This window comes from Alnus glutinosa, chromosome 4 (genome assembly GCF_958979055.1).
Source record: "Alnus glutinosa chromosome 4, dhAlnGlut1.1, whole genome shotgun sequence".
NCBI classification, from domain to species: domain Eukaryota; kingdom Viridiplantae; phylum Streptophyta; class Magnoliopsida; order Fagales; family Betulaceae; genus Alnus; species Alnus glutinosa.
In genome coordinates, this window is record NC_084889.1 from 31,363,577 (window position 1) to 31,424,524 (window position 60,948).

The 60,948-nt window shown below is 38.1% G+C and overlaps 3 protein-coding genes across 5 annotated transcripts; 2 read left to right on the top strand and 1 right to left on the bottom strand.

The window, feature by feature from the left end:
• Positions 1–4,247: 4,247 nt before the first annotated feature.
• On the bottom strand, positions 4,248–15,344 carry LOC133865367 (protein APEM9). The gene is made up of 6 exons (XM_062301762.1): positions 15,203–15,344; positions 14,896–15,069; positions 12,212–12,289; positions 10,748–11,033; positions 7,125–7,471; positions 4,248–4,636 (listed from the first exon to the last, which is right to left on the bottom strand). The coding sequence occupies exons 1-6, from the start codon at positions 15,256–15,258 to the stop codon at positions 4,507–4,509; spliced, it is 1,071 nt and encodes a 356-aa protein (XP_062157746.1). The 5' UTR covers positions 15,259–15,344; the 3' UTR covers positions 4,248–4,506.
• Positions 15,345–19,050: 3,706 nt separating this feature from the next.
• On the top strand, positions 19,051–38,981 carry LOC133865967 (26S proteasome regulatory subunit RPN13). The gene is made up of 14 exons (XM_062302505.1): positions 19,051–19,194; positions 19,372–19,448; positions 21,541–21,633; positions 21,800–21,859; positions 22,932–22,970; positions 23,065–23,139; positions 23,241–23,307; positions 24,444–24,525; positions 36,170–36,285; positions 36,380–36,403; positions 37,636–37,730; positions 37,815–37,892; positions 38,002–38,056; positions 38,574–38,981. The coding sequence occupies exons 2-14, from the start codon at positions 19,410–19,412 to the stop codon at positions 38,714–38,716; spliced, it is 966 nt and encodes a 321-aa protein (XP_062158489.1). The 5' UTR covers positions 19,051–19,194; positions 19,372–19,409; the 3' UTR covers positions 38,717–38,981.
• Positions 38,982–40,087: 1,106 nt separating this feature from the next.
• LOC133866611 (uncharacterized) lies at positions 40,088–58,683 on the top strand. Of its 3 annotated transcripts, none has more exons than XM_062303189.1 (19): positions 40,088–40,244; positions 40,524–40,650; positions 40,732–40,759; positions 40,901–41,001; positions 41,452–41,655; positions 41,792–42,035; positions 42,800–42,975; positions 46,545–46,627; positions 47,012–47,084; positions 49,643–49,708; positions 50,476–50,518; positions 52,633–52,772; positions 53,125–53,337; positions 56,066–56,150; positions 56,284–56,578; positions 56,882–57,146; positions 57,309–57,525; positions 57,684–57,898; positions 57,998–58,683. In XM_062303189.1, exons 2-19 carry the CDS (start codon positions 40,525–40,527, stop codon positions 58,145–58,147), a joined length of 2,724 nt encoding a protein of 907 aa, XP_062159173.1. In that variant the 5' UTR covers positions 40,088–40,244; position 40,524; the 3' UTR covers positions 58,148–58,683. The 3 variants fall into 3 exon arrangements, with proteins under 3 accessions (XP_062159173.1, XP_062159175.1, XP_062159174.1); XM_062303191.1 differs by having other exon boundaries at positions 40,095–40,650; positions 57,998–58,147; positions 58,239–58,683; XM_062303190.1 differs by having other exon boundaries at positions 40,095–40,260.
• Positions 58,684–60,948: the final 2,265 nt, after the last annotated feature.

Below are 60,948 nucleotides of genomic sequence, written 5' to 3' on the forward strand. Positions count from 1 at the left end.
TATGGCCTCACAGTAATCCCTTGCACGGTGGTATTGCTCCGTATGAGAACCAAAAATTGCCATCAATGCCATTCTTTTTGCTCTCCAGCATCGGCCTAAAGGAACATCAATGTTGTGGTCTCTCTTCACCCTTTGTTGCAATGCATATGGGGTCTATGTGGGATCATCCTTGAAATCAGGAATATACTGGGTGGCAAGAAACTCCACATCAGCCCTTGTGTTCTCATATCAGTTCCCGCATTAATGGTCCGGTACAAAAGTTTTAATCTGTATTGCTCATTTCTTTGCATCCAAAGATGCATGAATCCTCCAAATACAATCTTGCTATTTGCAAGCTATTTGCAAACTATAGCCACCCTCACTCTATCATTGTGCTTGTATTTGAAATCAAACTCATATTGCACAAGCATACCATTTTAGTGCCTTTTTAAAAGACACGAGTATCAGTAAACAAGTCCTTTTTATCTAACACGATTGGTCTTCGCATGTCATGGCTCTCATTGAAATCACGTTACTTTTTCTTTCTTCGGCTTGTCCCCTCATCACTAGACCAATCCAAACTCGCCAACTCTTCACTCTTCATGTGCAATGTTTGCATGATGCTCTGAATCTACATACTTTCCCCACCAAGCATCCATGTAGTCATGTTTAATGGGGACATTAACTGAGAACAAATCCTCATCATCATTTGTTATCTCGAAATCACTCAACTGTAGTTATTCTTCGTCTATTACATATGTCAAACCACTATCTTGACTCATTCTAGCAGTGGCAACCCCCCCATTTTCCTTCTGTTACTAGTGGCAGCTCCCTTTCCCCATAGCCATAGGTTTTGTCACAGAAGCCTTCTTTTTTGAATGTATAGCAGCCTTGTTTTTTGAAGTTTTTGATGCAGCAACCTTTTCCACTTCAACATCCACATAAATATCATCCCCCTCAGCATGGCCAACATTTGCATGATCATTCACATGACCATTTTGAACATCACCATCTGGCTCATCAGGATGTGGACCAGGCGGTGGCAAGAATAGTACTTCCCCAACAAGATTTGACTCATCAACCCTATGTTCAATATATTTGTTTAACACTTTTCAATTCATAAATTTCAACGATATTCAGAGAATCCACTACCTGTTCATCATTTGTCAACGGCTTCCCTAATTCATCCATGTCATTGCCATCCATCTTATATCAGTATCTTAGGTCTACATACTCAAGATCCCGAACAAGATCCTCAATTTCCCACACCAAAAGGAAATCAGTATCATAATCTTTGATTTCATCTGTCATACCCTCAACATACATAAGCCCAGGATTGTGTAGCACTATTCCACCGTGGTGAATGGTTACATCGACTAACATATCTGCAGATGGGGTTATGAATGAACGAGAGTTTGAGTTTTATCAGTTATTGACAATTATAACAAAAGACAAAAAAAAAAAAAAAAAAAATGACGTTGATAATTAGGCAGGGTTTACAGAATAAGTTTGCATGTAATATTTACTATACGTTGCATATGTTCAAAAGTTACTAATTAACATGCAGCAACATAAATTGGAGGAGTAAACACACGAATATGAAAAACTTAAGGACAACAATCTCTACTACTGTAAAAAAATGTGTGAAAATGGCTCATCACCACACGCACATCAAGTAGTAAAATGCACAAAAAAAATAAAAAATTGAGGGATCACAAATGTTGAAAACTGAACCCAACCCCCACTGCTCCACATGCTAACTTCTTACTTTATTCTCACCACTTGTTTTTCAAGCAATCCCAACATCCACATCTGACCCACATGTCCTAGAAATTGACCACATACAAACAGATATTCACTTCCCACTTCCGACAACTCACAATAACAAATATCAAAATCAAAAGTATATAAAGTTGTTACACAATATCATTTCATAACCCAACATCACTTTTCGGACAAATGAACCCAAAACCCTAAATTGGGAAAAACAACAACATAAAATTGATGCAGGAGGATCCGAGTCAGATGACGCTGAACTGTCAGATTGCACATTAATGGCCCTGAGATACCTGGAGCAGGTGGATCAGCGCAAAATTGGCAAGAAATCATAATCTGGCCTAATTTGGGCAATTTCCGAATGTGCTGCAGTGATTTGGCCATAACTTTGGCTACGAGTATCCGATTCGCGCGTATGACTCCAATTCGGAAAGCTCTCTTCGGCGCGCACGCCATGGCCACCAAACTACGCTCGGTGCGCCTCGTTTCAAGCCCCAAAATCCACTGTTTTCCTTGTCAAAACCCTAATTTTAGATATTTTTTACCATTTATGGTAACTTTTCGTTTATTGTTTAGGAGGTGATTCTGAGCCCGATTTGGGCCAGATTTTCGGCAGACTATTTATTTTATTCCGTATTTCGTTTTATTAGGGTTTTTGGAGTTTTGCTATTTTTGGCAAAATTCTTCTAAAGACCTAATTTTCAGCTATTTAAGCTCGGCTTGTGGGCGTTTTCGAACAGTTTTGTTATTATTGATAATTTATCGAATTCAGAGATTTCTCTCTGTTTTTGGGGTGAATTTCATGTTTTCTTCCTTGCAATCTACTTGTTGATTAGCCTGCAGAATAATCACTATTCTGTTCCGGCGTCAAAAATCGAGAAAGAATGATTGAGAAATTACCTTCAACCTAGGGATGACGAAGACAGAGACAGAGACGGTACTTGCAACCGAATCGGAATGAAACAGAACGGTTTCCACAGCAACGCAATCCACGACGAAGATACATACCACTTTTTGGTTGAATGGATGATATGCCCTTGTGTTTTTCAGAATATTCTATATTTCATCCTTGATTCTATGAAAATAATAATAATAATAATAATTCAAAGTGCCGCCTATTTCCAATAGAGACGATTTTGGGCTGAGGTGTAAAGCCAAAAATGAAACGGCGTCATTTTTAGGCTGAGTTGTCGATGCTTATGTGGACAAATAGAGACTCAGCCAAACGAAATTTGGAAAATTGGACGAAAAAGTGACGGAATGACTCTATTCAAAATCGTGAAACAATTAAAGAGTCAATATTGAAAATTAAAAAGTGAAAGACTATTTTCAAATCGCGCTCAGACTCAGGGAGTTATTATACATTTATCCAAAATAAAATTATTCTTATGGTACATTCTATGTTTTCCCCAATCCCACAAAGTTCTCGATCCCCCCAAGGTTCTTGAAAGAGTACTGATATATAGAACACCTTTTTCTTACAATCATCCTACAAAGTTGGCTTAACAGTTTTAACCAATTTTTGATAATCTTTATTTAAAGAAAAAATCAGTAGTTAATTGGGACTATCACATCAGCTTTGTAGAATAGTTGTAGAATAAAAATGTGGTATATAACATTATTTTAATTATAATATTCACATCAATATTTATAAGTTTTAAAATACTCTTAAATTTTCTATAATTTATTATCATCACATACAATAAATGATAAGTTAGTAAATATGGCAAATATTGAAATAACAAAATTTCAATAATTTAACTTGAAAACAATAATTTAGATTTCAAATAATTCCTCAAAAATTTTAAAAGATCCTGATCTAATGGTACCATAGTTGAGACAGAAAAAAAAAATTAAATAATATCTCCAGAAAAGGCCATTTATAACTTTGATCTAACAACACTATCCAGGTAGGCAAAAACTTTAACATGAAGAGATTACTTGAAATGGAAGTATTTCGTGGTCCAATTTTTTTTTGTTGGTTACATTTACCGAGGAATAGGTGTCATGTCATTTAAATTATAAATAACATACCAACATATACACAATTTGATAGAATTTGGCTGGGGTGATCTTAAAAAACTACATAAGATCTTCTGTAATTTTTTCATCGGTTCAAACTTAATTTCAAGTTTTCCGTGAGTAAGAAAGAGAGCGGAATTAAACATAAACTGTTAAAAAAACTACAGAAGATTTTCTGCAAAAAAAAAAATTTATGACACTTGAGCCAAATCCCATTAGATATGTGAAATTTAGTATAAACTATAAAATAAATCTTCATTTCACTTTACACTAGATGCATTAATGTAGGATATGAATTATTGTATTACTCACTTTCATGGTAAACAAGTAAATTTATGTTACATACCATTTTTTTATCATTTCAAAGTTGATGTACCTTTTAAAATCACCATTAGATTTTGGATAGACAATTATTAAATTTTAATCCAATAATGATTTTAAAAGTCATATAAACTTTAAGAAGATAAAAATAAGATAAAATGATGATACATAGCATTACTCAAACAAGCATTCCCCAATTCATCTAATTTCTCACCCAAAAAATAAAAAATAAACCTAGTCCAAAGAATTGCACCTGTTAATTGAATATGTAACTTTACATCAGTTTATGATTACAATTTCATCTAATTTCATGGCATTATTGGTAGATCTGTGGCCTTTTTTGGGCCGTTGGCATGAGAAGATTTCTGTATTATTGGAGCCTAAAGAGGGTCATGACTAAAAATTTCATCACTGCCCTCCGCGAGTCGCAGCAGCAAGAGGTTGAACAGCAGCTAGAGGATTCACTTGGTATGAAAACGCAAGCTGCCACAGATCTACCAAGGCTTTCGTCAACAACAGTGCTTGTCTTGTAACAATCCTGAAACAAATACATTTCACCAAAACTTCAGATTACTTTTTCCTTTTTTTCTTTATGATTAGACAGAAAAAGGCAAAGCCCTCATAGGCGAAAAGCATACAAGTAAAACATCATATCTTGCATAGGTGAATTAGGTTCTCTACAAACTACCCTTCAGCCTTTTCATTCCATTAAGGCTTTTTACTGCATTACAATATATATGAATGGTTTCAACAAAATGATACCATGGAAATTATTAAAGCTCTCAATTGGCCATATATATATATATATACCTATAAATATTTGCATGGAGAGAATATCCGACTGATACATTATAGAACTTGAAGCTTAAGAACATTGATATTTTGTCACAAAAACATTTCCGTAGTCTTCCAAAGAATACAGTAATTCAAAAATAGGAGGTTTTTTTACTAATGAATCGATATTCAAAATCATGCCATTCTGAATACCTTTCTCTATCAAAGTATTGGGTTTCTAAATTCTCTTAGGGCCCCCTGGAATTCCTTCCAAAGCCTGTTGAATAATTTTTATGGATTCTGTCATTTCACCAATTCAGATTAAACAACGAGCTAATGAATCCCCCTTTTTTGGCCATTGGACTTCCCAATCTAATTCGTAGTTTTCTGAGAAAATTCTTCTGAGGAAATATAAATACCGTGTGGATTAAGTCCTCAAATCTACTTTTTATAAAACAAATAAATCGTACTTACATGAAGAACATCCTATTGCCAGTACAACAACCATCTCCCCTATTCGACATAGTGTGTTGAAAGCGTACTTTTGCTTTTTATTCTTGTTGTTGGTTCACATCTCCAAGAACACGCCCAAATTCACCTATTTTGCCATGCCAGAAACATTATATTTAACTACTGTGTAAGGTACTGACACCCTTTTCTGATACTAGTATCACATAGACACCAACAACCAGAAAGTGCACTTCTAGGTAGACAAACATCAACAGCAAGTTACATCTTTTATGCAGCATTTACCCTATTTCAGAATGTATTTAACTCAAATCAGCACAATTATACATCTGCTAACAACATTCCAGTCCATATGAGCACAATTCGAACAGAATGTACTGACATTCAAATTATCTACAGTCATAATTACCCAACAAAACAACCCCCAACCCATCAGCAGACGAAAGGTATAACAATCCAAGAGAATAATGCCCTTGAATACATTGCCTACATCTTGCTAATGACAAGCTCCAATCCCTCATAAGCCCTGTTTTTGCTATTCATTCATAGAAACCACATCAGACAGGAAGACATTGCTCTCCAAGCTACTTGAATTCTACCACCTCTTGTCCATCACTCACCTTAAAACTACCTTGCTTTCTTAGAACAACTACTACAGAGTTCGTCCATGCAGTGATGTAGAAAATTACTAAACTTTTGAAAGTAAAATAATGATGATTATGATAAATAATAACAATAAAAATAATTTTTGAAAGTAAATTGTACTTTACGATTTAGGATTGACATATCTCAAAGTACTTCTTTAGGCTCCGTTGTGGCCAACAAGGAGTTACCTTCAAGTGGTAACCCTGGCTTCACCAATGTCGGGTGTACACGCAATCTACTAGGTGATAGCCCCTTCTCAAGCATCTTTCAGCATAGTTGCCCCAGCTATCCATCTTTGTATTTTACACGGTACCCATAAACATTCACATTGTTTTCTGAGTAAAGTTGACAATTCTTTACATGACCCGCGAACCGAAACGAACTTAACACGAAATTAACGGGTTATGGTTGATGGGTTTGATCCGTTTAATTAAATGATTCTGGTTATAATTGACCTATATTGTTTTATACTCATGCCTCGACACGATCTCTTGAACCTAACACGAAATTAGTAGATTATTGTTGAGAAGTCTGACCCATTTAAATAAATAGGTCGGGTTAGGGTTGACATATAGTCTTATACTCATGCATCGACCCGACCCGAACCCGACAAGTGAACATGAATTGTCATTCCTATCTATAAGTGCCACAAGATCCAACTCTTCTAATAAATAGTACACATGCTCCATTATATAACCATAGTCTATGGCATCATACCTCCTAAACCTTGGTATCAGTTGAATCGTCTATGATACCACTAAACAGTAAATGAACATTTAGAATGAATTATGATAATAACAATAACAACAACAAAAATAACAACCCCAACAACAACAACTACATGGGATATTTGAATGCAGCTATTAGCGTAAGTGGATTTAAATAAACTTTTTCATAAATCCCAAGCCTCCTCCAATTCACCATTCTACTGCAAATCCAATTTATGATTACTAGGAAGAAGAGATGTCATTTCAGCCAAATAAAATAAAGGGCATTTTAAACAGGTTTTACTTAGAGCACTTCATACTCACAGAGAGCAACAACCAAGTAAGATTTTGAATCGAAAGACAAAAGGAACACATTTTATGACCTATGACTTGAAGTCATTCATGTAGACCAAAAAGAAGAGAATATATTACCTCTTTAAACCAGCTTTTTTCTTCCGGAGAACATGAAATATGAGCAAGATCAAGCTGCCTACCACAATCTTTCTATTAGATATGACCAACCGAGAATTACCAAATTTCAAAGTGATGGTACGGTACCACCAAAAACACGGCTCAAATCGTTCAGATAATTTTAAAACTGCTTGTTTTGTGACATTCTGTTGCTTAGGCTCACATTTGGCTTTTAGAGAACCCTCAGACACATTTAGTTCTTTTGGTGATGAAAAGTGAGCATGGTTATCTGCCGGTAGAGGTGAGGGCCCTTGTGACAAGTTGATGGCTTTAAGTGAATGGAGGGAGTGTAATTTCCTCAGAAGTACCTATAGAAAGTACAAGCAAAATATAAGAAGTAATATTCTTGTTATCTATCAACAAAGTCAATCTAACTTTTTGGGCCATTTGGAAACAACCTGGAAAATGAAATAATTAGATTTGAATTTCCATGAAGAATGTATAATAAATCAAACATGAAGTCATCGCCATGATTAGGAAATAATTATTCAAATTATGGATTGGCCTTACTTGACCATGCATTATGAAATAGCTAACAACATATTATATTGGGTTTTTATATATATCTTATGTACTAGGGTTGCGCCCCTCTGCGCTTATCAATGCATGAGTTATTTATCCAAAAAATTTCTGGCACATACTATATGTCATCTCCAAGTTGCAAAGTGCTTTCATCAAGGGGAGACAAATTCAAGATCCGATTCTTATTGCCAATAAATGCCTTGATAGTTGGCTTAGATCGGGGGAGCCAAGTGTCATTTGTAAAATGGACTTGAAAAAAGCTTATGATCATGTAAATTGGGATTTTTTGTTATATATGCTGAGGAGCTGCGGTTTTGGGGTTTCTAAAGTCGTGAGAGCAATTGAGGAAGATGTCTTCAAAGATTGAACCCAATACCATGGAGATTGCATCCTATCAAGTATGATGCCAGAAGATGTATTCACAGACTGGGGTGCGTACCTAAATTGGGAAAATAGTGTTCTTGGATAGCCCATTGTATCTCCTCTGTGCGGTTTTCGATTTTGGTTAATGGCTCTCCCATTGGGTTTTTTAGTAGTTCCTATGGTTTGAGACAATGGGATCCTCTCTCTCCTTTGTTGTTTGTTTTTGTGATGGAGGCTTTGAGTCGTATAATTTTTGTTGCGGTTAATGGGGGTTTGCTAGAAGGTTTCACAGTTGGCAACACTAGTGTCTCTTTCTGTTGTTTGAAGCTATCTCGGGATTGAAGGTTAACTTGGCTAAGTCTGAACTAATTCATAATTCCTATGGGGAACCTTGAACTAGTTGGAAGATTGGCTGGAATTCTAGGGTGTGGGGTGTCCACTCTGCCGGTTAAGTATCTTGGTCTACCATTTGGGGCTTCCTATAAGGCGAAGCATAATTTGGGATGGAGTTCTTGAGAAGATAGAATATCGGTTGACCAATTGGAAAATGATGTATCTGTCCAAGGGGCACGGGTGGCAGAGTCACCCTTATCAAGAGCACCCTTGCTAATTTACCCACGTACTACATGTCCCTCTTCCAGCTCCAGGCGAGTGTTACTAAACGCATTGAGAAGCTACAACGTGATTTCTTATGGGGCAAGCTAGGTGAAGAGTTTAAATTTCACTTGGTGAGTTGGTCCAAAGTATGCTCTTCGATCTCTGAGGGAGGTTTGGGTATAAGAAATTTGTTGGTTTTCAATCGTGCTATGTTAGACAAGTGGATGTGGCGCTATGAAATTGAGAGAGACGCTTGGTGGAGAATTGTGGTGGATTCAAAATATGGCAGCTTATGGGGCGGGTGGTGCTCTCTAGAGCCTGCGGGAACCTTTGGGGTGAGGTTGTGGAAGAACATTAGAAAAGGTTGGGAGTCATTCTCAAGCTTTTCTAGACTTGTGGTGCAGGATGGGACAAGGATTAGATTTTGGCATGATTTATGGTGTGGGAATACAATTCTCAAGGATGCTTTTCTTGTTCTTTTTGGTATTGCTCGATCAAATGACGCCTCTGTTGCGGCTAATGTGGAGCTCCTAGGCAGTTCTATTCAGTGGAATGTGAGCTTCACTAGAGAAGCTCATGATTGGGAGGTGGGTGTTTTTGCGTCTTTTCTACAGGTCTTGCATTTAGTTATAGTGAGAAAAGGTAGTAAAGATGAGCTTTTGTGGGTTCCCTCCAAAAGAGGTATTTTCAAGGTTAAGTCGTTCTTATGATCTTTGTGTTATGAAGAGAGTCGCTTTCCTTGGAAGAGCGTGTGGTGGACCCAGGCTCCTTTGAGGGCAGCCTTTTTTGCATGGTTGGCAGCTTTAGGCAAAATTCTTACTTTAGATAATCTCAGGAAACAATGTTATTGTCATAGATGTTGCATGTGTAAGAGAGATAGGGAATCCGTGGACCATCTTCTTCTTCATTATGATATGGCTTCTACTTTGTGGGGTGTTCTTTTTAGCCGCTTTGAGGTGTCTTGGATTATGCCTAGATGGGTTATCGACTTATTTGCGTGTTGGTGGTCCGCTGGAAGGCCTATGAGTGCTGGGATGTGGAAAATGGTGCCCACTTGCCTTTTTTGGACTATTTGGAGGGAGATGAATAATACGAGCTTTAAGAATTTGGAGAGATCCTTGGATGATATTATTTCCTCTTTCTTGCATACTTTGTACCTTTGGACTGCGGCCTTTGTGTCCCTTCTAACGATTAGTTATGCTGATTTTCTTGTTCACTTTTCTCTTTCTAGTTAGGTGTCTCATCTTGTATACTACCGGTGTACTTAGAGGCGCCCTATGCTTTTAATAAGATTGGTTTATTACTTATCAAAAAACTTTTGATAATTCGATGTTAACATTGCAACACCCGTGACACAAGGGGGGGGGGGGGGGGGGGGAGTAAATGAAGTTTCCACTCTATATATTAAAGCATGTCAAAAAAGTATCTAGCAAGTGTGAGACAAAATAAGTGAAGCATCCATGCTTAATGTGTAGCAATAGTACCTTCAAAACAAACAATCCAACATGAAAGTCAACATTAACAAACATAAAATTTGCCCAAATTTTCAGAGAAGAAAGAGCCCATATTTTAGAGTGTAATATTTATGGCTCAAGAAAGCTCAAAAATAAAAAATAATAATAAAAAAATAAAAAAAATTTACCCATATAAACACCACCAGTTAACTCCCAAAAGAATAGGGGGAAAAAATTAAAGGAGTTACATTTCAGCTCTTAAATCACCACCTACCCTTTTTCATCCAGGTTGACTATCTCAAATAGCAATTGTACATCACAAATAAAAGCTAACATCAACATTTGTATTAAAGGTTCAAATCCTTAATCATGTTGCTCCATTGAAGAGCCAAGACCATATATTTCTACAAGAAAAAAAGAAAAAAAAAAAGAAAAAAAAAAAGAGCCATAGGAACAGCATCAGTCAACCCCAAATACGGTGCTTCTCATGTATACTTGAATTCTATTAGCTTAGTACAACAACAATCTCAAATGTCATGAAAATAGTATGTTCATGAACCCTAGATGTAATGCCAAATCCAAAAACTGCCTCAACCAATGCTGATTAAGGATGACTCCAACTTAGATGTATGACAGAATATATATTACCTGTCGTTTTTCTTCAGGTAGGGCAGCTTTCTCAACCCAGGAAACAGCAAGGTCCAAATCATTCAAAACTCTCACAAGAAGTGTCACAGCATAGACCTCAACAACTTCAATATATTGATCAACTCCCAGAATAAAACGCGCATCACACCTTTCCATACAATGTACATTTGTTTCTGCACCAACAAGAACATAGTATTGTCCATCCACACAAATCCACTTGCTAAGGAACTCCTCCAAAAATTCCCGAACACCAAAAGAAGAACCTGCTGATATCTGAAAGCAAGCCCTGAAAAACAAAACAATAAAAGTTTTACAGCCACCCTATTGAAGTATAGAGCTTACCTCTTCCAATAACATGTTTGCCAAACCTATGTTGCATGCATAAAATAGAATGACCAAATCCCCCATGTCTTGTAGACCAGAGAATAAGTGTGCAATATGCATATAAATCCCAAATGCTTACTTGCAAACATATTTATAACAAATACAAAGCCAATAACATAATAGTCTGTTCATGCATCCCAATGTTAGAGGGAGACATCAATAAGATCAGATATTACATGGACAATTCACTTTGCCCAACATGCAAACAATGAAAAGAATTAGATAATTCCAAAGGTTAACCATGTCAAATGTCCTAAATTTTGCAGATTAAATTAAACTTATACTTGAACCATAGCACATCTACAGGCCTTAGGCCCCCTTCCTTCTTTATTTTCCCCCTTTTTTCTTTTAGGAAATTTCTTTGTTAATTCAAAATAATTCAAATCTCTTATTTTCCCTTGTTTTTTTCAAAGCAAATAAAGGCCTTGATTCGTATTGGTCATTTGAGGAAAAGAATTAGATGTCAAATTTGGGCATTTCAATGAGACGGAGAAGAAGATTTGTTTGCTTCAAACTCTGATAATTGAAGGAGTCACACCCCCTCCCCAACAGGAAAAAAAAGAAAAAAAAAAAGAAGAAGAGAGAGACAAAAGACAAAAAAATAATTTCTAGAACAAATATTGTACTAGAGAGCTGAATTATCCCAAAAGCTCATTTGACCTTGTTTACATATCACCCTATTTCAAAGAGGAATGCTATATGTACAACCCTTTTACAGCTCTTTTACAACTTGTTGACACGTGTCAACATGTGATTGAAGCAACATTAGTTACTCTAGAAAAATTTAACACCTTCCAATCACATGTTGACACATGTTAACAAGTTGTAAAGACGTTGTACTTCTAGCATTTTTCTATTTCAAATGGAGAAAGATACCAAAATTTACTTTTGAACATTCTAATCGCATCATGGCTATTTTAACAAAATAACTTTTGAGAGTTGAACTTATTTTTAATAAATTAAAGGTCAAACAACCACTCAAGCATAAATATATATAACCCTTCATATATGCATTTCAAATCCATATCACATGGAGAATTTGAAATAAATGAAAAGTAACATGTGCACTAGATAATGTACCCAGTAAGTAGAACTTGAACAGGGATGGCTGCAACAGAAACATAAAGTAGTTTAAGCTGATCCAGAATTTCTGACGTCCTGCATGAATCCAAAAGAAATTGTGAGTAATATTTACCAGATTACCATAGTACGACGCATTTGTATGTGCGCACGGACACACCCTGCAGGAAAATCATATCCTCTTTTTTTTTTTTCTTTTTTTTTTTTTTATAACTGGGGTATCGGGATACCATGCAAAGCGTCCATTCCATACAATTCGGATAAAGCCTGTGCTTTCGCCCTCGGGTGTGGCCCCAATGAATTGTTTGCACTTATTAACGCACATGACTTATCATCAAAGGACTCAATCACTCAAGACACCTCTCATCCTATATGTGAGTCTAGTGATAAAGAGATAAGAAATAAGAGTATGAAGAGATAGAGATAGGAAGAATAACTCTTCCTCATCTATACATTGAGTTTGAGTTAGATTACAATGTCTTCCTATCTCTATCTCTTCATGCTCTTATCTCTCAATCACTAGACTCACATATAGGATGAGAGGTGTCTTGAGTGATTGAGTCCTTTGATGATAAGTCATGTGCGTTAATAGCACTCAAGAGGGGTCAAACCTTAGACCTGATGCTTCATGAGGCACCAAGGCGAAGTGATTCTCACTCGAGCCAACCCCTTGGGGTTCTCATATCCATTATAAAAAGTTAATCAATTTAAACAGCAACTTACATCATAAAAAAAGTACTCTTATCAAGATTGAAGCTAAGATATCTGGTTAGATTCCAACAATAATAGCTTTTCTATGAATACTTTGCACTTTCTAGCTTTTCTCGGAGTATCTTAAAGTATCAAAATGAACTTTAGAAGTTAAAGGACCATATGAATCAAGATCATCAAAAACAAATTGTCAATTGCACAATGCAAATCTGAAATAATTATTCTGAAGGTTAGAGTATTCATGTTGACTGACTAGCAAGTCAAAATCTCTAAAAGTGGTGTAGAGCACCAAATTTTCTCCTCAAAAGCACGTTTGATATTCCATCATTTATGAAATTTATAATCCAAATATTTCAAGTCTGGAAAGGAAAGTAAAACAACCAAGCAATAACCATGATCATCTACTGACAAGTATAAACTATTAAATAGCTGCGCTCCATTTGGTTTACAGGAGTTCTGCAGGAAGTTAGATCGCAAGAAAATTAATTTAAGAAGAAGTACTACTGAAAGAAAGAAAAAATAATTTTCCTTGTCTTTTTGATTTACAAGAAACGTTTGTGGCAACAAAGTCTCAATTATTCATTGCAGGAGAATAGTTAGTGGTGGGACACAGCTTATCTTGCTAAACAAACTCACGAAAAATGCAAGAAAACAATTCTATTTTTCTTTCTCCTTTCTTGCTAATTAGAGGACAAAATGATAGTTCCAGTCCATTTCAAACCAAACCATGGATAGAATCCAATTGAATTCTATTAACGAAATTCAGTTGAATTTACGCTTTTAATGAGATTGGCTTATTACTTATCAAAAAAATGAAATTCAGTTGAATTGATTGATAACTTGAATCTTATTGTTTGGAACAAAACTGACAGAAAAATGAATTGAACTCAGATTGTTTGGAACATGGAAGAGAGCTGATTTCAATTAAATATTTCACAGCATAACCTTAATGAGCCACTATAAGATGTATAAACAAATCCTCCCATCCTCACACTTCAAGGCATAAGCATCATTCAACAGAAAATACCCATCAGACCATCTAATAAATCCCCCAAAGTGCTTCCAAAACCATTAGTTACAAATCAACCAGCCAACAAAACCATCAAATCAACAAGAAGATGGCTTTTCAAAAAGAATAAACCAAACAGCTACAACCCCCCCCCCCCCCCCCCCCCAAATTGGTCCTTAGTGCGCGTTTTGCATCATTCTTTTCTTCTTCTTTTTAAGTATTCTTTTCCTTTTTTTGATAAGTAATGACAATTTGTGGATCATCTTATTCTTCACTATGATGTAACTTCTGCTTTGTGGAGTTTTCTTTTCAGTCGTTTCGGGATGTCTTGGGTTATGCCCAGACGAGTTATCGACTTACTTGCTTGTTGGTGAGCCTTTGGAAGGCCAATGAGCTCTCCGGTTTGGAAAATGACGCTTATTTGCCTCTTTTGGTGCTTATGAAGGGAAATAAATAATAAGAGCTTTGAGGATTTGGAAAGCACATCGGAAGCGATTTTATCCTCGTTCTACCTTACTTTGTACTTTTGGATCACAGCTTATATCCACCATTTGTCTTTTACTTTTGCTAACTTTCTCGCTCGCTTTTCTCTTTCTAATTAGGTGTTTCCTTGTATATTTCCAGTGTACCACGGGGTGCCTTATGCTTTTTTAATGAGATTGGTTTCTTAGTTATAAGAAAAAAAAAAAAAAAAAAGTATTGACAATTTTATCGAGGGAACTCTGAAAGTACAAACCTCCTAACCATTACAGTCTGAAATTCGCAAGAACATATATTCAATCGAATTCAATTTAGCTCAACCACTTCGATGGCATGACTATTTCTCTCCCTCCAAACCAACGAATTCAAGTAGAAACAAAACGAAAATTCCCTATCTCTGGTGGTTTCCAAGCGCACACTCAATGTACGAATCTACTAATCCAATGAAGCCCAGAAATCATACACAAAAAGGAATTAGAGATACCTTCCTAGTCCCTTCAAGGACTGGACCAACACCATACCGGTCGACTCCAACATATCATAGAATCCAGCATCTTCTCCAGCTTCAACGCCTTTGTTATCTTTATCTTCACAAAGACGCTTCAATATCGATGAAGCTAAGGTTGCTGCCTCCTCGTACATCGAGCAAACAAGGTAGCTGCAAGAAGTCGCAACATCAACAACAAGATGAAGCTTGGAGCAGTCTTTGCTTCCATTCTTCAGAAAATAAAAGATTGAATATTTCAGAGGTCTTTTGTTCTCAAATAAAGATTAAATTACGCAAAAGCTACCTCTCGGAGCGCTCGATTTCTTCCCAAATTGCATGATCGGTTTCAGTCATGGCCATCTTTCTCTCTCTCTCTCCCCCACACAGAATTTGGCATTTGCTATAGCCCAGTAGCTAGCTATTACCCCGAGAAAAATGCAACAAGTCTAGCTCTTTTGCACCTTATACACACGTGTCTATATATTATTGGACAACTTATCTAGGCGTGTTTTATGTTAAATATTTATAAGAGAAACCCTTTATTAAAAATAAGAAATAATAAGAAATATTTAGTTTTGTTCTCTTATTTATTTCTTGTCGATCTTCCTATAAGAGGTGTACAAATTTACCATTGAATATCTGAAATTCAAATGCAAGAGAGAGACACAAACATGCCTCAATAGCTTTTAACCCTAACACAGTAACACTGTTCTCTCATAGTCTTTGTATTTCTAAGCATTACGTTCTCTTCAAATACATCAACAATAAGAATAGATAAGCCATCCTCCGTACTTCTAAATTGACATCTCCAGCTAGCTAATAACTCCTTCAACATTTTGGGCATGACCCAATCTAACTCAAAAGGATAAAAAATAGATACCCACAATCCTCTAAACACTTCGCAGTTGTTACTGTGATGCACCTATTTCTTTGGTTATAAAAAGTTCAAATCTTTTCTAACACCGTTGTCCAAACAAAAAGGCCATTGTAAAATCAACCTTATTTATTAAGATGCTATTATAAAGAAATGGAGAGTCAACGATAGGCTAAGATGCATGATAAAAATATCTTATATCGAACGTCTGCGTTTTGGAAGGGATCCAACGTATTCTATCATCAACTCTTCTCAACTTGAGTGAGTACAAAATATTACATAACAAAGTGATCAACTCCATCTTCCAATCATCTACTAATTGGGTAAAAGTGATTCTATCATAAAGTAACGTTATAAAACTGCATATGATTGGCCACCAAAGTCTCCTTGTAACGAGCAATGTCAAACAAATAGGTTCCCAAATGATAGCTCAATCGGTTGGGGACCACGCCTCATAAAGTGGATGTCACTAGTTTGAATCCCCCTCTTGTGTGAACACGTAAAAAAAAATGTCAAACAAATAGTAATAATAACAATAAATTGTTTTGAAGGTTGGATCTTCATGCAACTTTATATTGCCAAAACTTGATTTTAGACCTATCTTTCACCTCAAATCTAATAAATTTGGAGAAATCTACCTATTCCCTCCCAAATATTTTTTCACACTCCAATTCCAAATGACCCAAAAACTTTATTGAAGCACCATGCTCCCCAATGATATCCTATTTAACCTCCACCGCTAACTCCGCAAGGCTTCCCTCCCCATGGCCTCCCTCTCTAAAGGACTCGAGTCTGATAACATAATCACAATGTATTATACATTTTTTATTTTTTTTTTATTTTTTGTGTTCATAACAGTTGTTAGATCGATCATTTGACCATTTCATCTGATAATTATTTGGTGTCTAGTGAGGGAAGTCAATGTATTATACGACATTCAAAATCGTATCCCGCAATACATGTTTTAAGAACTGTTCACATGAATTGAGCAGCATTGTTGTATCCTAACAATTCCTCCCTCAACTTGATGCTCCTGTGACTTGAACCCATAACCTGGCTCTGATACCATTTATTTGATTAGGTAATTAACCATATCTCATTTGAAAGATAATTCTTACTAGACATAATTAATTTTCATACGAGATTGTCAAATGCCCGATTCAATAGTGATCACTTCATGAAGTTGCCTAGACATATGATATAGATATATGTGTGTGTGTCTATATATATATATATATATATATAAACATATAGGTCTCGTTTGGTTCGCATAATAAGTTGTTGGAATGGAATGACTATTCCATTCGAAAGGCTATTCTTTTATTTGATAGGGACATATTTCTTGTAATAGCTATTCCATGGGAATAATTATTCCTTTAGCTATTCCTCTCATTTTTTAGAGGAATAACTATTCCTGAGGGAATAAACAACCTTTTTCCAAAAAAATAACCATATTTTCTTTAATTTTTTCAAATTAAAATAACAAAAATTTAAAAAAATTTAAAATAAAAAATAAAAAATTAATTAATTAATTATTATTATTTTTTAAAAAAAAAAACAAAGCAAAGAATTTAGATTAGATATGTGGCCAGCCGGCCACCCACAGATCTAAGGTCCAATATTTATTTATTTTTTTAAGATTTTTTTTAAAAAAATTATGTGGGTTTTTTTTGGTAATTTTTGGTCAATTTCAATTGTAGTATATGAGTTGTCACTAAACAAATGAATTAGAATAATTATTCTATTCCACTATTCCCCATTTCCAGTAATAACTATTTATTTTCCTAATAGAATACCCATTCTACAAACCAAATGAGGCTATAGACTTCAAATTTGTTTGTATAGAATTTGATTTAATTTATTCAATTAACAAAAATAATAAAAATTATTTATTTAATTAGATATCAATATATATTTACAAAAATTTAAAGTAATGAATGAATCAATATCTGCTGAAGAGAGAGAAACTCTCGAGAAGCTTACTCCAGAGGGAGAGAGACCTTTGTTTTACAGTGTTGACGCCTCCCTCCTCCCTGACGTTTTCTTCCTCCTAGCCCTTCTGGCTATGGAGGTTTTTTGTTCTCTCCTGGTTGATCCAGGGGAGTTTTGTTCTCCCTGGCTTTGTCTCCAGTGGAGCTGATATTCTCCTAGTCCTCTGGGACTATGGAGCTTCTTTGGTTCTTGTTTTTCTTTGTTTCTTCTTGTTTGTTGTTTGGCAGAAAAGCTCATCACGAGTTGTCTTTTGGGGAAGATTCCTTCTTGTGTCTCCGGTGTTCCTAGTCAGATCTACGTCTTGTTGCCGGGTTCTATACGACACGCGCCCCTCCACTGGCTTCCCAGTCTTCTTCCGGTTCAGTCACCGCCTTCCTCGGCCGTGTTGGTCCTCCATGCTCGGCGCGTGGCTTGCACGCGTCTGGGAGGTTTCCTCCTTGGGCCGCGCGTGTGGGCCACGTTCCGCTTTTCAGGCTGCGTTCGGTGCTGTCCGGTGTTCGCTGGTGGTCGGTTTGAGCAGGGATATTTCCGGGGATGGCGCGTGGCCTCCACGCGCCGTCTCTCCGGCGACAGATTTCCTCCCCGACGGTGGCTCTGTTTGTTATGAGTGTTTTCTGTGCTACTTGTATATTCCCTAGTTGTCTGTGTGTTTCACAGTGTCTTTGCAGTGCACAAATATTTTCTGAATTTATTTGTAGTGTGGAGCTTTAAGAGTTATTCATGTAATATTTGTGTATTGTTGTAGACAACTGCTTTGTCAGATTTGTTTCTGACTTTAGATGTAGGGGTGTCTTGTACCTCTCATTCTATCTCTGTAATGCCTCATGGCTTTCAGATTTGTAAGGAGCACATGCTTCTTTGTTCAAAAAAAAAAAAAAAAAAAAAAAGGAGCTTGTAAATACGTTGCAATTCATTCAAAAGGTAAATACATTAAATTTAAATAAATTTGCTAGTTTGGTGATAAGTTCAAGCCAAACTCAACTCATATTAGAAAAATATTAGAGATTATATTTTCATCTAAACGATGCTGACGTAATAGTCCCAACAAACCATTTGATTAATCATTATTTTAAAAAAATAATTCAAAAAATTTAATTAAAATTACAAAATCAGCATTATTGATGCTTTTCCAATAAAAATAAATAATATATAGCACTACACATAAAATTAATCAAATCCAAATTAGACATTGGAAAACATAATCCCATGCTTCTAATCCCAGAGTAAGATGGCTCGAATGTCACTCTCGTAATTTCATTGCAAATGATGTCCGATCCGAGAACGATTCAGCTCCGAAACCTCCGAAGCCGAGAAGCGACCTCCTAAATAAATAAATCTGTCTTCGTCTCCGTCTCCGTCTATCTCTCTCGCTCTCTCGCATTTTTGAGTCTCATCACCGATAACCCTTAAAATATCGTGTATTTCTACAGGTATTTCTGACAGTATTATTGTTATTATTATTAATAAAATTCATCTCCCTCTGTTAAGAGTTTTGCTGTTCACTCTGTGTCTAGGGTTTTATGCGAAGAAAAAAGGAAATTATCTTTGGAGTTAAATAATCAGCGAATTAACGGTAATTCGTCTGTGTATTTTTGTTTATATTTTAGTTGCAGTTCGAGACAAACGCAATAGACAAGCGGAAGCTATGGCTTCGTCTTCAACCGAGGCTTTTCCTCAAATGCAGGTACGTATATTTTAGGGAATATGTATGTATATTTATGTGTAAAACATGTTTTTAGATGCAATATACATACTTGTGTTTGATAGCAATTGTGCGTTTCAATCAGAATACATGCACACATATTTGTATTTATGTTTGTGCAAACATGTATGTGCTTTATATATATATAACCCCAAGGGATTGGCTCAAGTGCGTTGGTCTTTGCGGTAGTCCTATGAGGTCTAAGGTTCGAATCCCCTTGGGGGCAAACAATTCATTTGGGCCAGCCCGTTGGCAAAGTTAGAGTATTACCCGATCCGTGTGGAGGGGGCACTTTACATGGGTCCGAGGTTTATTTGACGGGGATGGGTACATGAAGTGGTCCTACCTTGGAGGGGTTCCTCTCCCTCCAAAATTCCAAGCATAGTGTTATGGATAATATATATATAAATTTCAGTCATGAACAAAATTTTCCTTCCAAACTGTGTTGGATGAACTTCCTTCAAACCAAATTTGAGGAAAAAGTTATCCTTAAATCATTAGCGCTAGAGTTATTGGTGTTTTTGTACTTAAGTGGCAGATAATAACATTAGAATGTTACTTTCATTCTTTTGAGGGGTGTGTTTATTAAGCTTGGTTTCGGGTTTCTTGCAGTTTTAAAGGGTCTTAGAATTCCTGAGTTTGAGTGAACAGATTGCGTTTTTAAGGGGTAAATTTAAGTTGCTTATTTAGTTTTTACATTGGCAGTGCTTTGCTATGCAAGGTACACTACCCATGGTTGTAAGTAGGGCAATGGAAGTTGTTGGTCACGATAGGAATGTTTTGGAGTTCTATAATTTAGGAAGGTTCTAGTATTTTTTTGATAAGTAGGAAGGTTCTAGTTTTGAGGATGTAGTTGGACAGGCATTTTGTTAAGGGATATCCATCTAAGAAAGTAGAGTTATGTTGTTTGGAATTCTGTTTTGCATTTTAATTATAAGGGATGTCTTGATTTTCTGGATACACGGGGATTCTGCATGATTTTTAACTCTTTTCTTTAGTGCTTGATAGGCTTCTCTTTTATGTTCATGTGGCTTAAATCATTTATTTCAATTCACTTTTATGACTCCATGGCAAGTGGAAAAAGAAATCATGTTATTGGCAATTGCCATGACAAAGCATTAAGTGCTTGTTTGCAGTGTGAATACTTTGAACACACTGAGATTTTGCATTTAATATAAGAACATTGGCAGAGGGGCAAAAAAGGGGTGGGGTGGGATTGTACTAGAACAGTAGTACAATCCCACAATATGTCCTCTCATTTTGAATGCATCATCTTGGTTTGATAATTTTTGCAACTATTAGACTTATCTTGTGTATTGTTTTTACCTAGTTTGGGATGGACGTGCATTTACTCTGGCTCCTTTTTGTGCTCCATTTAAGCAATTATGCAAAACCCATTAAATGGGTGTTCCTCGAACAGGAGCAATATTCCAAATTAAATTATTTCAATAAATCCCCTATAGTAGTTCATCTTGGAGCGGATCTAGAAATTTGTGAGTGGTATGTCTACCACACGCAGGCTATATACTTACATTTACTGTAATAAGTGCATTGCCTTTTTAAGTATATCATAGGCATTTAACCGATGCTTTTGGGGTGATCAACACCCTTGAGAGGTGTTATGATACAATCTACCTCTTATTCTGTTGATTTTAAAATTTATAACCTGAAGTTGAGACTTTTCATTAATGTGGAATTGTGGTATGCCGTCTGGTATTTCTGTTATAGGTATTTATAGAGCAAGTGATGTACTGGTATTTTTCTGAATGCCAAATTCAACAACTTTATAGGGAATCCAATATATTAGGAGGCATAATTAGAATTATGCTATTTTTGTGTCAGTGAACAAGTAAAATAGTAATGTGCTAACTATATATTTGCTCTTCATTTTTACCACAATTCAGATTCTTCTTCTGCTTCTGCTCTGCATGTTGTTTGGCATTTTAATTTGAGGTTAATAATATTCATCATTTTTTTAGTCTGGGATAAAGGTTTTGGGACATGTGTCTGCATTCCATTCTCTTGTTCATATGGTGTTTGTTGCCTGAGTTTATAAAACAAGCTCAACTGACAGGAAATTATGCTGGATTTTCGTGCTGGAAAAATGGTTTTTGAAGGGAAAAGGGTTGTGCCTGATACTCGCAAAGGGCTTGTTCGCATAGCAAGGGTATGATAAATAAAAATCTATTGGAAATTTCTCTGCAATTCCATTTGTCTAAAGGTCCCATCTTTAATAAAATTTGAACATTCATTTATGTTATTTTTAATTCATCTTTTGACCCTATGTTTCATCACAACTTTTGAGATTAAAAGCTCTCTTGTATTTGTGTCAGGGGGAGGAAGGATTGGTCCATTTGCAGTGGATTGATCGGACGAAGAATGTTGTTGAAGATGTATCCTAGTTGTCTTTTCTCTTTTCATTGGCTGCTATGGTTCCAACTGAAATTTCATTCACTTGAATTCTTGGGTTTTTTGTAAAATAATTGTGTAGTCCCTATTTTGACATGTTTGTATGTTTCAGTATTCGGTTTGTTTGGTATTTGTTCGAACCGTCAATGCTTTTGAGCTTTTGATTCTTGGAATTGTGGAATTGTATTGGTTATTATTATTTTTACTTTCTATCATCTAAGACAGTGCTTAGGGATTCAAAATGAACCTTTGCTTGTACCATGGTGCCTCAGCCTTATTGTACCAATTTTTATTTATTATCATATATATATATATATATATTGAACCCTCTGTGTGTCAGTGTTTGACATATATGAGATGCAAATATGACTTGGATATGGTTGATGCCTGTTCCAGAATTGGAAAGACAATTTTTAAAACCAAATGGTGTGTGTGTGTGTGTTTTTTATTATGTTGGTGGGAGTGGGGAGATAACTTTTCTGTTCCATGTTGGTTTGTTAACAATGAGGTTCAAAATTGGTACAAGTTCATATATATATATATATATTGAACCCTCTGTGTGTCAGTGTTTGACATATATGAGATGCAAATGTGACTTGGATATGGTTGATGCTTGTTCCTGAATTGGAAAGACAATTTTTAAAACCAGAAATGGTGTGTGTGTGTGTGTTTTTTATTATGTTGGTGGGAGTGGGGAGATAACTTTTCTGTTGCCATGTTGGTTTGTTAACAATGAGGCTCAAAATTGGTACTGAACTTGTTGTGTCTCATCTTCGTTTCTTTTGTGGTGGTAGTGACTAACATTATGATATTCATTGCTTTCACTGTTACCAGATGATATTCTTATCATTTTCCTTATGGTGGTTTCACATTACAGCTTAGTCCTTGCCCTTGCCTTGGCAAGCCTGTCCAATCCATCACCCATTCACCCCTTCCCCCTTTATCCTCATCTTTAATTTTTTCTAATTCTTATTCTTTGTACCTTTTATTACTGTTTTGTATGTGGTGGCTATTGGCTTGAACTTGTTTGATTTTTCTTGACATAAGGCATCACAGGATCAGATTGTATTTCCTGACGAGGCAGTTTTCGAGAAGGTATATCGCTTTGTAGCCAATTGTTTGGCCTTTATATTTGTGGTAAGTTGAGTATATTACTGATCATCAGTAGTTTCATTCTTGGTTTACTCAGGTTAATCAGTCATCAGAAAGGGTTTACATTTTGAAATTCAATAGCGACGACAGGAAGTTCATTTTTTGGATGCAGGTCAGTTTCTTTGTTCCTATTTTTCTTTCCTCCTTTTGTGTATTATTAGCTAAGCCACTAGTTGTAAGATTTTGACGTGTTATTCTCCAATTTGGTTCCAGGAGCCTAATGCTGACGGTGACTCACAATTATGTAGCTCAGTTAACTACCACATCAACCGACCATTAGGTATAATCACTGATTTAAGTTCCACAAACTGTAGCTTTTTTAAGATGGATGGAGCATATTCCCAATTATTTACAATGGCTACATGGTCCCCCCCACCTTTTTTTTATTTTTTAATTTTTTAATTCTGCTTGAAGGCCATATTGGTCATCACATGCTATCATGTACGTGTCTTTACCCAATGCATGTGTTTTCTTTTGTTAAGTCCATACTGGTTTTCCTCTCTCTCAGAAAGAGGCAAGTCATTGTGATTGATAGATGTTGTATGTGTAAAAATAATAGGGAGTCTGTGGATCATCTACTCCTTCATTGTGAGGTCGCTTGTGTTCTTTGAAATGCCATTTTTAGTCGCTTCAGTCTGTCTTGGGTTATGCCTCGTTGGGTGGTAGATCTATTCACTTGTTGGTGGACGGGTGGTTGCTCTCACAGTGCGGTTGTGTGGAAGATGGCCTCTTGCTGCCTCTTATGGTGCTTGTGGAGGGATCGCAACAATAGACAGTTTGAGGACAAATAAAGAACCATTGAAGAGCTCATTTCTTTTTTCTTTTATTCTTTGTACTTTTGGACGGCTGCGTTCCTTGCTCCTATAGTGATTAGTTATTATGATTTTCTTGTATTGTTTTCCTCCTCTTCTTAGTTGCCGTTCTTGTATACTCCCTGTGTACTTGATCACACTTTGCGCTTTTAATGAAATTTCTCTTACCCATAAAAAAAAAAATAATTTCCTCTCTCCTTAAGTTAAGTGAAAGCATCCTTTTCAATTATCCTTTTTTTTTTTTGTACTGTATGTTTGTCTATACATCCTCACTTTGACCATGCTTATCTTATTGAAAAATTCCCTCCCCACCCCCCTTAGTAATATTTCATCTTCTTGCTTTCTATTCTTTGCATAGAATACCATAGTATTCTGCAAGTTTGACACTTGAAATAACTAATTTAGTTCCATGTGTGCCTAGACTTTATATTTTTGTTTTGATTGCTAGAGATTTCCTGTATTCAATTTCCCTTGTTGACCGAACCATATAACCTTTTTTTGCCAAGATTTGCTCAATGGTTAGACATCTCTTCATTTTTTTGATAAGTAAGACTGTATAAGTTACATCTCTTCATCAAGTTTGATTATCTTGCTGTTTTAGCAGAGTATCTTGGTGAAGAAGACCCTGATGCTTCTGCTCCTCTACAAGTTTCTGAAGATATGGTTGAAGATGATATCTCATCAAGGTACTTTTTTTTTAACAAAAGAATTTATTTGAAAAAGAAAAAAAGACTAGTCAATCTGATTGTTGTTAATTAGGTCTGGTAATGGATTCAATTTGATAGGTTTCAGGTTGAGAGTCTATATTGACTTTGAATGATCTTTGATTTTTCAATAAATTAATCTTCAATCCTGATACTGCTTCAAAGCATAAAAATAGACATCTGCAAACAACTTGTGACAACCATTTACACATTATTTCTAGACCCCACTGAAAAGCCATCTAAAAGCCCCCCATCAACTGTGGTTGACATCATCCTAATCAGAGCCTCCATAACAATTACAAAAAGTAGGGGAGATAATGAATCCCTCTATCTTAAACCCCTAGTACTACTAAAGAAGCTAGAGGGGACTCCATTTATTAAAACGGAAAAGCGTACTGTAGAGATACAAAATGCTATCCATGCTCGCTTTTTCTCCCCAAAACCACTTCTCTTCAACAAATGTAACACAAATTTCCAATTCACATGATCATATACATTTTCTAGATCCAATTTGCACTATAAGCCTGGAATCCCTTATTTGAGTCGACTATCAATACACTCATTTGCAGCCAGAACTGTGTCCAGAATTTGTCTCCCCTTGATAAATGCATTATGCGAATTTGATATGATCTTCTCTAGCAGGTGTCAATTGGTTCGCTAATGACATAGATATTATTTGTAGACACTACCCACTAGACTAATAAGACGAAAATCCTTAATATCGACAGCACCAGTTTTCTTTGGGATGATGGAGATGAAAGTTGCATTAATTCTCTTCTCAAAACTCCTCTGACCATGAAACTCCCTAAATACTGCCATAACATTCTCTTTAAAGCCTCCCAACACTTATGAAAGAGAACCACCTCAAAAACTTCACCCTCCCAAAACTCTCTTTCCAACCAAGAACGCTCCTCTTCACCAATGGAAATAAAAGAAAGACCATCCAACTATACTGTTTTGAATACAGTTGCATATTTTTTTTTTGATAAGTAATGATAGTTTTATTGAAAACGTAAGGCGCCCCTACGTACACTAGAAGTATACAACAGGAAACACCTAACTAGAAAGCGAAAAAGAAGCAAGAAATTCAGCAAAGCTGATAGATAAAGGGTACAGATAAGCCATCGACCAGACATACAAGGTATGGAAAAATAACTCTATCACTTCCTCTAGGGAGCTCTCTAGGTCCTCAAAATGCCTAAGATTTCTCTCTCTCCAAATACACCAAAAAAGGCAAATAGGCACCATCTTCCAAGTAGTAGCACTCCCAGAACTCCCATACTTCCACCAGCAAGCAACTAAGTCAAGCACACTCCTAGGCATGACCCACGAAATACCAAAGCGCGAGAAAATGTTGTTCCAAAGAGTTGATGCTAGATCGCAATGCAGAAGAATATGGTCCACTGATTCCCCATCCCTCTTACAAAGACAGCATCTGTCCACAATAATAATATGCCTCTTCCTAAGATTGTCCAAGGTAAGAATCCTGCCTAGAGCTGCAGACCAAGCGAAGAAAGCTGCCCTCGTGGGTGCCTGAGACCGCCACACACACTTCCATGGGAACCATGTACCTCCAGAACCCATCATAGAACCAAAATATGACTTCACCCCGAACACACCTTTCTTGGACGGAACCCATTTGAGACAATCTGCCCTCTCAACGTTCTCCTTAGTGTCGCCCAGAACCTGGAAGAAAGAGGCAAAAACATCGACTTCCCAATCATGAGCCTCTCTAACAAAGCTCACGTTCCACCGAATGGACCCACCCAATCTCTCCATATTATCAGCCACTGACGCATCCTTCACTCGAGCAATGCCAAAGAGATCAGGAAACACTTCTTTCAAAATCGAATCCCCACACCACAAGTCATGCCAGAATCTAATCCTGCTCTCATCCCCCACTTCGAATCTAAGTAGATTAGAGAATTTCTCCCATCCTTTCCTTATAAATTTCCACAAACCTACTCCAAACGCCCCAGTCACCTCTCGGGAGCACCACCCACCCCACAGACTACCATATTTGGAATCCACCGCAACTCTCCACCAAGCATCTCTATCCAAACCATAGCGCCATAACCATTTACCTAGTAATGCTCGATTGAACTGAACCAACTTTCTAATGCCCAGCCCCCCCTTCGAGACAGGATTACATACCTTCTCCCAACTCACCAGATGGTATTTAAATTCATCACCCATACCACCCCAAAGAAAGTCGCGTTGCAACTTCTCAATGCGAGAAGCAACACTCACCGGTATAGGGAACAAAGACATGTAGTACGTAGGCAAGTTGGAGAGCGTACTCTTGATAAGGGTCACTCTTCCTCCCTTAGAGAGGTATAACCTTTTCCATCTAGCCAATCGTTTATCAACCTTCTCAATAACTCCATCCCAGATACGAATAGACTTGTTGGGAGCCCCCAATGGAAGACCCAGATACGTCACAGGCAAATGAGCAACTTCACACTCTAAAATCTCGGCTAACCTTCCCACGTAAGCTACATCCCCCACTGGAATAATGCTGGATTTGGCCAAGTTAACCTTAAGACCCGATACAGCCTCGAATAAGAGCAAGAGAGCTCTCAAAGACCGAAGCTTTGAGGAGCTAGCATCACAGAAAATCAATGTATCATCAGCGAACAAAAGGTGGGAAAAGGAAGCTTCGCCCACTCTGAAACCATCCAACACGCCCCCACTCACAGCCGCAGTAATCATCCGACTCAGCGCCTCCATTACAAACACAAACAACAGGGGGGACAAAGGGTCACCTTGCCTAAGGCCTCGCGAGCTGCTGAAAAAGCCATGTGGAGAGCCATTAACTAGCACCGAAAACTTTGCTGAAGAGATGCACCGAGCTATCCACGAACACCACTTGCCCCCAAAGCCGCATCTCCTCAACATATACAACAGAAAATCCCAATTAACGTGATCATAAGCTTTTTCTAAATCCATTTTGCATATAACTCCCGCCTCCCTTGATTTAATACGACTATCAAGGCATTCGTTCGCAACAAGGATTGGATCAAGAATCTGCCTCCCTTTAATGAAAGCACTCTGGGATTTGGAGATCACCTTGTCCATAACCGTCTTCAATCTGTTAGCCAAGACTTTAGCAATAATCTTGTAAATACCTCCTACAAGACTTATAGGCCGGAAATCTTTGAGAGACAAGGCACCTGGAATCTTAGGAATAAGAGCAATGAAAGAAGCATTCAAACTCTTCTCAAAGACTTCTCTAGCATGAAACTCAGAAAAAACCTCCATAATGTCCATACGCACCACCTCCCAACAAGCTTGGAAAAAAGCCATTGTGAAGCCATCCGGACCCGGCACTTTATCGCCATTCAAAGCAAACACTACCTTTCTAACTTCCTCCTCCTCAAAGTCTCTCTCCAACCACCTAGCTTCAGACTCTAATATGGCATCAAAGGAAAGATCATCCAACCGAGGCCTCCAACTGTGCTTCTCAGAGAAGAGATCTCGATAGAACTGAACCACATGCTCCCCTATCTCTTCCGGATTAGAAGAAATGGATTCTCCAATCAATAATGAATCAATAGAATTATACCTCCTGTTAGAGTTGGCTATAGAGTGGAAGAACTTTGTGCATTTATCTCCTTCTTTCAACCACTTCACCCTGGACTTCTGCCTCCAACATACCTCCTCCAGCAACAAGCATCTCTCTAACTCACTGACAATCTCCAGCTTCTGATGAATTTCCTCCTCAACCAAAGCCCTACTACCTTCCACTGTCTCAACCGCCTGAAGCTTCTCAAGAAGCTTATTCTTGTTTCTCTCCACATTACCAAAGACCTCTACATTCCACGTCTTCAATTTCGATTTAAGGGCCTTTAGTTTACAAGCAAACAAAAAGCTGGGAGAGCCATGAAAAGAGAAGGAATCCCACCATTGTTTCACCAACCCCGCAAAACCATCCACCTTGATCCACATATTCTCAAACTTGAACGGCCTCCTACTAGCAGAAGATTGAGCACAATCGAGAATAATAGGAAAATGGTCAGAGAACAGGCGGGGAAGCCTCTTCTGAGTCACCTCAGGAAACCTATCTTCCCAAGCAGGAGAAACAAGAAAACGATCAATTCTGGACCAAGCAGGAGGATTACAGGAGGAAGACCAAGTAAAAGAACCTCCAACGAGCGGAAAATCCATAAGGCCCTGATCAGAGATAAAATCACAAAAGTCCCTCATGGCAGACACATTACCTTCCCCAGATCTCTCGCTAGAGTACCTAGTAACATTGAAATCTCCCCCTATACACCAAGGCAAACACCACCAACTCATGATCCCAGCCAGCTCCTCCCAAAGACCCCTCCGATCATCCCTGCAATTCGGACCATACACTCCCACAAAACCCCACTCAAAGTGATCAACAACATTCCTGAAAGAAACTGCAAGAGTGTATCTCCCCACGCACACATCCGCCTTTTCCACCACTCTCTTATCCCACATGATAAGGATACCCCCTGACGCTCCTCTAGCATCCAACCAGCACCAGTCCACGTAATTGCACCCCCAGAGACTATGCACAAATTTCCTAGTAGGATTTTTCACTTTTGTTTCTTGGAGGCAAACAAGATCTACCTTCCAATCTCTGAGCAGATTGCAAATCCTTAATCGTTTACTCTTATTATTCAGCCCCCTCACGTTCCAAGAAAGAATCTTCGGCTTCATGGCACAACAACTACCCCCCTTGCCCTCCTCTTGCCACTAATCAGTCCTGAACCTTTGGCATCATAGTTAATAGAACTCTCCAAGTTCTTTATCTCCCTCTTGCCTTTCGTGCCTCCTTTACCCAAACGACGCTCCTCTTTCCTCTCCTCTTCTATACAAGTAAGGAAAGCTAACAATTGCAATTTATGCCCCACGCACGTCATTCCAACAATGGGGATAATTTCGTTAGCACTCTGCATCACCCAGTCCGAGTACCCCACACCACCCAAGTCTAAAGAGTATGCATTTATAGGAGAGACCACGTCCCCAGCCCCTCCCCCCTCCTTGAAGTCCACCCAACCAGCAACCCCTGGAGACATACTGCTAGAGGCCTCACCCACCACTCCAACCTGCAATCCAAGGGACACCGAGTCCATCTCTGACCCCCCCTCCCCTCACAACCTTCCCCTCCAGCATTGCCCAGACATGGAACCAACTCCATATCCACCGTATCAATCCCACACACATCCCCTTTCAACTCCCGAGACCTACTCAGCAAGTCCACACTCTTCAGCTGCGAAAACGTCGAATCCTTCTCCTTCACCAGATCACCCTCAAGACACAAGTCGGGGGCATCACTAAATGTCTCCTGCTCTTGCTCCGGAGAAGACTTCTCCCCTGCTTCACCGGGCCCAACTGTCATCTCTCCCACCCTCCGCTGACCCGACCCCTCCATCTGAACCGCCTCTTCCTCCTCCTGTATCTCAGAGCCATAGAGCAGCCTGGACATTCCTTGAAGTTGCTCTGCACCTGCACCCGGAGATGGGTTCGAACACGGAGAGACAACGACTTGTCTCTGAGGATCATCCGGCTCTGTGGCAACCGACACCAGCGCAGATGGCTCCCTCACTGACGAACACTGATGGTCGACATGTTCCGGAGGCGAAACCCACGTAGAGGACGAAGCCCCTGACGTAAATGCCCCGGCAACCCATCCCTTAGTCGAAGCATTCCCATGCTGAAACACCGAACTCGCCTGGGCCCTGGGGGAGCGTAATCCTGGAACCACCTTAGCCCTCCACTCCATAGCCTGGTCTGGACAGCCCAATATTCCTTTTCCTTTGGATGCCCTGGCTCTGGCCCTGGCTGATTTGGCTGCTGCCCTGGTAATCGCTTTGGGCATAGGTTGTGATTTAGGCCGAGCCACTCTGAAACCCACCATCCGGGCCTTAGGAGAAGCTGCACGACCCATCCCGGCACCATCAACCAAGGCCAAACCTTTCAAACACAAAGCAATCTCCTTTTGCATCCTGTCTAACGACTTTCTGAGGGCATCCACATCGAGACTTGCACCAGAATGGCTAAAGCGTACTACAGGGGCATCCGAAGCTACATCTGCACCAAGTCTAATTTCTGACGAACTTCCCAAACCCACAGCAAACCCAGCTAGATCCGATGTTCCTACCGGAGCCGTAACCTGTACCAGCTTATTCTCACCCACCGCTGCTCCTTTTCTCGCCAAGTCCTTCTGATCCTTCTGCATGGACACTCGTTGCCGCCTCACAGGAGGCCATGCCTGGGAGATTTCCTCCTGAGTGCCTATCCGCTTCACCGGCAAAGACTCCAGAGTGTGAAGCCCTTTCGCCCGACAAGGATCAACCCTCTTCTCCTGGTTCTGGTCAGCCTTCAACCCCTCAGAGCTATCTCTTACCCATCTCGGCACTCTGGCAACAGGCCCGTCCATCTCTCCAAAAGGTGCCTCCCGCTCTGATGCATTCAAGGCCAAGACCTCAGCATAACTCCTCCTTCCTCTATGAAACGCCGGAGCTACCGAATCAACCTTCCTAGTTTTGTCCCCGGCTCTGAGATACTCAAGAACCCGGCGTAATTCCTCTCGAAAGGTTATCCATCCTTTCCCTGCCCTACCTTCCGGGATGAAAATCGAGTCCAACCTCCGATTCCCATTATATTCTTCTATAACCAAGAAGCCTCCATGTCTGTTGAATTGCCGTTGCGCAATGATCCGCGGAATACCATGTTGAGACTGATCCCAAAACACCCGAGAGTCTGGCACGCACACCAGGGGCTCGAAGATATTTAGCATCCACGCTACCTCCCATTTATCCACCAAAATCGACCTGTGTCTGCCCTTACAGCTCTCCCTGATACGAACCCCTGATTCCCCACCTACAACAATCACTTCAAAGTCTTTAGCTTCCACCGACCAGCTGCTCGAGAACCCCATACTCAAACTTCTACGACCACGAACACTCCAGAAAATCCACCCAGAAGCTAGTTAAAACTGATCAGATTACTTGCCAGAAATCACCTCTGAACGCCGGAAGACACATGTAGATCTACCGCCGACTTCATCAGCTTCGTCCACTGGGAATCGCCGGAGAGCAGGACCTGAATCACCAGAACTCATCTCCCTAGGCTCCACTGGCGACGAAACACCAGACCCATGGAGTATCAGATCGCCGATCTACACTTGAGAGAAAGATATGTCGGAGTGAAAGATTATTGTGAGATCCGTCGAGATCCGGCGAGAGAACACGACGATCGGCAAAGGAAAGCGACGACCGACAAGATCCAGCGAAATCCGGCGAGAAACTGCTGCAATCGACGAGAGGATGCGACGACCGGCGATAGAATGCGACGACGGGCAAGATCCGGCTAGAACCAGCAACCGACGAGAGATCCGGCGACTGCCTAACCCCGTCGACCGACGAGATATCCGACGACTGCCTAACCCCGGCGACCGACGAGGGATCCGACGACGTGGAGGAGTTCCCGGCACCGAGCGGTGGTTAGGGTTAAACTTCTCTTAGAATAATTGTTTGACGAGCTAGGATCTTATCTTAGGTCAAGTTAAATACAGTTGCATATAAAACTGCACAACCAGATAAGGAGCCATTAACAAATAATGAGTCCACAATATTATTCCTTCTATTTGAATTTACCAACCGGTGAAAAACTGTGTTCTTATCACCCTCTCTCAACCAAAGAGCCTTAGATTTCTGCTGCCAGCTCATTTCTTCAAAGAGAAGCAACCTCTCCAACTCCCTAGAAAAATCCTCATTTTTCACCCTTTCTTCCTTAATCAAAGTTCTCCTTTCTGCAATGACATCAAGCTCTCAAATACCATCCATTAACTCATTTTTCCCCTTCCCAACGTTGCCAAAATTTTCTTCTAAATGAACTTTCAAAGCTTTCAACTTACAAGCCAACAATTAACTAGGGGAGCCTTGAAATTGATAAGACTTCCCCTATAATTTCAAAGTTCTATTTGGTTGCTGGATATTGTCGAAGAGGCTTTGAGTTTTCAGTGAAGGACTTTGTCAAGTACTTCTGGGAGGATGTTGAGGTTTTGATGGTTAGAGGGGGAGAGAACAAGTCTGGCCGCTACCCAGAGGTGCTGGTTTTCGCTAAGGGTGGTTGGAAAGGGGCTATTTGGTTCCTAGAAGGCCGTAAAGGTGGAGGCTGGGCTCGAGTTGCGAGTGAGCTGCGGAAGATGACATCGTTCCTTGACTCTAAGGATCAGTTGATGGGTCTTGAGTCAATTCACTTCGAATTGGCTGGGTGCGTCTTCCAGTCGGCAGGATGGGTCTCCTTCCTATGCGATTGTAGTTCGGGGGGTAGATACTTCTCTCGTCAAGCATGCAGGGAAGCAACATTCGGTTGATGAGTCGCGTGGGTTGGATTTGCTTTCGGAGTCATGCTCTAGGGTAGTCGATGAAGGTAGAAGGGTGGTGAATTGCTTTGACCTGAAGGAGCAGCCGCACGGGTCACCGGAGAATTGCCGTTTGATCCTTTGGATAAGGGTTTGATTCTTCGCTCGCTGGGTAAGAAGAAGATTCACATTTCACTCTGCACGAGGCGTGTCTTCTTCACATTTGAATTTGAAATTGTATGGGTGGATACGTAAGCTCGTCAACTCTAACTGGGCTTTGGGCTGGGTTATTTAGAAGCTTTTGGGCCGTTTTGTTGGGTTCGGTTTGGGCCCTAAGTGCAAGGCGTTCCATTTGGGTCGGTTTTTGCAGAAATCTAATCTGAGACCCAATTTCAGAGTCCCTTTTTAGTCGGTTGTCTCTAAGGATGAGGGTTCAGTGTCGATGGCCGATATTGGGCGATCTTCTCAACTGGAGTTCTCATCGCCTATAGCTTCTGGGTTGGTTATGGGCCGACAGGGACAAAGCGGCGCGTCGACAGCTGATCTTGGGCGATCTTCTCAGCCGAAGTTCTTGTCGCCGTCAGCTTCTGAGTTGGTTATGGGCTTGTCTCCTGTTTTGGTTCCGGCCCCTCTGCCTAGTTGCTCAAATCCTGTCGCTTTATCTCAGGGGGACATTGTCGAGCCATCCCTTCCTTTATCCTTCCCTCCTTTGCTGGTTGTTTAGACGTCTCAGGCAATTCCCCTTGTTGGGTCTGGTTTTTTCGGTGGACATGGTCTTGATGTTGCCACTGTGCCTTGCAACTCTGGGTTTGTCTTTCCTATCACAGGGGCAGCTGAGATGGATGAGAGAATTCGCTCTTCTCTCCCTGTGTTGCAGCCTTCTAAGCCCTTCCAGCGTTACTACCGGAAAGCTAGGGATTTCAGGGAAGGTCAAGTGAAGTGGAATGATGGGCTACTTGCTGATTCCATGGAAGCTTCGAAGAAGACTGGCGGCTTATGTAATAAGGCTTCGGTTGCAGAACCTAATTCTAAGGTAGATTCTATAGCGCCCCCTTTGAAGTCTTCTGCAGGTATGACAAGCAATGAGAAGAAGGTAGTGAGCAATGGGAAGAAGAGCTTCCTTCGGAAAGGATTTCTCAACCGAAGGCCGACTGTGTCAGCCCCTTCCACCTCTCTCTCCTTGCCCTTTGAGTTGGCCCTGTCTTTGACTTCGGAGGACAAGGAAGTTGGTGTTGTGAGGGACAATGGCATTACCAAGTTTCAACAGTGGCCTGTTGGGTTCGATCATTTTGACGAGGCCGTGATGTGGGAGCAGGATGAAGAGTTTTGGGATGGGGTGCCTTTGGTTTGGGAGATGGATGATGGTCTTGACGTGGAATCGTTGGTAATTCTCGATGCTATTATAGAGGATTTTTATCGAGATCGTTTGGTAGCTCGCAAAAAGACCAAAGGCAAGATGGGGCTTTTGAATTTGAAAAGCTTCGTTAACTGTGGAAATGTGAGCGCTCCCTCAAGACGTCGAAAAGGATAGGATCCCTTGACGTAGGATTGTGTTCTCTTTGGTGGGTTTTCTGGTCTTGGGTTGTTCGGTTTGTAGGGCTTGTTTGATGGGTTTGTTTGGGCTACTTTGGGTTTTTATTTGGGTTTGTTTGGGCTCTTCTTTTGGCTAGCTTTTGGTTGCTTCTTTGTATACTTTCGGTGTACTTAGGAACGCCTTACGCTTTTAAATAATACTTTTATTACTTATCAAAAAAAAAAAAAATTCACTTGATCCATGAAGCCCTCAAACTTCAGCCACATATTTTCAAACTTGAAATACCCATTTCTCCTACTTGACACCCCACAATCTAGCAACAAGGGGAAATGATCCGACAAGAGTCAAGGTAGTCTCTGGACTACATTAGGAAACTGTTCTTCCCAATCAAGAGTTAAAATCTATCAATCTGTGACCATCATTGATTTTATTTTATTATTATTATTTTTAAGTAATAAAATTTTATATAAAAAAAAGTGTTAGGCGCCAATCTGTGATGATCAATGTTGGTCATGTTGGTCAATCCGTGACCAACATTGATCATCACGATCATTAGACCAAGTGAATTTGCCACCTACAAGGGAAGTGTCCATGAGCCCTTGTTCAAAGATGAAATTTGAAAACTCCCTCGTCACTATGGAAAACCGGGTATCTCCTGATCTCTCATTTGGATATCGAATCGCATTAAATCTCCTCCAATGCAAATCCCAAGGGGTTGGCTCAAGTGGTAACGGCATAGGTTTTTGTGGTAGTTTCATGAGGTTTAATGTTCGAATTCCCTTGGGTGTAAACAATTCCTTAGGGCCGGCCCGCCAGCGAAGCTGGAGTATTACCTAATCCGTGTGAAGGGAGCGCTTTACATAGATCCGAGGTTTACCTGATAGGGGTGGGTACATGAAGTGGCCCTGCCTTGCAGGGATTCCACGTCATTAAAAAAAAAAAAATTCTCCTCAAATGCACCATGACCTCTCCCACCAACTCATAATGCCAACCAATTCATTCCAAAGCAATTTTTGGTCATTTTCATTATTAGGACCATACAAACCCACAAATGCCCACTCAAATTGTCACTGATGCATCTAAACGAACACGCAATGGTAAATCTCTCCATTCAATCCTCCAACTTTTCAACCACCCTTCTATCCCATATTAACATAATTCCTCTAGAAGCCCCTCTCGACCCTGACACCAATCCACATGTACACACCCCCACAAGCTCCTTACCACATCCCTAGTAACAAACTTTAGTTTAGTTTTTTTGTAAACATACAATATCTGCCTTCCAATCCCTTATAAGTCCTTTAATCCTCATCCTCTTATCCTTCTCATTCAGCCCTCTCACATTTCAAGAGATTATCTTAGGCTTCATTAAACAAGTGAATGCCCTTCCCATTTCCTTTATCCTTGTTAGACTGCTCTCCCTTTTCATCATAATTAATAGAATAAGCCAACCTTTTTAATTCTCTTTTTCTCCTATTATCAGTCTTCACGGAAAAATTAGAGGTGGTAACCATAACCATACTGTTCAGGTTCCTATTCGTTTCAATTGCTGTAAACAAAGCCAACATTTGCAGGAGTTGCATAGAAACTAAGGTTTTGACTATAGTAGTAGTGATCAAAATAAGTTGGTTCCAATGAAGCAGTCTTTACTTATATGAATGATGTTTTGCATACTAATTGAAATTTGTTTCTTTAATTTTTTTGTATTTGCTGGACATTAGTTTGATTTGATCTCCATATATGATGTCTAGAGCTGGAAACTTGGTTGGCTCAAATGCGGATGTAACTAGTGAAGGAACCTCTTCATCTGGACCGGTGAAGTTGGAATACCTGCAACGTATCTTGAGTAATATTGGGCCTCCTCCAGGTATGAATCTGTCTCCTTAAAGAATGCCTTTATATTTTATTTGTTTTTATGCTCTAAACTCTCACCCTTTGTTATGTGATGATACATATTGCAGATAATGCTGGATATCCAGAGGAAGGTGATGATTTGATTGTCATTTTTATATATCAATCTTTGATATCAGCTAGAGTGTAAAGAAGTCTGTCAATCAATAATAATGCATGCTATTAAATATGCAAACTTTTGAAGCTGTACATCATCGAGTTGTTCCCATCTAGGAGATTTCCCAGGACCAGTAATCCCATTTATCTCCGCCATGCAACATAGTTGCTTATCAGAAAAATGAGAGAGTCCCATTTATCTCTCCACCATGCAACATGAGAGAGAAATTTGTTTGATGTGTTGGTTAGACCAAGTCAGATCAAAAGTTATGAACTGTTGCATCCACCAAGTTTGTTCAGCACTTCTTTGGGTAAGAGGCTTGCTTGGGTTAAACCACTTTCTTTGGGCACTTCCCTATTTCCTCAAAGTGCTCTATGTCTTCCTTAGGAGGTGCTACTTCAGCTTTCTTTGCATCCATGTGTATCATTTTCCTAGTTGTTCTACCCAGTTCCCCTTCTTTGCAGATGTGTGTGGAAAACAATTATTAAGGGAAAACCATGTGTGCTGCATATGTTATAATTTATAGATGTGGTGTTGTAATTATTAGTTATGTTAAGTATGCCATGGCAAGTATCCCTGCCACACACCACAATCACAAAACATACATTATCAGGTGGAAATAAAAATAAACGAGAGCTAAATTACCCAATTACCAACTCTGTTCATGCCAATGAGCTCTAGCTCAAATTGCATATCCTACCATTGTCAATACAATGTGGAGGGTGAGATCGTGGGCTCAAAACTCACTTGGTGGGTGTGCCTAAGTTACAGATCAAAAAAGAACAAGTCTTGTCATTATAGTCCCTTATGCATTTCTTTCTTCTCTATTATTTATTACTGATGCTTCTGCTTGTGCCATATGATTCATGGTTTAAGATTGTTAAAATAGTGATTTATACTGACTTATCAAAAAAAAAAAATAGTGATTTATACTGAAAGAGTATGACCTGGTCGCAGTAGATTTATAAAGTTAGTTGCAGGATGTTGGTTTTCTGTGATATGCCTTATTGGCCAGATCTTTTATATTGACTGGCTTCTGTTTTGCTGTTCTGGTAGTGTAATTAGGTTAAATTTTCTGGAAAATCAGCATGTAGGAACTGTGAATAATTGAATATGGGTACATGGTTCAGTAGGTTGTACTCATACTGCATACATTTTTACTTTTTGTTAACTTAAGGATTTGATTTTGTCTTTGCTTTTGTTGGCTAGGCTTGGGACTAAGAGATATTTTGAAACCTGATTTGATAATGCCATTGATCCATACATTGCCATTAGAGCAGTGTTTAGCATCATACTTACCTGAGGTATACAATAGTCTGGAGTTTCTGTTTCCATTAGTTCTTTACCTCAGACTCCAATTTACGAGTTTTACTGCTTATAAAATGCAGGGTCCATGGACTCCAGAGGATATAATGGAGTTGCTTCAGAGTCCACCTTTCTGTCAACAAGTAGATTCGTTCACTTATGTAATAATTTGGATCCCCACCTATTTACTTTTGCAAGATGCTTTAGAATTCTCTAAGGATGGCGATTTTCCTTTTCTTCCTTCTTTTTCTCATTCCCACAATTGTATAGGTACTTCGAACGGGACAGGTAGATTTGGCTCAGTTTGGAATTGACACAAGAAAATGTAAGTTGCTAGGCTCCAAAATTCTTAGCATCTCTTTTAATTCTCAAGTTTACTTTACAGTATTGTGACTCAGTCATGCATGTCATACTGGTAACTTTTATAATTTTAATGATAAGTCAAATCCTTCATCTTCATCATGTTTGTTTGTTTCTGCTATTTTCCATTTCAAATCATAGGGAGCCCAACGAAGTTTTGAATTATTGCCAGGGTAGCAGAAAGCATGTAGGTTTGGGTTATTTATTTGTTCTTAGCAAGGTGATGTTGAGAACAGTCCTCGACACCACAGGCACAGGGTAAAATAGGTTTTGTTGGATCCAAACATGTAAAGGGTTGATGCTGGTTTTATTTTCTGTCTTCACAATTCATTACTCAAAAAAGTATAAAGGAAAAAGAGAAGAGAAATGGTTTTTATATTACCCTATTTACGAGTGGGATTATGTAATCAGAGTTTGGTTTATCCACTCATTAACTCATATGGTATAATGACTCGTGTTTTGTGTTTCCTCTTTTCTTGTAGACAAATTCACTGTTTTGTCTTTTCTCGAGGCACTTGACGATGCTGTTTCTGGAACATCAGAGTCCGAGGAGTCGAGGCAAGATGACAAGGATTTAAGATCTCAATCTTGTGATCGGAATGACTCTATGGATGAGTCCCATTAGCAGAGTCACTTTCATGCATCTTTGTTCATTTCTTTTCTCCTCGATTCTTTTTGGCAAATGAGACTTCTGCTCACTGTATTTATTCAGATACATTTGGTAGGAAAAAAAAGGGGGGTTGGGGGTGAGAAGTTGTTGGTTTTTGTTTGCATTTATAACTCTTCTGTACACAGATCTATAAACCCTTACGTATTTCTTTCTCGTACAACTTATGGATTATATGTTACATTGAGACAATTTGTATTAGATGACTGGTTTTGATACACTATTTGCAATATGGTATTTGAAGACGACATTCTCTTTTTTTTTTTTTTTTGAACAAATAGTATGTGCTATCATTGATACTGGAAAGCCCGAAGGCATACAACTTGAAAATTAAGGGACAGACCCCCAATACTCAAGCCAGAAGGATCTGACTTAAAAATAGCTACCCAACAGAATTACAAATCTCACTAAAATTACATTTAAGCCCCTTTTACAATGAAATTTCAATAAAATTTACACACTTCTAACAGAAAAATCACTTAAGCTGGCAATAGGGGTTCTGTCGTTGCCGACCCCCGACAAGTCAAGTGGGGCTGTTTGTATGACATCTGAAGGCACAAATTCATCAGAATGGTGCCATAAAAACATAGATCGGAGACGCAAAGATTCTTTAGAAGCTAAAGAATCAAAGACATTTGCTGCTAGGTGCAAATCTGTCAGGCACATAGGCTTGCTTCACACTTGGGCGCAACCACATTAAAATATGGATTGTCATGTAAATTTAACAAGAAATAATAGTAAAAGTAATCTTATTAATCTTTAAGGTTTAATATTGATGAAATCAATAATGTTATAAGAAATCCCTCCCTCTATTCACCATTATTTTTCTTTTTAAAGGAAATTGTGACCGATAGATCTCAAGACGAAATCAAACTCAATAAAGTAGTTTATGATGTACATGTCTTTTCACGTGTTTTAATAAGTTCTCGTCTCTCTCTTCCTTCACTTTCGCTAACTCCATTTGCTTGCATGGTGTAAGAGATGTGAAATATGATCATTTTTATTTTAAATAGAGATAAGCTATTTTATAGTCAAGTTTTTATTTTGTTGCATCTAACGGTTCACATGATACCATGTAATGAATATGTTGCCATACTATTTAGAAATTTTAAATTTTAAATAATATAAATCATATATACCGTTAAATATAACAAAATAAAATTTTAACTTGTCCAAATCCTATTCTTTATTTCTTTGATCATATTTCTGTTCTTCTCTTTAGGCCCGGAAACCCGATGGGTCAGCATAGCCCAGCCCCAGACCCAACATATTCCATTTACTAGTTAATGCATCTCTATGACATTTTAAAAAAAATGGTTCCTTTTGTCAATACAGCTAAAACGCACCGTTCACCCTTTTTAACTTCCTACTACCTCTGCCACCAAAATCCTAAAACCCTAAATCTAAACCCTCACTCCTAATATTATTCACTCAAAAAGAGTCTGCTCTCCTAGAGAGAGAACCTCCTCCTTCTCTCCGACCAAGAGTAAGGAAAATATTAGGTATTTGTCGCCTATTTTCACCCCTTGCAATTTCATCTTCCTCTGGAAAATTTCCTTTGTTTTCAATCCAATCTTCAGTAAAGCATCTCCCCTTTTCCTTTGTCTTCAACCCAATCTCAGTAAAGTATCTCCCCTGACCCCCCCTCTAGAGGCGGCAGGCATCATTCCACCTAGTTTTCGTGCTTTCCTGTTTTTTTTTTCGAAGTATCTATAAAAAAAAAACCCCCATTCCTATTCTCTCTCTTTCTCTGCGCGTTTTGCAGAATGGGAATATTTGAACCGTATAGAGCCATTGGATACATAACGAGCAGCGTCCCCTTCTCCGTTCAGCGATTGGGCACCGAAACCTTCGTCACAGTCAGCGTCGGCAAAGCTTTCCAAGTTTACAATGTAATTCTCATTTTTTTTTTTCCGCCTTATTATTATTATTATTATTGATTTAACGTGGATTTTTTTTCCTTCCTTTTTCAGCGCCACAAGCTCGCTTTGGTTATTGTCAGTAAGTTTTCCTCACATTTTTCTTTTCTATGATACGTTTTCAGCTTTGTATTCGAAAAAAAATAATTGGCAAAATATATTGCAGAAGATGTGATTATTTTTTGGTATAATGGTGTATAATTTGTGTTTAAACTCTATGAAGGTCCTCAATTGCCGAAGAAGATCCGTGCGCTTGCTTCTTATCGCGAATACACGTTTGCCGCCTATGGGAATGAGATCGCGGTTTTCAAGCGCGCTCACCAGGTTTGTGTGTATAGATTGTTTGTATTAGTGGTTCTTCGATTTTTTAATTAGTTTGTGTTTGCGTTTTTTTAATGGAATTATGTGATTGTTTTATGACTAAAATCTTGTCTATTGGAGAATGTATGAAATGGGAAATGAATTTGATATATTTGATTGGTTGTATAATCGATGGCCGGGGAAAAATGCTGACTGAATAAGTTTTGAGTAACTGCTAGTATTGAACTTACTTTTGCTATAGAATCTCTCCATAATAACATAGGTCTCAAATTCCAGGCCGTGCTTGTACTTGATTCTCAAAGCCCAGAAATCAAGCTAGAGAACTTATGGTCATACGAACAAATAGGACTCTTTCTGCTCCTGTTAAAGTATTGAAGACATTGATAATGATAAATGCACTCACACTAATTGCATAAAATTGATGGTATATATGGTACTAAATATGTTTAACAGGTGGCAACTTGGAGCAGGCATAATGCTAAGGTCAATTTGTTGCTGTTGTTTGGAGACCATATCCTTAGTGTTGATGTCGAAAGTAACATGTTCATATGGTCATTTAAAGGAGCCAACCAGAATTCTTCTCCTTTTGGACACATCATGCTAGATGAAAATTTTACTCCTAGCTGTTTAGTGCATCCAGATACTTACTTGAATAAGGTAACTGCTTCCTCTTTGTTCTTACAAAAATTTGGGTGTTTCAAAAGTTATATCACAATGGACGGGCATACCATTTACTCATTTCTAGAGTAATATTTTTAAAGAAAGAACCTCTTATCAAGAAGCATATAAACAGGTTCTTCTTGGGAGCCAGGAAGGTTCTCTGCAGCTTTGGAACATTAGTACAAAGAAAAAAATTTACGAGTTCAAGGGGTGGAATTCATCTATATCCAGTTGTGTTTCATCACCAGCACTTGATGTTGTTGCAGTCGGCTGCGCTGATGGGAAAATTCACGTTCACAACATTCGTTATGATGAGGAGCTGGTTACCTTTACACACTCTACACGGGGTGCTGTGACTGCCTTATCTTTCAGCACAGGTAAGAACTTGAGACATTTGGTTTATTCGTAATTGTGTGGCATGCGAATTTTAAACAGTTCCATCAAGGATTCTATGCTAGATTTTGAGTTTTGTATGTAGACTGTTCTTATGTACCATAAACCTTTATCTTTTTGGAAATTAATCAGGAACTTAGTTTTAATCAATAGTTAAGATTCTGCAAGGGTTGGCTTCTAGTAATAAACAGCCTGCTTAGTTTCTAGGAGCTTGAAAAGCTGTATGTATGATATGTGTCATAAGTGGTAATCTTCCCCATCTGTAGTCATTGGTTTTGTTAGGCTCAGCATAAATTTTCTTGCTTCCCATCTGTGTAATTGCAATCCAAAACATCCAAATTTGAAGGCAATAATTCACCTAGTTAAACAAAGTTGCATTTTCATTGTTTTACTGCCGTTAAAATTGAACTATTCCTTGATACATAACTTACACAGTGGAGTATTGCTTGAGGGATTCTAAATATAATCTCCTTGCTTTTTCTCCCAATTGAATCATATGTTATAATTGTGGAATAGTGATTACTGCTATTGCCACTCTCTTCTGTCCAAATTCTTTAATTTCAATTGTATCAATGGAAATTAATCTTGGAAGTTCATTTTATAATGATTTTGCTTTCATTCCCTTTTTCTTTTCTCTTTTTAAAGTCTTTGAAATTTTTTAGTTATAAGATGTTCTTTTTCCCCCCCTATGTTTACTTTTGAAACTATGTAGTGGTTTGTGCTTATGTGTATATACTATGCTTTTTAGATGGGCAGCCTCTTTTAGCCTCTGGTGGTTCATCTGGTGTCATTAGCATATGGAATCTTGAGAAAAGAAGGCTCCAATCAGTCATAAGAGAGGCTCACGATAGTTCGATACTTTCACTGCATTTTTTGGCTAATGAGCCTGTCTTAATGAGTTCATCAGCAGACAACTCTATTAAAGTAAGATCAATGAAGTATCCTTTCTCGGTATCTTATGTGAAACTTAGTGCAGGTAGAATAATTGTGTGAGCTAGACATAATTAAAATGGCTTTTCCCTTTGAAACTAAGCGTATCATTTTACACGTAATTTGTTATTTGTCGTTACACTTTTCATATGGGTTTAAGAGGTATGCCAAATCAAGTTTTATGGACAGTCTTGTCTTAAAAGTTTTTATGCTGAAAAAGGCATTAGAATTTTTCATTGTACTTTATATGCATTGCTTCTCATGCTATGGTAGTTTTTTTGCACTTCTTCTATCAGGTATGGTGATGAATTGTACATAGGAATTGAAACATGAGGTCAAATGCTAGAGCATTTCATTGTCATGATTTGGTATTTCCTTTAGTACCGCATCTTGTACAGATTTGTGGGTCCATGGATCTAATTACTTGGGTGTCGATGTAGTAGTGCCTTACTAATGTGGCAAAATGAATAGATGAAGAGATAATCCTTCTGTTACTAGAAAGCATGCAATGTGTTTTAGTGTGTATTTTATTCTCGAGAATCAAGAGGTGGGGAATAGGGGACCCCAAGGGGTAGTTCATTCGGTTTGAGACCACGCTTCATGAAGCAGATGTCATTAGTTCGAATCTCCCTTTCTCTCTGGCCTTGGGGTAAAAAATTTCTTATCAGAAAAAAAAAGAGGTTGGGAATAGGTTGCTTGAACATATTTAGCAGGCAAATAATTTCCCAAAAGCATATTTTAGAGTTTATACATGTTTCTTATCTAGGGAGCTCGCTTTAGCATTGACTGACCCTTAGAGTCCATTTATAGGAAATGCTCATGTGGAAGTCAGTGCCCTTGATCTTAAAATAGAACTGCATAATATCTCTTGGGACTCCTGCCATCACTATCGGCCCCTACAATCTGAGTAGTAAAATGTCCTTGAACCATCATGTTGGAAAATTGCTATAGTTGCCAACTTTTAGAGTTAAATACCATTTTCCCCATGAGCTACCACGCATTTTCAAGTTGTCCCCATGAACTGACACTTGTCACACTCATCCGCATTAAACTACCATTTTGTTACAAAAAAGCACATCCATTAGATCATTAAAAAAAACGAAAAATAATGAAAATAACCCAAGTTTAGCAACTAAATTTACGTAGTTTTTTATTTATTTCTTTTAATTCTTAATTTTTGTATTTTTTATTTAGTTTTTTAATTTTGTAATTTTTTTTAGTTTTTAAATTTTGTATTTTTTTTATTTGAGGGTATTCTCGTCCTTTAATGTCTAAAAACCACATTCCGTCTGATTTAATGAGTTCCATAATGGAGGGAGGTTTTTATAACAAAATGGTAGTTCAATGCGGCTGAGTGTGACAGGTGTCAGTTCATGGGGGCAACTTGAAAATGCGTGGTAGTTAATGGGAGAAATAGTATTTAACCCCATTTTTTTAAGTCATATAGTAAGACTAGAAGCCTGTTTTGATAGAATTATCATAATCAACAGGTTTAGAGTTAGCCCAGACGATGACATTCTTACTACTTATGCACACTACACCTGCACCTATATAGGACAGGTTTCAAAGTGGACAGCTGTGGAAGTTTGGCTAGAATAAGTGATGGAGAATGCTGTTCAACATGAATTTGAATCATTTGATGACTTTAAAAAAAACATGAATTTGATGATTTTTATTCGTAGGCTAGAAAAGAAATCATAACTTACCTTTAAGAATAATTGAGGGGATGGGCACCTTCACTTTAAGATGGTGGCCAAAAGAGTTTTTGATGTGGAATACCTCAGCCTTTAATTTTATTTAGGTTTTTTAATTCCGTGTATTAATTTATGTTTTATTTATTTTGGTAATTCAATAAATGGGCGTTGCTCTAGGCTATGTTAGGCAAGAAAATAAAATTATGTTAGGTAAGTGATAAATGGGCGTTGCCCTAGGGATTTTAGTCGAGGTCTATTTAAACATGTTTTGTAGTCCAATGAAAGGCACTTTTGAGATGGAATAAAACTATTGACAAATTGGGCATTGCCCTCCCCCCTTTTTTCTTCTCTCTCTAGTTTCTCTTCCGAACTTCTTTCCCTCTTTCTTTGGCTTCATTCTCTTCTCTCTCCTAGCTTCTCCCCCTCTTTCTCAAAGCTTTCTTCTCAAAGTGCTTTTGTCCTACATCAAATTTATTAATGCCAGGTCATGTGGTACTGGAGCACTGCATGACGTGGCCCTGACGAGGACATCAGGGTATAACTTATAAGGGGAGGAATTTGTAACACCCCAGTCCCATATTGGGAAGAGATAAATAACTCACATAGAGTGAGTGGTTTATAAGAGATAGATAAGTGCTATGTCCCATATTGCATAGTTACCTATGTGAAACTGAGCTTTATAAGCAATTATAGGGAAAACTTCAAATCGATTAGTCATTTTGGGGTGATAGCGCAGATTTGGCTAGCGCTTTTCCCTGGGTTGTTATAAATGGTATCAGAGCCACCTAGTAACGCTAGGTCATGTGGTACCGGAGCACCGCATGACGTGGCCCTGATAAGGGTCATGAGTTTAAGGAGGGGGAGTTTGTAACACTTCGGTCCCATATTGGGAAGAGATGAATAGCTCACATAGAGTGAGTGGTTTATAGAGATACTCATAGGTGCTAAGTCCTACATTGCCTAGTTACTAGGGGAAACTGGGTTTTATAAGGGATTCTAGGAAAGTTCTAAATTGATTAGTCCTTTTGGGGTAATAGTGCAGATGTAGCTAGCGCTTTTTTTTGGGTCGTTACAAAATGTAGGACAAAAGCACTTTGAGAAGAAAGCTTTGAGAAAGAGGGGGAGAAGCCGGGAGAGAGAAGAGAATGAAGCCAAAGAAAGAGGGGAAGAAGTTTGGAAGAGAAACTAGAGAGAGAAGAAAAAGGGGGGGAGGGCAACACCCAATTTGTCAACAATTTTATTCCATCTCAAAAGTGCCTTTCATTGGACTACAAAACATGTTTAAATAGACCTCGACTAAAAATCTTAGGGCAACGCCCATTTATTACTTACCTAATATAGTTTTATTTTCTTGCCTAACATAGCCTAGAGCAACGCCCATTTATTGAATTACCAAAATAAATAAATCATAAAATAAAACATAAATTAATACACGGAATTAAAAAACCTAAATAAAATTAAAGGCTGAGGTATTTCACATCAGTTTTCATAGTGGTACCTCTCTTTTCATACTAGTACGTAATATTCAGCGGCATACTGAAAGATCTTTAGTTCCTTTCCCCCAAAGAATGCTTATATGCTATCTTGATACATTTTCTAAAATTAGATTACATTATGCTTTTCTCTTCTTGATAATGTTGCATATTGGTGGAACAAATTTTAATTTTGTTAATTTTCTACCTTTTCTTGCCAGCAATTTAAATAAGATATTGTATGCTGTCAGGTGCTACAATATACCACTACCTAACAACCTTTATCGTCCTTATGGACGTCAATTGCTTAATCACTAGAGTTGGTTTATCTTGCATTTATGCATGTATCTTAATTTCTATCCTACATGCAAAGTCATAGCTGACTTCTTTCCCTTAGATGTGGAAATTCAACACAACTGATGGAGATCCTGAGCTTCATGGCTTTCGAAGTGGTCATAGTGCTCCTCCACTTCGCATAAGGTAATAATGCTTTTCCATAATTTGTTCTTACGTAATTTGAGCTCTATAATATCATTAGTAATATAATTGAACTCCAGAACCTTCTGTTAGTCTATATATCATTAAAGGGTTTGTACTTGCTAAGGAAATACTCTTATGGGATTAACACTTCTCCATTCATTGATCTGGTGCTCTATGTTTTCTATGATTTTTTCATGAAATTGAGAATTTGTTACCAACTTTTTTATTTTTGATAAAATATTAGTTTCATATGAATTCCTCATCACCATTGTATTTTTTTCCTTTTCATATCTAGCTCATTCCATCACTTAGGATTCTTAGGAAGTTTATCTGCATTTCCTTATGCCATCCTTTCTGGTTTTGATTTTTAGTCATCTGTCACAGGTTTTATGCGAATGGGAGGCACATTCTATCTGCTGGTCAGGATCGTGCGTTTCGCCTTTTCTCTGTAATTCAGGTTTGTCGTCAGTTACAAATACAATATAGTACCTCTGTTTCCTTCTTTCTGGATGTTACAACTTTTCTTTATTTCTTAGATGCTGTAGTGTGCTTATGAAAGTTCTAGATGGAAATTCGGCATGTTCTTGTTATGAAGACATAGTGATCAATTTTTCCACTACCTTTGTAAGGACTGACTGAGGTCGTAGGTTCAGACCCATTGGATGCATGGGTAACTTACCAATACAAAATTTAAAATAAAAATCCAACTACCTAGTAGCTTAAAGTGGTAATTGATTAGCATTATTTGATTTTGCATAATTTATCTCTCCCATGCACCCTTTCTTCTTGGGAAACTGTACTTTAAAGTTTGCATTGATTGATCATTGTAGAGCTTCTTTGCAAAAAATAAGACTTTCCTTTGATTGCAACTGGAAATTTTCGGGTATATAATAGGCTTCACGGCATTATCTTAGAAAAGCTGTACTTCACTACCAAAGAATAAGAATGGAATTACAAAAGCAATCAACGATTCATTCAGTCCATTAATCCCCCTGGTAAATATTGTGGAAATGGAGGTCAATGCCATGTGCTGGCTTTTGTAATCTCCATTCTGAATTTGCCTAGAAGTTTAGGGTGTCTTGGCTTTCTGAATTTGGGATTTCTCTCTCTCTCTCTCTCTCTCTCTCTCTCTCTTCTTCTTCTTCTTCTTTTTTTTTTTAAGTAATGAAATATTGTCAAAAAAAGCGTAAGGCGCCTCTAAGTACACAAACAAAAGAGAAACCCAACAAACCTGCAAGAACCTAAAGCCCTCAAACCCGAACCCCACATGGAGCACTCGGCTCTACATCATATGAACCTTGTCTTTCCATTGCCGAGAGGACGCGCTTGCATCGCCATAGACCATAGTTGATGGAGCTTTTCAGATTCAATAGTTCCCTCCTACCTTTGGACTTGTGACGTGCAACCTTTGCTTCCCAATGAAAATCCTTTTCTATGGCGTCCAAAATTGCCAAGGATGGATCCTTGTCCTCTTCATTGTCCCACGCCCAATCCCAGGGACATGTTGGGCGGAAAAACACCTAAAGGATGAGGGGATACCCCATCCTCTCCATCCCAAAGCTTGTCGCTCTAGTTCCATACAACAACCTCCCTAGATAGGCCAAAACTTACTGGCCATTGCTGAGACCCGATCAGACCATTCACCCTAAAGTCCGCACTCTTATCTGCGATTGGAGTTACGCAACTACCCGAAGGGGAGGGAGTCCCTGTCACCCCATTTTCCTTAATAATCAGAGTCGATGACAACGCAACCGACACTTTAGGCAAGGGAATGGAATTAACTTGCATACTTGTGTTGAGAAACCCCCTCCGAAGGAAACCCCTCGCCGGAGTAGTATGCTTAACAACAGCCTTCACAGAAGCTTCCACATCACCCAAATCCGGCACTAACTGCACCGCAATTAGTGGCTTAGACACCAACTTCGAGTTCTGCAATGGCTTAGACATCATTGGGAACAAGTGTACCCCTGGCTCTGACGCAGCCCAATTTGGGATTTCTCTATATTCTTTCTTCTTCTTCTTCCACTTTTTTTTTTTTTTTTTTCTTTCTTTCTTTCTTTTGTAGCGAATGGTTTTTCATCCTTTCTGTATACTCTTTTCTCAATACTATTATCGGTTCTGGTTTCTTTTAGAGAATCTCATTCTCCTTTGGTTCTGAGATATCATTGCTTTTCTTTCTAAAAGAAGTTTAATCGGTGGCTAACACATTAACTTCATTTTTATGTGGGCATTGCTTTCATCGTTTGCTCTAGGCTTTCAGTTGGTACTCGTATTCAGAATATGTCATGCCTTTTATGAGTTTTAGTTTCACTGTCTACCAAATATCGACTCTGAAGTGCCTAAAACCATTGAGTCTGAAAATTGCGTAAGCTATGGTGCTATGTATGCTGCAGATGTGTGTATACATGGCATCTTTGAGATCTTATATGTTTGCTATCAATGTTACGTTCTTAGGAATATCAGGCACTGGTGAAAGTAACCACCAGACCATCTCATGCGATTAGTTAAGTTGCATTTCAATCCTCATACCCAGTGGCATGTTAAAATCTTAAACATCTACACTACCAATGCTAACAAAAAAGTAAACAAAGAACACCGTTACACCGCCCTACTGCTTCTAATGCTTTTCCGCTGTCCTCAATTTTCGTACATTTCATCTCTAAAAGATTCTGTTTGAGCTGGTCCCTTCTCATGCGTATTCCCATAAAATATATACCAGATGGTGTGATTAAAATACTATGCTTCCCTCGCTTAGTTTTTCTCTAGTATAAATAAGGTCAATTGCCTAGAAAAAAATATTATCTAATCTACTTTTGTGCCTGTGCACTTGCATGCATGCGTGTGTGCCTGTGTCATTGTGCGTACGTGCACTCATGTGTGCCTATGTTCGTATGCCTGCATGTGTGTTTGAACTTTTATTGCCTTAAAGTTTCTTTGAACTGTTGGTCCTTTATTATCTAAACTTTTATGCTTTTAAATTTATTTATTTACCATTTTAGCCTTACTTCTGATTAGGACCAGCAAAGTAAAGAGCTTTCTCAACGTCATGTATCTAAACGGGCCAAGAAACTAAGGGTGAAGGTATGGCTGGGTAATAATTGGTACTTTGCGCCCTTATTAAACACATTGAATGTTGCTAAATTGGTTTGAACTATTGTTTCTTCTGTATTTCTTCTGCAAATCTTGATGTGTAAATTTTTAGTTGTGAAGGCTTAACTAAAAGTGGATTCAGAAGTATATTATTTATTTTTAACCGTTAAAATTAACGTAATAAATGATATCATATTCCCAGTTTGTCATACCATGATCCTTCACTTGAAAATTTATGCAAAATGAAGCAATGAATATGATCATGAATTCCTCCTTTTTTCTTCTTATCTGTGCCTGGATCGCCAGACACCTGGCCAATGTTTCTTGTATAAGTTTAGAACATTATTACCCGTCTTCTGATAGAGACAATTCCAACTCATACATTTATGTTTTTCTGACTGCAACAAATATTTTGCATCCTTTGGAAGTGTCTCACGGGCACACCCTTACCAATATCATGTTGTGTCACAAGTATTCTAGGGTGAAGCAGATGGTCTAGATGATGCATTTATAGTAATTATACTACTGTATTGACTAAGAAACACCTCAACTGTACACAAAGCTAAGGAGCTTGTGTTTTATGTGGTGTGGAAATCTGTAAGCAAGTCCATGTACATGGTCCTTGAAATCTTTTCAGCAATATGCTCTATGGTTAGAGAATTGTTCTTGTTTTTGGACTCTGAACTGCTATCCTGGTGTAGTTGCTAAGTTTTACGAGAAACTTAGTTTCTGTTTTTTCTATGTTGATTATTTTTCAGGAAGAAGAGATAAAACTGAAGCCTGTTATTGCATTCGATTGTGGTAAGGATTTCTTCTCATGCTTGTTGGCTACGTCTTGATGTAAATGAAATGTGAAAAGGCTGATGTATTCAAGAGTAATAATCAAATATATTTTCTTGTTTCATTCCTTTTGTATGGCTTCTAATGGGGGGTTTTTCGTTTATTAAAAACCTTTTAGATTATGGGGTCATAATTGTGGTTGACTTGCCATTGTTTAACAGTATTTGGAGTTGGCTGCGTAATCTTTTCTTTTTCTTTTGTGTCATTCTGGTATTTTCAATGTCATTTCTGTCAAGCTAAATGCAATTTGTGTCCAGTTTCGTAGTCAAAATTTTCTGTCCTCTATTTCCTTTGGCCTATATGGCTAAATCCTCTCAGCAATCATTGTTTGTCTTTATGTGCTAACTATTGATTGAAGCTGGCTTTCTGTCTTGCATCCCAACAATGGTACATTTCTCTTCTCACAAATGAGTCATTCATTTTGGATTCCAATCTTTAATTACATGCTACTCATTTCTACTCATTTTTTTAATAGTAATATGTAGTTCTATTAGAATGAGGGGAGACCTCGTGCATACAGTTCTCGATTTTTTTTTTTTTTTGTGAAGTTATGTATATTCAATCAAAGTGTAGAGGGGTGCAATCCTAGTATACAGGAGTATCAAGAGAACTCTTAAAGTATAGAAAAAGACGAACAAAATTTCAAAAACTTGGAAAAATTAGAAACATGCAAACTATTACAGGCCACTCTCCATGTATAAAGGGATTGCAACATCATCTTTGTCATCTCTAACAATCCATTTTCATGATCTTCAAAGCTCCTTACGTTCCGCTCTCTTCAAAGACACTACATTAAACACAAAGGAGCCAACTCCATATTTTAAAACATTATGGCTTTCCAATTGTCCCCTCCAACTTCCCAACAACTCGCTCATCCTTCAAGGCATAACCCAAGCAACACCAAACAACTGAAAATGCATACTCCACCACTCTGTTGTAACCTCACAATGAAGGAGTAGATGATCAATAGATTCATCACATTTCTTACACATACAACACCACTCCACCACAATAACATTCATCTTTCGTAAATTATTCAAAGTTAAGATTTTTCTCCTTTTTTTTTTTTGATAAATAATGAAAATATATTCAAACAAAGCGCAGAGGAGCGCAACCTAAGTACACATGAAGTATACAAGAGAACTTCCATCCCATAGAGAAAGAAGAACATAAAGCTAAAAACTTAGAAAAAGTAGAAACAAGCGAAGTCTGCCATGCCACTCTCCATGTATAAAGGATTTTCTCCAAAATTAAGGAGTGGAAATACTTGTAAAAGCAATAGACCATTCATACGTGGACGACAGGAAAGAAGACTTAATCTCAAAAGTAGACAGCTCAACCCCATTGAAAGTGTGGTAATTCTGTCCGTCCAAATTAATTTCATAAGGCCTAGAGGAGCTTATAGAACTATTTCGAAGCTGTTCACATAAACCTTTTCTGCTAGCAATCTTTTGAGGATCACATATTGGATTCCAAACACAACAAAGACAAAAGACCATGATTCTCTGTCAATGGATCAAGACTCAACAGCTTTGCACTACTCTTGCACATTTAACACCAATTCACTAGGATCATATTTCTGCTAGTAAGATTATTCATTGTTGGAATCCTCCCAAAGTGGTTCAAATGAAAAAAGGCAAGACTTCACTATCAAGTAGTTCTAAAGAAATATCACCAGTAGAACCCACTAACCCTTCAAAATAAAACGAACACCTGATTTACCATGATGTTGCCACTTATCTCTGTGCAAGCATTTAACTATTTTCAATTCAAATAAGTGGGTACACGAAGTGGCCTTGCTTTGGAGGGGTTCCTTGTCATAAAAAAAAAAATAATAAAAAATAATAATAAAAAAAAAAAAAAAAAAAATTGAATCTTGATCGTAATTAATTTACTTAAATCATCTGAGGCTAATTATCAAGTAATTGGATCTGGGATGTATGTGGTGAATTTGATTTTGTTTGTACTTGTAACGCTGCTTTGAAAGCCTTTTCTGATCAATGACTCAGTTCATGGTTTTTGCTTATAGAAATATTTTGATTTATTAATTCTCTTTTTGTCAAAAACAACTTCAGCTGAAATTAGAGAGCGGGATTGGTGCAATGTGGTTACATGTCATATGGATACTGCACAGGCCTATGTGTGGAGACTTCAAAACTTTGTTCTTGGTGAGCATATTCTGAATCCATGCCCAGAAAATCCAACATCTGTTAAGGTTAGGGTTTCAATCTTCTTTACATTTTCGTTTATGATCTTTTAATTTGGAATGATTTTAAATTACACGATGTACAACCTCCATTTCTATCAGTGGAGCAAATAAAAATTAGCTTTTTTTTTTCTCCTTTTTTTTTTTTTTTTTCCTCCCTTTATCTGATTACCAAAATTTTGTGATTTAGGAAAGCACATTTATCTTGGCAAGAAAATTTTGATTTATTAATATCTTTGGATATTACCAAATGGCATTGATGGTGATTTAATTGAAATCTGAAGCCTTGTGGCAAAAGTCTCCTAGAAAGCTTCACTCTTTTGAAATCAAGTAGTTGATTTTTACTTTTATTTGGTGACAGGCCTGTGCCATTTCTGTATGTGGCAATTTTGCCGTGTTAGGGACAGCAGGTGGTTGGATTGAGCGTTTCAACCTTCAATCGGGAATTAGCCGAGGCAGCTATCTGGACATGTCAGAAAAAAGAAGCTGTGCCCATGATGGGGAAGTGGTTGGAGTTGCTTGTGATTCAACGAATACCCTCATGATAAGCGCAGGATATCATGGAGATATAAAGGTCTAATTTCTAGATATTCCTGTTTTATATAGGATGTGATTGTGAACTTTGCATGACATCATCTAAACAGTGTGGAGCGAGTTTAGGAAATAAAAAAGGGACATATTAATGTCTTGCTCTATCATACAAAAATATCCTTTTCTTTGCTTCCTTTTATTTCTCTCTGTGCTAATTAGCACCTCTTCAGAAAATGTTATGTCGAGTATTTCTCTGACCAAACCAACTTTTTTTTCTTTCTAAAATTCGTTTTAATCTTGCGCTGACTTCTGCATCCCCTAGTGGATCTTGAACGTAATGATTGATATGGGTTATCTGATGCCAAGGCCCTATTCATCGAGCGTGCAGCACGAGAGGGTTATGGTCCGTTGGTCCTGATCTGCCTTGATTCTTAAACTTGGGTTGTTACATATGAAACATTAAGTTTGCAGCAGGCGTTGGTCGCTTACACAGGTTATATATCTTTTTTTGATAGTTAACAAGGTATAAGTTTTGAGTAGTTTTGAATTAGGAAAAGTAAACATACCCCCTTCAAACTACCACTCCATTGTCAACGTGCCCCCAAAACTACCAATTGTGTCAATGTAGAGCCTAAACTACTAAAAAATGTCAATGTCTCTCCTAAAGCCAACAAAAAGACAAAAAATAACCCTTAAAAAGTTTCAATAAGACAAATATATCTTTATAAATTCAAAAAAAAAAAAAAAGAAAAAAAAAAATCCAACGGGTGCCCAAACTGAAATTTATATAAAACAAAATCTAAAAAAAAAAAAAAAAAAAATTCAAGAAAATGAAAAACCTTGGTTTTTTATTTTTTATTTTCGTTATTTTATTTTTATTTTTATTTTTTTAAAAAATAATTTTTGTTTTTTTTTGTTTGGTATAAATTTTAGAATTTTATGAAGGGTATTTTTGTTATTGGAGGGGGACATTGACATTGTTTGGTAGTTTAGGGGGGGACATTTACACAATTATTAATTTGAGGGGCACATTGACAATTGGGTGGTAGTTTAAGGGGGGTATGTATACTTTTCTCCTTTGAATTCTAGATTTATACTCATGGCTTGAGCGTAGCTAAGATTGGAGAAGCATTGGATGGGAGTTTCTTATTTAGATGTAGGGTACAACTTCTAGGGCAAGGAAACATCTTTTGCTAGCTGATTGCAAATGAGGTTTTTTGAACTCTCAAAATGACATCATCATGCATCATTTTGATGTATAATCGTGTATAATCTGATGAGAAGTCAGACACAGGAGCTTGGGTTGACAAATGACAACCAAGTCCTTTGAATGAATTGAAGATTTTTATGTCTAGAAACCGCTAATAATTTATTAGTTCTGAGATGCATGTGGAAACTTCTAACATTAGTTAGGCTTCTAGGAGTAGGCCAATCACGGATAGCTTTCCCGTTCTCATCATCTATTTGCATGCCATCTGCACTCACAACATAGCCTAATTTCACAATTTGGTCAGTCATAAAAGAGCACTTTTAAGGTTGACATACAGCTGTTTGTCAGGAGCACTTTGAATACATTTGCTAAATGCTCTTGGTGCTGAATTTTATTTTTTCTGTGAATCAAGATGTCATCAACATGCACCACAACATACTTCCCATAATCTTTTTCATAACCCAAGTCATAAGCCTCATGAAAGTACTAGGGGTATTGGACAGCCGAAATGGCATAACAAGCAATTCATAGTGGCTATGTTTGGTTGAAAAGCTGTTTTCTATTCATTACCCTCTCTAATTCTAAATCATGCTTCAGAGTTGGCCAAAACTACCTCAGTTTCACAAGTGCTTCAGTTTTGTCTAGCCCAAAATGTCCACGAATCCGCCACCTTGCAACTCTTCAATGAAAAACAATCTCAGTAAACGTTCAGGTGGGCATAGCTGATTTGCCATGAAGAGAATAGCCATTGACCAGAGCAGTGAGAAACATTTTATTCTTTCCAACATTCAGATCTTACAGCACTGTGGAAAATAGATGATCCATTGCTTAATATACTGGTTAAAGATAGGAACTGGCGATCTCACAAGAAAAAGTAGTGAACAAGCTGTATATAAGAGATCAGAAAAAGTAGTTAATATAAACTGGTCTCTTATGGAACTCATTGTGGCATTGTTAGCACTATCTCATTGGCGTGGAGTTTGTTCTTTATTTTGACCATGAAGCTTCGCAGTTTGTAAAAACAGAAAATAAGGTGATCTCTTAGCAGGCGAGTTCCTATGAAGTTCTCTTAGCAGGTGAGTTACATAAGAGATCAGAAAAAGTAGTGAATAAGCTGATCTCCTGATCTCTTTCCATGTTGCCAATTTCAAGTTTATCCAACATTCATATAATCCCCGTTTATGCGGTTAGAATACTTTGTGTGTGCACGCGCTCCAAATGCTGTGAGACCCTTCTAACATTCATCAGCTTGATCAGTTGCTGTTTTCATAATCCAGTTATATTTCTTACCTGTACCTACGGAGCTAACAGGTCTCTGACCTGACATACTTGATAACCATTATGTGAAAGGCCTAGAGAAGGAATTTTATGGAGGGTTTGGAAGTTCTTATTTTTCATTTTCTATTTCTGTGGCGCGGAACTGTTGGGGCGGATCTACATTCTACGCGCTCATATTAACTTCCAGCTTATATTTATGATGCTTAGTACATCACAGAAAAGTTTTTTGCTTATGATTAGTATCTGCTGGAAAATTTCGTTCCTCAAGTGTTTTAATGTGCAGGTATGGGATTTCAAGAGACGAGAACTAAAATCCAGATGGGAAATCGGTTGTTCTGTCGTTAAGATTGTTTACCATCGTCCTAATGGTAACTCTAATGTTGTTTGATTCTTTTTAATTTGTTGCTTTATTTTCTTTCTTTATGTTGCTTTTCTGCTCTCTAGAACTCTTAATATTCAAGTCCTTGAATTGCATCAAACTAATTTTGACATAATTTTCAGGTCTTTTGGCTACTGTGGCAGATGATTTAATTATCCGTTTGTTTGATGTTGTGGCATCAAGAGTGGTTCGTAAATTTGAAGGTCATACAGATCGCATTACAGATTTGTGTTTCAGTGAGGATGGGAAATGGCTTTTGTCATCCAGTATGGATGGAAGTCTTCGAATCTGGGATGTTATCTTAGCAAGACAGATAGATGCAATGCATGTTGATGTGTCTATCACAGCATTGTCACTGTCACCAAATATGGATTTTTTAGCAACTACCCATGTTGATCAAAATGGAGTCTACCTATGGTAAGTTTTTAGTTCTATCTTATGTTTGCTTTCAAACTGGATTCCTGGTAGGCAGTGACTAGCTAGAAGGGGAAAGAAATGTTATTAATGTGATTGAAACTGTATCTTTGCTTTCAAAAAATATAATATGATCAAATTGAAAACGTTTTTGGGTAGATAAAGTGAATCAAGTGATAACAATATTCTCACATTCTATTAGAATATAACGTGCAAAATATAATACTAATGTCCATGGTAGTTTTTTCTTGGCCTATTTCTCTAATAAAAGAAGAAAATTCATAGCAAAGAACTTTTTTTTATCAGGGTAAATAAGTTATTGTTTTCTGGAGCTTCAAATGTTGATTCGTACGCAAGTGGAAAAGAAGTTGTGAGCATTAAGCTGCCTCCTCTCTCTTCGTTGGGAAGTCGCCAAGCTGAGGATTCTGATGAGCCTGTTGTGAACCACTTGCAGTCTAAGGATGCTTCTACTGCTTTTTTGTCTCAAGACCAGCAAATCCCAGATCTAGTTACTCTCTCATTATTGCCTAAAAGCCAGTGGCAAAGCTTGATCAATCTAGACATCATAAAGGTCTTTCTTTGCCTCCATTCTTTATTGTTCTCAGTCTAACTTGACGAGTCTTATCTGCAAAAAATAAAAGTAAAACTACTTCCGTCTATTTCATGCTTTTCCTTTTCTGATACGCTAGGATAGTGACTTATTACTAGTTTGTCATGAACCTGCAATTTACAGGCCCGCAATAAACCAATTGAGCCTCCAAAGAAACCTGAAAAGGCTCCCTTCTTCTTGCCTTCTGTTCCATCTCTATCTGGAGAAATATTGTTTAAGCATAGTAAAACAGCAGATGAGAAGGATGCGAAAGGTGATGAGGTGGAAAACAAGAGGGAATCTGATATGCTATCATCCCAATTTTTGCAACTTCTTCAGTCCTCTATAGAGATGAAAAATTGTAAGTATGCCAACTCTTTCTGTATTTATATATTAATGCCGTGTCATAAATAATCATTTATAAGTTTGTGGCATTTTTTTTTTTTTAATTTTTGACTGTTGTGAAATATCTTTCGAAGCACATCACTGTTCTTCAATTCGTGTACTTCATCTTTGCAGTTTCGGCATTTACTGATTATATCAAAGGTTTAAGTCCATCAACTTTGGATATGGAACTTCGAATGCTTCAAATTATAGATGACGATGATCGGCAAGAACCAGATGAAAGGGCAGAATTGTTTTCAATTGAACTACTTCTGGATTACTTCATACATGAGATTTCCTGCAGAAACAATTTTGAGTTTATTCAAGCTGTCATCAGGTTGTTTCTGAAGGTATAGATATTTTACTGTTTCTAGGATCTGTTTTAAACCCAAGAAAATGTTCTTGGTTATTTGAGGCTGTCTAACATCTTCTCCCCTTTCTTCTATTAGATCCATGGGGAGACAATTGGGCGTCAGTCGAGATTACAGGATAAGGCGAGGAAGCTTCTAGATATTCAGTGCAGAGTATGGGAGAGAGTAGATAAAATGTTCCAGAGTACTAGATGCATGGTCGCTTTTATTAGCAATTCACAATTATAGGTAATCCCTTATTTTTTTTTTTTTTTTAATTCTAATTTGGTGGTTCGTTTAGTCAATAGGAATAGTCTCAACAGCTACAGTGATCGATTAGATGGAGCTGGGCTGCATGGGATCGAATTAAGTAGTATTTCAATTGATAAATCAAAGGAACTTAGTGTGTTATTGCTGGCGGAAGTGGACTCAACTCAAATATGGATAAAAAACCCATTGAGTTCTGGATGTTTTGGGCGTTTGGAGCTTGTACCGAGTTTGGATTTCATAGAAAAAAAGGAGGTAAAACTTTGAATTTTTTTTTTCACCTGTCCTAATCCTAAATCTGCACATGAATTTGTACTGAAAACAAAACAAAGAACAATTTTGCTTCCAAACAGGGCATCTCTTGATATGTTGTAAGCTATAACGTTGTTGTAAACTCAACTCCATACCCAGAGAAAGGAGAAGAAAATTTTGAAATATTGATCCCAAAGCCATAAAATTGCAGTGGCTTTGGTGTAGTAAATTTTAATCTACCCTTGTGCTTTCGTTTTTATTCTTCATTTTTCATTTCTTTCCACAGTGATTCCCCTGTTTGAGTTTTCTTTTAGCGGCTTGATCCAATGGATTCTAACTTAACTTGATCTAGTCTAAATAAGGGTGTTAGATGAGCCTAACTTCTCATAAACTCGGTTCGACTTGGCTTGCTTAAACTCGATTTGGTCTCGGCTTGAAAAATAAATGAGCCTTTCGTGAACACAATATACTTGTATATTAATTAGACATATTCGTATAAATTTGGCTCGACTCAAATAAACTTCGTGAGCTCTGCTTGTATAAGTTCGGCTCGAATCATATAGTAACCACAACAATGGAGAAAAAGAAACAAAAACTATCGAAAATGAGCCAAATGAATTTTTCATCCCGTTGGAGTGGCCGCGTGAACTAGTGGTTTGAAGTGGCGAAGTTGAAGCAAGTTTGCAATCACAACACCTACTACAGCAACAGAAGAGAACCATAGCAAGTAAATAACTATTGAAGATGGTTGGATCGGATCCATTAACGAGAAGCACCATCCTGGCGTTTGAGGAAGAAGGTACTCAACAAAGAATCTTGGTGGACACTAAAACAGAAACTGCAACCAAATCTAGGAAACTCCATAGACCAAAAGAAAGTACCAACTACTGGAAAAGCGGGAAAGTCAGCGATATGACGGATGGACCAAAAGAGAGACAATAGCGGCAACATGTGCAACACGTGCGCGCCAGGGCGACATGTGGTGTGCATGCATGATAGTGGAGGACTTTGGTTGAAGAAGCGAGGCCAATGGTGGTGTAGGGAAGGTGTTAAAGTGTCTCACATCGCTAAGATTTCCTTCATCTGAGCACTTTATAAGTCATGGTGTCCCCTTATCTCTCAAAGCGTCTTTTGAGAGTGAGTAAGGCCCATGGACTTTTACATGGTATCAAAGCCACATGTTTCTTGCGATGATGGGTCTTTCCCTCCCGTTGTTGTCCACGTGTTTGGCCATTAGTTACCACACTTGAGGGGGAGTGTTAAAGTGTCTCACATCGCTAAGATTTCCTTCACCTGGGCACTTTATAAGCCATGGTGTCATCTCCTCTCTCAAAGCGTCTTTTGAGAATGAGTAAAGCCCATAAACTTTTACAGAAGGCACGTGAGCGGAGCAAAGAAACAAAACACAATAGATCTGACTTTCAAGTTTCCAATAACAGAGAGAGAAGAGAGTACATGAAGGAAGGGGAAGAGGAGGAGGATGGAGGCTGGTGCCATACCTCCTCTTCCCGGTGGCACTCACAAAAGAGACACAGATTCTCACGAGGAGATGAATTTTTCATACAAGAGATTTGAGAGCTTCTCTTACTTAAATCGGGAAAGGGGTGAAACAGTCTGATAAGTAAGAAATTCTCTAGCAAATTTTAGGAAAAAAATTCATTGGCAATGTTCCTCAAGCTGTCCTTTCGATAGCTCAGGAAGCATCAAATTTGGGCCTTTCGAACCTTATTCTTAGGGGCTGGGGCAACTTCTTCATGGTCATTTTGGCTCTCCTATACAGACCCATCACCACTGGGGGGAGGATTTCTCCATTCATCTTCTTTTTCTTTTCTTTTCTTCCTTTTTTTTTTTTTTTCAATAAACAAAAGCTTTATTTTCCAACCAAATTCCAAACAGACTCTTACTGCGCGTTTGAAATTGCGTTAAGAAGCTTTAAAAGTGCTCTTAATTCATAAAAAAATGTGCTAAGCAAAAATGCATCCGTTTAAATAAAAAAAAAAAAAGAAAAAGAAAAGAAAGTATTCTTATAAGAGGTACTACGACTGGCAAAACATAGTCGATTGGCAAGGCCAGGGACCTGGGATGACTTCGTTGCCAACAACAATGTAATTGAAAAAAAAAAAAAAAAAAAAAATCCACGTCAATCCAATAAGATATTGGTGATAGTTACTTATTTATTAGGTCACCCTGGTCTTGAAATTATCAGGACCATTGATTATGTAGATCTTGATGAAGTCAATTGCATGTAAAGTTGCTGTAACGTGAGGAACTGTATTTACTCTACGTGGACCATCACGTTTAACTGTTTAAGAAGGAAAATGTTAAATTTACAACACCAACACAACAACCCCTCACATGAGAGTGGACCCCACAGACTGGGACCCACCCTCATGTGAGGGGTTGTTGTGATGGTGTTGTGATGATATTGTGTATGAATCAAATCCCGTTTAAGAATACCTTTGCTTGAAGTAGTAGGCCACGTGGGATATTGGACGCAGTGCGCGCACTACATGTTATGTTTACGATATTGC

Coding starts and splice junctions, on each gene's coding strand:
- LOC133865367 (XM_062301762.1), bottom strand. CDS start 15,258: ATGGCCATGACTGAAACCGATCATGCAATTTGGGAAGAAATCGAGCGC. Junction 15,070..15,202: donor GAAATCGAGCGCTCCGAGAG/GTAGCTTTTGCG, acceptor GACTTCTTGCAG/CTACCTTGTTTGCTCGATGT. Junction 7,472..10,747: donor TACCTGAAGAAAAACGACAG/GTAATATATATT, acceptor TACTTTCTATAG/GTACTTCTGAGGAAATTACA.
- LOC133865967 (XM_062302505.1), top strand. CDS start 19,410: ATGGCTTCGTCTTCAACCGAGGCTTTTCCTCAAATGCAG. Junction 37,731..37,814: donor TAGCATCATACTTACCTGAG/GTATACAATAGT, acceptor TATAAAATGCAG/GGTCCATGGACTCCAGAGGA. Junction 38,057..38,573: donor TGGAATTGACACAAGAAAAT/GTAAGTTGCTAG, acceptor CTTTTCTTGTAG/ACAAATTCACTGTTTTGTCT.
- LOC133866611 (XM_062303189.1), top strand. CDS start 40,525: ATGGGAATATTTGAACCGTATAGAGCCATTGGATACATAACGAGCAGC. Junction 40,651..40,731: donor AAGCTTTCCAAGTTTACAAT/GTAATTCTCATT, acceptor TTCCTTTTTCAG/CGCCACAAGCTCGCTTTGGT. Junction 50,519..52,632: donor TGTTATTGCATTCGATTGTG/GTAAGGATTTCT, acceptor AAACAACTTCAG/CTGAAATTAGAGAGCGGGAT.